This window comes from Conger conger, chromosome 2, assembly GCF_963514075.1.
Source record: "Conger conger chromosome 2, fConCon1.1, whole genome shotgun sequence".
Lineage (NCBI taxonomy): Eukaryota > Metazoa > Chordata > Actinopteri > Anguilliformes > Congridae > Conger > Conger conger.
The window spans coordinates 2056356-2128275 of record NC_083761.1 but is presented as its reverse complement, the minus strand read 5'-3'; the positions used below and the strand labels follow the sequence as shown (position 1 = coordinate 2128275).

At 47.2% G+C, this 71920-nt stretch overlaps 4 protein-coding genes across 4 annotated transcripts in view; all 4 read left to right on the top strand.

The window, feature by feature from the left end:
• The first annotated feature begins 17417 nt into the window (after positions 1-17417).
• On the top strand, positions 17418-24990 carry cct4 (chaperonin containing TCP1, subunit 4 (delta)). The gene is made up of 13 exons (XM_061233013.1): positions 17418-17752; positions 18537-18589; positions 18679-18768; positions 19186-19294; positions 20034-20298; positions 21153-21285; positions 21410-21549; positions 22211-22307; positions 22415-22525; positions 22726-22856; positions 23296-23530; positions 23882-23995; positions 24809-24990. The coding sequence occupies exons 1-13, from the start codon at positions 17641-17643 to the stop codon at positions 24821-24823; spliced, it is 1605 nt and encodes a 534-aa protein (XP_061088997.1). The 5' UTR covers positions 17418-17640; the 3' UTR covers positions 24824-24990.
• A 696-nt stretch (positions 24991-25686) lies between these two features.
• On the top strand, positions 25687-34502 carry fam161a (FAM161 centrosomal protein A). Its single transcript, XM_061233018.1, has 7 exons — positions 25687-25994; positions 28209-28483; positions 29115-30347; positions 30828-30995; positions 32028-32127; positions 33189-33352; positions 34307-34502. Exons 1-7 carry the CDS (start codon positions 25839-25841, stop codon positions 34497-34499), a joined length of 2289 nt encoding a protein of 762 aa, XP_061089002.1. The 5' UTR covers positions 25687-25838; the 3' UTR covers positions 34500-34502.
• A 5797-nt stretch (positions 34503-40299) lies between these two features.
• Positions 40300-64411, top strand: xpo1a (exportin 1 (CRM1 homolog, yeast) a). Its single transcript, XM_061232981.1, is given in 26 exon segments — positions 40300-40923; positions 43095-43226; positions 44312-44413; positions 46573-46645; positions 47237-47298; positions 47688-47732; positions 48416-48597; positions 49430-49478; positions 49568-49687; positions 50177-50305; positions 51004-51162; positions 51477-51674; positions 52289-52427; positions 53005-53138; positions 53140-53190; positions 55076-55232; positions 56369-56532; positions 57202-57336; positions 58756-58939; positions 59339-59445; positions 59923-60117; positions 60743-60911; positions 61550-61684; positions 62055-62214; positions 62309-62405; positions 62915-64411. Coding segments are annotated over 25 exon segments (3219 nt in total). The 5' UTR covers positions 40300-40923; positions 43095-43100; the 3' UTR covers positions 63062-64411.
• A 3056-nt stretch (positions 64412-67467) lies between these two features.
• usp34 (ubiquitin specific peptidase 34) overlaps positions 67468-71920 on the top strand; it is a 76630-nt gene continuing 72177 nt past the window's right edge. The window contains exon 1 of the mRNA XM_061233017.1: positions 67468-67845. Within this exon, the coding sequence (XP_061089001.1) occupies positions 67803-67845 (43 nt within the window). The 5' untranslated portion in view covers positions 67468-67802. The remainder of the gene's footprint in view (positions 67846-71920) is intronic.

Genomic DNA, 71920 nt, shown 5'->3' with positions numbered 1-71920 from the left:
GAAAAAATAATCACTCACTCACACACTCACTCACTCACTCACCCCCTCACTGTGTACAGGTGTGTAGACCGGTGTGTGTACAAGCATGTGTATGAGAAAAAACACTCACTCACTCACACACTCACTCACTCACACACCCATTCGCTGTGTACAGGTGTGTAGATAGGTGAATCTACAAGCATCTGTATGAGAAAAAACACTCACTCACTCACTCACACACTCACTCACTCACTCACTCACACACCCATTCGCTGTGTACAGGTGTGTAGATAGGTGTGTCTACAAGCATCTGTATGAGAAAAAAAAACTCACTCACTCACTCACTCACTACCAGACTCACTCACTCACTCACTCCCAGACTCACTCACACACCCTTTCGCTGTGTACAGGTGTGTAGACAGGTGTGTGTGTACAAGCATGTGTATGAGAAAAAACACTCACTCACTCACACTCACTCACTCACTCACTGTGTACAGGTGTGTAGACAGGTGTGTGTACAAGCATGTGTGTGACAAAAAACACTCACTCACACACTCACTCACACACCCATTCGCTGTGTACAGGTGTGTAGACAGGTGTGTGTACAAGCATGTGTATGAGAAAAAACACTCACTCACTCACACACTCACTCACTCACTCACACACCCATTCGCTGTGTACAGGTGTGTAGACAGGTGTGTGTACAAGCATGTGTGTGACAAAAAACACTCACTCACACACTCACTCACACACCCATTCGCTGTGTACAGGTGTGTAGACAGGTGTGTGTACAAGCATGTGTATGAGAAAAAACACTCACTCACTCGCTCACTCACTCACTCACTCACTCACTCACTCACTCACTCACTCACTCACTCACTCACTCTGTACAGGTGTGTAGACAGGTGTGTGTACAAGCATGTGTATGAGAAAAAACACTCACTCACACACCCATTTGCTGTGTACAGGTGTGTAAACAGGTGTGTGTTCAAGCATGTGTATGAGAAAAAACACTCACTCACTCACTCACACACCCATTCGCTGTGTACAGGTGTGTAGACAGGTGTGTGTACAAGCATGTGTATGAGAAAAAACACTTACTCACTCACTCACACACTCACACACTCACAAACTCACTCAAACACTCACTCACTGTGTACAGGTGTGTAGACAGGTGTGTGTACAAGCATGTGTATGAGAAAAAACACTCACTCACTCACTCACTCACTCACTCACACACCCATTTGCAGTGAACAGGTGTGTAGACAGGTGTGTGTACAAGCATGTGTGTGAAAAAAAACACTCACTCACACACCCATTCGCTGTGTACAGGTGTGTAGACAGGTGTGTGTACAAGCATGTGTACGAGAAAAAACACTCACTCACTCACTCACACACTCACACACTCACTCAAACACTCAAACACTCACTCACTGTGTACAGGTGTATAGACAGGGGTGTGTACAAGCAACTGTATGAGAAAAAACACTCACTCACTCACTCACACACCCATTCGCTGTGTACAGGTGTGTAGACAGGTGTGTGTACAAGCATGTGTAAGAGAAAAAACACTCACTCACACACCCATTTGCTGTGTACAGTTGTGTAAACAGGTGTGTGTACAAGCATGTGTTTGAGAAAAAATACTCACTCACTCACACACTCACTCACTCACTCACCCCCTCACTGTGTACAGGTGTGTAGACCGGTGTGTGTACAAGCATGTGTATGAGAAAAAACACTCACTCACTCACACACTCACTCACTCACACACCCATTCGCTGTGTACAGGTGTGTAGATAGGTGTATCTACAAGCATCTGTATGAGAAAAAACACTCACTCACTCACTCACTCACTCACTCACTCACTCACTCACTCTGTACAGGTGTGTAGACAGGTGTGTGTACAAGCATGTGTATGAGAAAAAACACTCACTCACACACCCATTTGCTGTGTACAGGTGTGTAAACAGGTGTGTGTTCAAGCATGTGTATGAGAAAAAACACTCACTCACTCACTCACACACCCATTCGCTGTGTACAGGTGTGTAGACAGGTGTGTGTACAAGCATGTGTATGAGAAAAAACACTTACTCACTCACTCACACACTCACACACTCACAAACTCACTCAAACACTCACTCACTGTGTACAGGTGTGTAGACAGGTGTGTGTACAAGCATGTGTATGAGAAAAAACACTCACTCACTCACTCACTCACTCACTCACACACTCACTCAAACACTCACTCACTGTGTACAGGTGTGTAGACAGGTGTGTGTACAAGCATGTGTATGAGAAAAAACACTCACTCACTCACACACTCACTCACTCACTCACTCACACACACGCTTTCGCTGTGTACAGGTGTGTCGACATGTGTGTGCAAGCATGTGCATGAGAAAAAACACTCACTCACTCACTCACACACCCATTCGCTGTGTACAGGTGTGTAGACAGGTGTGTGTACAAGCATGTGTATGAGAAAAAACACTCACTCACTCACACACCCATTCGCTGTGTACACGTGTGTAGACAGGTGTCTGTACAAGCATGTGCATGAGAAAAAACACTCACTCATTCACTCACACACTCACTCACTCACACACCCATTCGCTGTGTACAGGTGTGTAGACAGGTGTGTGTACAAGCATGTGTATGAGAAAAAACACTCACTCACTCACTCACTCACTCACACACTCACACACTCACACACTCACTCAAACACTCACTCACTGTGTACAGGTGTGTAGACAGGTGTGTGTACAAGCATGTGTATGAGAAAAAACACTCACTCACTCACTCACTCACTCACTCACTCACCCATTTGCAGTGAACAGGTGTGTAGACAGGTGTGTGTACAAGCATGTGTGTGAAAAAAAACACTCACTCACACACCCATTCGCTGTGTACAGGTGTGTAGACAGGTGTGTGTACAAGCATGTGTACGAGAAAAAACACTCACTCACTCACTCACACACTCACACACTCACTCAAACACTCAAACACTCACTCACTGTGTACAGGTGTATAGACAGGGGTGTGTACAAGCAACTGTATGAGAAAAAACACTCACTCACTCACTCACACACCCATTCGCTGTGTACAGGTGTGTAGACAGGTGTGTGTACAAGCATGTGTAAGAGAAAAAACACTCACTCACACACCCATTTGCTGTGTACAGTTGTGTAAACAGGTGTGTGTACAAGCATGTGTTTGAGAAAAAATACTCACTCACTCACACACTCACTCACTCACTCACCCCCTCACTGTGTACAGGTGTGTAGACCGGTGTGTGTACAAGCATGTGTATGAGAAAAAACACTCACTCACTCACACACTCACTCACTCACACACCCATTCGCTGTGTACAGGTGTGTAGATAGGTGTATCTACAAGCATCTGTATGAGAAAAAACACTCACTCACTCACTCACACACTCACTCACTCACTCACTCACTCACTCACTCACTCACTCACACACCCATTCGCTGTGTACAGGTGTGTAGATAGGTGTGTCTACAAGCATCTGTATGAGAAAAAAAACTCACTCACTCACTCACTCACTCCCAGACTCACTCACTCACTCACTCCCAGACTCACTCACACACCCTTTCGCTGTGTACAGGTGTGCAGACAGGTGTGTAGACAGGTGTGTGTGTACAAGCATGTGTATGAGAAAAAACACTCACTCACTCACACTCACTCACTCACTCACTGTGTACAGGTGTGTAGACCGGTGTGTGTACAAGCATGTGTTTGAGAAAAAACACTCACTCACTCACTCACACACACACCCATTCGCTGTGTACAGATGTGTAGACAGGTGTGTGTACAAGCATGTGTATGAGAAAAAACACTCACTCACTCACACACTCACTCACTCACTCACACACCCATTCGCTGTGTACAGGTGTGTAGACAGGTGTGTGTACAAGCATGTGTGTGACAAAAAACACTCACTCACTGTGTACAGGTGTGTAGACAGGGGTGTGTACAAGCATCTGTATGAGAAAAAACACTCACTCACTCACTCACACACTCACACACTCACTCAAACACTCAAACACTCACTCACTGTGTACAGGTGTGTAGACAGGTGTGTGTACAAGCATGTGTATGAGAAAAAACACTCACTCACTCACACACTCACTCACTCACTCACTCACACACCCATTCGCTGTGTACAGGTGTGTAGACAGGTGTGTGTACAAGCATGTGTGTGACAAAAAACACTCACTCACACACTCACTCACACACCCATTCGCTGTGTACAGGTGTGTAGACAGGTGTGTGTACAAGCATGTGTATGAGAAAAAACACTCACTCACTCACACACTCACTCACTCACTCACACACCCATTCGCTGTGTACAGGTGTGAAGACAGGTGTGTGTACAAGCATGTGTATGATAAAAAACACTCACTCACTCACTCACACACCCATTCGCTGTGTACACGTGTGTAGACAGGTGTCTGTACAAGCATGTGCATGAGAAAAAACACTCACTCATTCACTCACACACTCACTCACTCACACACCCATTCGCTGTGTACAGGTGTGTAGACAGGTGTGTGTACAAGCATGTGTATGAGAAAAAACACTCACTCACTCACTCACTCACTCACACACTCACACACTCACACACTCACTCAAACACTCACTCACTGTGTACAGGTGTGTAGACAGGTGTGTGTACAAGCATGTGTATGAGAAAAAACACTCACTCACACACCCATTTGCTGTGTACAGGTGTGTAAACAGGTGTGTTTTCAAGCATGTGTATGAGAAAAAACACTCACTCACTCACACACCCATTCGCTGTGTAAAGGTGTGTAGACAGGTGTGTGTACAAGCATGTGTATGAGAAAAAACACTCACTCACTCACTCACACACCCATTCGCTGTGTACACGTGTGTAGACAGGTGTGTGTACAAGCATGTGTATGAGAAAAAACACTCACTCATGCACTCACACACTCACTCACTCACACACCCAATCGCTGTGTACAGGTGTGTAGACAGGTGTGTGTACAAGCATGTGTATGAGAAAAAACACTCACTCACTCACACACACACACCCATTCGCTGTGTACACGTGTGTAGACAGGTGTGTGTACAAGCATGTGTATGAGAAAAAACACTCACTCACTGACTCACTCACACACCCATTCGCTGTGTACAGGTGTGCAGACAGGTGTGTGTACAAGCATGTGTATGAGAAAAAACACTCACTCACTCACACACTCACACACTCACACACTCACACACTCACACACTCACTCAAACACTCACTCACTGTGTACAGGTGTGTAGACAGGTGTGTGTACAAGCATATGTATGAGAAAAAACACTCACTCACACACCCATTTGCTGTGTACAGGTGTGTAAACAGGTGTGTTTTCAAGCATGTGCATGAGAAAAAACCCTCACTCACTCACTCACACACCCATTCGCTGTGTACAGGTGTGTAGACAGGTGTGTGTACAAGTATGTGTATGAGAAAAAACACTCACTCACTCACACACTCACTCACTCACTCACTCACTCACACACCCATTCGCTGTGTACAGGTGTGTAGACAGGTGTGTGTACAAGCATGTGTGTGACAAAAAACACTCACTCACACACTCACTCACACACCCATTCGCTGTGTACAGGTGTGTAGACAGGTGTGTGTACAAGCATGTGTATGAGAAAAAACACTCACTCACTCACACACTCACTCACTCACTCACTCACACACCCATTCGCTGTGTACAGGTGTGAAGACAGGTGTGTGTACAAGCATGTGTGTGACAAAAAACACTCACTCACACACTCACTCACACACTCACACACTCACTCAAACACTCACTCACTGTGTACAGGTGTGTAGACAGGTGTGTGTACAAGCATGTGTATGAGAAAAAACACTCACTCACTCACACACTCACTCACTCACTCACTCACACACACGCTTTCGCTGTGTACAGGTGTGTCGACATGTGTGTGCAAGCATGTGCATGAGAAAAAACACTCACTCACTCACTCACACACCCATTCGCTGTGTACAGGTGTGTAGACAGGTGTGTGTACAAGCATGTGTATGAGAAAAAACACTCACTCACTCACACACCCATTCGCTGTGTACACGTGTGTAGACAGGTGTCTGTACAAGCATGTGCATGAGAAAAAACACTCACTCATTCACTCACACACTCACTCACTCACACACCCATTCGCTGTGTACAGGTGTGTAGACAGGTGTGTGTACAAGCATGTGTATGAGAAAAAACACTCACTCACTCACTCACTCACTCACACACTCACACACTCACACACTCACTCAAACACTCACTCACTGTGTACAGGTGTGTAAACAGGTGTGTGTACAAGCATGTGTATGAGAAAAAACACTCACTCACTCACTCACTCACTCACTCACTCACCCATTTGCAGTGAACAGGTGTGTAGACAGGTGTGTGTACAAGCATGTGTGTGAAAAAAAACACTCACTCACACACCCATTCGCTGTGTACAGGTGTGTAGACAGGTGTGTGTACAAGCATGTGTACGAGAAAAAACACTCACTCACTCACTCACACACTCACACACTCACTCAAACACTCAAACACTCACTCACTGTGTACAGGTGTATAGACAGGGGTGTGTACAAGCAACTGTATGAGAAAAAACACTCACTCACTCACTCACACACCCATTCGCTGTGTACAGGTGTGTAGACAGGTGTGTGTACAAGCATGGGTAAGAGAAAAAACACTCACTCACACACCCATTTGCTGTGTACAGTTGTGTAAACAGGTGTGTGTACAAGCATGTGTTTGAGAAAAAATACTCACTCACTCACACACTCACTCACTCACTCACCCCCTCACTGTGTACAGGTGTGTAGACCGGTGTGTGTACAAGCATGTGTATGAGAAAAAACACTCACTCACTCACACACTCACTCACTCACACACCCATTCGCTGTGTACAGGTGTGTAGATAGGTGTATCTACAAGCATCTGTATGAGAAAAAACACTCACTCACTCACTCACACACTCACTCACTCACTCACTCACTCACTCACTCACACACCCATTCGCTGTGTACAGGTGTGTAGATAGGTGTGTCTACAAGCATCTGTATGAGAAAAAAAACTCACTCACTCACTCACTCACTCCCAGACTCACTCACTCACTCACTCCCAGACTCACTCACACACCCTTTCGCTGTGTACAGGTGTGCAGACAGGTGTGTAGACAGGTGTGTGTGTACAAGCATGTGTATGAGAAAAAACACTCACTCACTCACACTCACTCACTCACTCACTGTGTACAGGTGTGTAGACCGGTGTGTGTACAACCATGTGTTTGAGAAAAAACACTCACTCACTCACTCACACACACACCCATTCGCTGTGTACAGATGTGTAGACAGGTGTGTGTACAAGCATGTGTATGAGAAAAAACACTCACTCACTCACACACTCACTCACTCACTCACACACCCATTCGCTGTGTACAGGTGTGTAGACAGGTGTGTGTACAAGCATGTGTGTGACAAAAAACACTCACTCACTGTGTACAGGTGTGTAGACAGGGGTGTGTACAAGCATCTGTATGAGAAAAAACACTCACTCACTCACTCACACACTCACACACTCACTCAAACACTCAAACACTCACTCACTGTGTACAGGTGTGTAGACAGGTGTGTGTACAAGCATGTGTATGAGAAAAAACACTCACTCACTCACACACTCACTCACTCACTCACTCACTCACTCACTCACACACCCATTCGCTGTGTACAGGTGTGTAGACAGGTGTGTGTACAAGCATGTGTGTGACAAAAAACACTCACTCACACACTCACTCACACACCCATTCGCTGTGTACAGGTGTGTAGACAGGTGTGTGTACAAGCATGTGTATGAGAAAAAACACTCACTCACTCACACACTCACTCACTCACTCACACACCCATTCGCTGTGTACAGGTGTGAAGACAGGTGTGTGTACAAGCATGTGTGTGACAAAAAACACTCACTCACACACTCACTCACACACTCACACACTCACTCAAACACTCACTCACTGTGTACAGGTGTGTAGACAGGTGTGTGTACAAGCATGTGTATGAGAAAAAACACTCACTCACTCACACACTCACTCACTCACTCACTCACACACACGCTTTCGCTGTGTACAGGTGTGTCGACATGTGTGTGCAAGCATGTGCATGAGAAAAAACACTCACTCACTCACTCACACACCCATTCGCTGTGTACAGGTGTGTAGACAGGTGTGTGTACAAGCATGTGTATGAGAAAAAACACTCACTCACTCACACACCCATTCGCTGTGTACACGTGTGTAGACAGGTGTCTGTACAAGCATGTGCATGAGAAAAAACACTCACTCATTCACTCACACACTCACTCACTCACACACCCATTCGCTGTGTACAGGTGTGTAGACAGGTGTGTGTACAAGCATGTGTATGAGAAAAAACACTCACTCACTCACTCACTCACTCACACACTCACACACTCACACACTCACACACTCACTCAAACACTCACTCACTGTGTACAGGTGTGTAGACAGGTGTGTGTACAAGCATGTGTATGAGAAAAAACACTCACTCACACACCCATTTGCTGTGTACAGGTGTGTAAACAGGTGTGTTTTCAAGCATGTGTATGAGAAAAAACACTCACTCACTCACACACCCATTCGCTGTGTAAAGGTGTGTAGACAGGTGTGTGTACAAGCATGTGTATGAGAAAAAACACTCACTCACTCACTCACACACCCATTCGCTGTGTACACGTGTGTAGACAGGTGTGTGTACAAGCATGTGTATGAGAAAAAACACTCACTCATGCACTCACACACTCACTCACTCACACACCCAATCGCTGTGTACAGGTGTGTAGACAGGTGTGTGTACAAGCATGTGTATGAGAAAAAACACTCACTCACTCACACACACACACCCATTCGCTGTGTACACGTGTGTAGACAGGTGTGTGTACAAGCATGTGTATGAGAAAAAACACTCACTCACTGACTCACTCACACACCCATTCGCTGTGTACAGGTGTGCAGACAGGTGTGTGTACAAGCATGTGTATGAGAAAAAACACTCACTCACTCACACACTCACACACTCACACACTCACACACTCACTCAAACACTCACTCACTGTGTACAGGTGTGTAGACAGGTGTGTGTACAAGCATATGTATGAGAAAAAACACTCACTCACACACCCATTTGCTGTGTACAGGTGTGTAAACAGGTGTGTTTTCAAGCATGTGCATGAGAAAAAACCCTCACTCACTCACTCACACACCCATTCGCTGTGTACAGGTGTGTAGACAGGTGTGTGTACAAGTATGTGTATGAGAAAAAACACTCACTCACTCACACACTCACTCACTCACTCACTCACACACCCATTCGCTGTGTACAGGTGTGTAGACAGGTGTGTGTACAAGCATGTGTGTGACAAAAAACACTCACTCACACACTCACTCACACACCCATTCGCTGTGTACAGGTGTGTAGACAGGTGTGTGTACAAGCATGTGTATGAGAAAAAACACTCACTCACTCACACACTCACTCACTCACTCACTCACACACCCATTCGCTGTGTACAGGTGTGAAGACAGGTGTGTGTACAAGCATGTGTGTGACAAAAAACACTCACTCACACACTCACTCACTCACACACTCAATGTGTACAGGTGTGTAGAAAGGTGTGTGTACAAGCATGTGTATGAGAAAAAACACTCACTCACTCACTCACACACTCACTCACTCACTCACTCACTCACACACCCATTCGCTGTGTACAGGTGTGTAGACAGGTGTGTGTACAAGCATGTGTGTGACAAAAAACACTCACTCACACACTCACTCACACACCCATTCGCTGTGTACAGGTGTGTAGACAGGTGTGTGTACAAGCATGTGTATGAGAAAAAACACTCACTCACTCACACACTCACTCACTCACTCACACACCCATTCGCTGTGTACAGGTGTGTAGACAGGTGTGTGTACAAGCATGTGTATGCGAAAAAACACTCACTCACTCACACACACGCTTTCGCTGTGTACAGGTGTGTCGACATGTGTGTGCAAGCATGTGCATGAGAAAAAACACTCACTCACTCACTCACACACCCATTCGCTGTGTACAGGTGTGTAGACAGGTGTGTGTACAAGCATGTGTATGAGAAAAAACACTCACTCACTCACACACCCATTCGCTGTGTACACGTGTGTAGACAGGTGTCTGTACAAGCATGTGCATGAGAAAAAACACTCACTCATTCACTCACACACTCACTCACTCACACACCCATTCGCTGTGTACAGGTGTGTAGACAGGTGTGTGTACAAGCATGTGTATGAGAAAAAACACTCACTCACTCACACACACACCCATTCGCTGTGTACAGGTGTGTAGACAGGTGTGTGTACAAGCATGTGTATGAGAAAAAACACTCACTCACTCACTCACACACCCATTCGCTGTGTACAGGTGTATAGACAGGTGTGTGTACAAGCATGTGTATGAGAAAAAACACTCACTCACTCACACACACACACCCATTCGCTGTGTACAGGTTTGTAGACAGGTGTGTGGACAAGCATGTGGATGAGAAAAAACACTCATTCACTCACTCACTCACACACCCATTCGCTGTGTACAGGTGTGTAGACAGGTGTGTGTACAAGCATGTGTATGAGAAAAAACACTCACTCACTCACACACACACCCTTTCGCTGTGTACAGGTGTGTAGACAGGTGTGTGTACAAGCATGTGTATGAGAAAAAACACTCACTCACTCACTCACTCACACACCCATTCGCTGTGTACAGGTGTGTAGACAGGTGTGTGTACAAGCATGTGTATGCGAAAAAACACTCACTCACTCACACACACCCTTTCGCTGTGTACAGGTGTGTCGACATGTGTGTGCAAGCATGTGCATGAGAAAAAACACTCACTCACTCACTCACACACCCATTCGCTGTGTACAGGTGTGTAGACAGGTGTGTGTACAAGCATGTGTATGAGAAAAAACACTCACTCACTCACACACCCATTCGCTGTGTACACGTGTGTAGACAGGTGTGTGTACAAGCTTGTGTATGAGAAAAAACACTCACTCATTCACTCACACACTCACTCACTCACACACCCATTCGCTGTGTACAGGTGTGTAGACAGGTGTGTGTACAAGCATGTGTATGAGAAAAAACACTCACTCACTCACTCACACACCCATTCGCTGTGTACAGGTGTATAGACAGATGTGTGTACAAGCATGTGTATGAGAAAAAACACTCACTCACTCACACACACCCACCCATTCGCTGTGTACAGGTTTGTAGACAGGTGTGTGTACAAGCATGTGGATGAGAAAAAACACTCATTCACTCACTCACTCACACACCCATTCGCTGTGTACAGGTGTGTAGACAGGTGTGTGTACAAGCATGTGTAGGAGAAAACACACTCACTCACTCACACACACACCCATTCACTGTGTACAGGTGTGTAGACAGGTGTGTGTACAAGCATGTGTATGAGAAAAAACACTCACTCACTCACTCACACACCCATTCGCTGTGTACAGGTGTGTAGACAGGTGTGTGTACAAGCATGTGTATGAGAAAAAACACTCACTCACTCACACACACACACCCATTCGCTGTGTACAGGTTTGTAGACAGGTGTGTGTACAAGCATGTGGATGAGAAAAAACACTCATTCACTCACTCACTCACACACCCATTCGCTGTGTACAGGTGTGTAGACAGGTGTGTGTACAAGCATGTGTATGAGAAAAAACACTCACTCACTCACACACACACCCTTTCGCTGTGTACAGGTGTGTAGACAGGTGTGTGTACAAGCATGTGTGTGACAAAAAACACTCACTCACTCACACACACACACCCATTCGCTGTGTACAGGTTTGTAGACAGGTGTGTGTACAAGCATGTGTATGAGAAAAAACACTCATTCACTCACTCACTCACACACCCATTCGCTGTGTACAGGTGTGTAGACAGGTGTGTGTACAAGCATGTGTATGAGAAAAAACACTCACTCACTCACACACACACCCTTTCGCTGTGTACAGGTGTGTAGACAGGTGTGTGTACAAGCATGTGTATTCGAAAAAACACTCACTCACTCACTCACACACCCATTCGCTGTGTACAGGTGTGTAGACAGGTGTGTGTACAAGCATGTGTATGAGAAAAAACACTCACTCACTCACACACACACACCCATTCGCTGTGTACAGGTGTGTAGACAGGTGTGTGTACAAGCATGTGTATGAGAAAAAACACTCACTCACTCACACACCCATTCGCTGTGTACACGTGTGTAGACAGGTGTGTGTACAAGCATGTGTATGAGAAAAAACACTCACTCATTCACTCACACACTCACTCACTCACTCACACACCCATTCGCTGTGTACAGGTGTGTAGACAGGTGTGTGTACAAGCATGTGTATGAGAAAAAACACTCACTCACTCACACACACACACCCATTCGCTGTGTACAGGTTTGTAGACAGGTGTGTGTACAAGCATGTGTATGAGAAAAAACACTCACTCACTCACTCACTCACACACCCATTCGCTGTGTACAGGTGTGTAGACAGGTGTGTGTACAAGCATGTGTATGAGAAAAAACACTCACTCACTCACACACCCATTCGCTGTGTACAGGTGTGTACAAGCATGTGTATGAGAAAAAACACTCACTCACTCACTCACACATTCACTCACTCACACACTCACTCACTCACACACCCATTCGCTGTGTACACGTGTGTAGACAGGTGTGTGTACAAGCATGTGTATGAGAAAAAACACTCACTCATTCACTCACACACTCACTCACTCACACACCCATTTGCAGTGTACAGGTGTGTAGACAGGTGTGTGTACAAGCATGTGTATGAGAAAAAACACTCACTCACACACACACCCATTCGCTGTGTACAGGTGTGTAGACAGGTGTGTGTACAAGCATGTGTATGAGAAAAAACACTCACTCACTCACACACACACCCATTCGCTGTGTACAGGTGTGCAGACAGGTGTGTGTACAAGCATGTGTATGAGAAAAAACACTCACTCACTCACTCACACACCCATTCGCTGTGTACAGGTGTGTAGACAGGTGTGTGTACAAGCATGTGTATTAGAAAAAACACTCACTCACTCACACACACACACCCATTCGCTGTGTACAGGTTTGTAGACAGGTGTGTGTACAAGCATGTGTATGAGAAAAAACACTCATTCACTCACTCACTCACACACCCATTCGCTGTGTACAGGTGTGTAGACAGGTGTGTGTACAAGCATGTGTATGAGAAAAAACACTCACTCACTCACACACACACCCTTTCGCTGTGTACAGGTGTGTAGACAGGTGTGTGTACAAGCATGTGTATGAGAAAAAACACTCACTCACTCACTCACACACCCATTCGCTGTGTACAGGTGTGTAGACAGGTGTGTGTACAAGCATGCGTATGAGAAAAAACACTCACTCACTCACACACACACACCCATTCGCTGTGTACAGGTTTGTAGACAGGTGTGTGTACAAGCATGTGTATGAGAAAAAACACTCATTCACTCACTCACTCACACACCCATTCGCTGTGTACAGGTGTGTAGACAGGTGTGTGTACAAGCATGTGTATGAGAAAAAACACTCATTCACTCACTCACTCACACACCCATTCGCTGTGTACAGGTGTGTAGACAGGTGTGTGTACAAGCATGTGTATGAGAAAAAACACTCACTCACTCACACACCCATTCGCTGTGTACAGGTGTGTAGACAGGTGTGTGTACAAGCATGTGTATGAGAAAAAACACTCACTCACTCACTCACCCATGGGCAGGGATGCAGCGGTCCACCACCTCAGGGGTCCGGTTGGAGGGGTCCAGTTGAGCTCGGGGTGATGACCCAGGAAAAAGAAACAAAGAAGGATGTTAGGCACTAGAGAATGTATCAGGCCTGTAACAACACACATTCAAACACTCACTCTCGTGTGTACAAGTGTGCGTAGAAGCGTGAGTACGGTCATGTATAAAGGCGTGTGGACATGCGTGTAGACAGGCGTGTGTACAGGTGTGTATAAAGGTGACAGGCGTGTAGACAGGTGTGCGTACAGGTGTGTAGACAGGTGTGTGTACAAGCATGTGTATAAGAAAAAAAACACACTCACTCACTCACAAACTCACACTCACTCACACATCCATTCGCTGTGTATAGGTGTGTAGACAGGTGTGTGTACACAGGTGTGTGTACAAGCATGTGTATGAGAAAAACCACTCACTCACACACTCACTCACTCACACACCCATTCGTTGTGTACAGGCATGTATAAAGGCGTGCGGACATACGTGTGTACGAGGAAAAACACTCACACCCATTCACACTCACTCACTCTCGTGTACAAGCGTGTGTACAGGCGTGTGTACAGGCGTGTGTACAGGCCTGTACCAAGGCGTGCGGACATGCGTGTACGAGAAAAAACACTCACACCCATTCACACTCACTCACTCTCGTGTGTACAAGCGTGTGTACAGGCGTGTAGACAGGTGTGCGTAAAGGTGTGCGTACAAGCATGTGTTTGACAAAAAACACTCATTCACCCATTCACTCAAACACTCACGCTCATGTGTACAAGCATGTATAAAAGTGTGCGTCCTGGCGTGCGTACAGGCTAGACGTTGCTCAAGGGCCCAACGGCTATGTGGATCTTATAGTGGCTCGGACTGATCGGGGATCGAACCACCGCCCTTGTGGGTCCCAGTCGTGTACCTAAACCATTACGCTACAGGCCACTAATTAATTCCATTAATTCATGGAATAAATAAATGCGGATAGCGTGACGAATGCTTTTCAAAGTGCGGATGGCGTGGATATACTAGCTACTTACACTGTCCTAGGACGTTGCTCCGTTCTCTTCTCTGTTCTTCTTTTCCATGATGACTAAATGACTGAACTCAGTGGAATGGCCTGCTTTATACTAATAGCGACATTACGGCATAAAGCGACAAGACATGTTGATGATGTCATAGGGGCCTGTTGGATCTTTCGCTTTACACTTCCAAATTGCCTGTTGAATTTCCAACATTTTGCTGTATGCTTAGTTAAAGTTATGGAGATGAGAAATGTCTCATACATTGAACGATTTGCTAGTTAAAAGAGTTAACTGACGTTAGCTTTGAAGACAATGCTCGTAGCATCTGGAGGAAGGCTAGCAGCAAAGGGAATTTTCCTCTCGTTGTTTTAGCAGAACAAGCTAGCTAGCTAATATGAAATCCCAACTAGCTATCTTGTGATAGTAGGTAACGATTCTTTCTCGTTACCTACTATCACAAGATAGCTAGTTTGGATTTCATATTAGCTAGCTAGATGTTATATTGACAGGAACAGGCAGACCCCAGTGGCAAACACAGCTTTGCCGAGTCCCAGTTTGTACACGCAAAGTAGCTACATGCGCAATCGTAGAAAGCTAGCAATTCATACAACAACAGAGATCGCAGTACACCGGCGTCTTTAAAAATTTTTAATTAAATACGATTTTTTAACACAGCCAGTATTGTAACAGCTAGGCCACTTCCTCTGTTTTTGCACTGAATACATTTGGGGATGAGATAAAGTAATTTCACCCCCTCTATGTACTTCGAACATAGCACCTTTGGTGTCAGACCTTTCATTAAAACAGGTAGCTACTTAAGCACAATGCTCGTGCAACGGCTCTTCGACGGTCCTCCCACACCAAATGGTAAATTGTTGGCATTTATATAGCGCCTTTATCCAAAGTGCTGTACAATTGATGCTTCTCATTCACCCATTCATACACACACTCACACACCGACGCCGATGCAGGGCACCGACCAGCTCGCCAGGAGCATTGGGGGGTTCACTTCGACACAGCCCGGGCAGGGGATCAAACCGGCAACCCTCCAACTGCCAGACGACTGCTCTTACTGCCTAAGCCATGTCGCCCCCGTCACACCACAGGGGGCAGCACAGGTTCCAGCTTCCTTTCTGTCACCAGAAGCAGCTCGGAGTGGCACAGATTACACAGACCGTCTCAGTCAAATAAACTCACAGCCGAACTTTAACACTGATCAAATTAGGCATTCATTTCTGCATGATGAATTAGTTGTAAAACCCTGTGTTGTCTTGTCTTCATATTATATATTCACCCCGTGTGCACTGGGTAAAGGAACGACCCATCACATTCATAAGCCATGAAGCCTCTTCATTGATTTAAACCCTAAGTCAATATTTCATCAATATCCTGTCGAAACAACCAGTGACTGCCATGCAAGGTTCCAATCGGGTCCTTGGAAGCAATTGAGGGTAATGTGTTGTGCTCAGGGACTCTTCGACACACCCAGGGCGGTGTACCAAACCGATAACTCTCCGACTGCCAGACAACCGCTGTTCCCTCCTGAGCTGATGTCGCCTAAAACGAGTGTCATGTTTTCACAAAATGGCACTTCACTGGAAGGGGAGAATTTACTACAAGAAAGAGATTTTCACATTTCACAAGCACTTAACATTGGTTACATAAGTATTCTCATATCTTGGTGTTGTCATTTTATGTGCACAAAGTGGATATTTCACAAATACCAGAGATTCAATAATTAATAAAAAAAATTCTCAAAATACAGTATTTAATTAAATAGAAAATACAAATAGACAATACAATTGTAACACACAATTAAATTGAATTGAATACGCCAAATAGTAGAAAATAAGTGTGTAGGTCTAAATTCAAAAATATCTGAAAATATTTAGAAAATATAATACACGTAGAATTACCATCAGCACACATATTTATTAAATTAATGTATAATTACATTAACATTCACATGATTAAATTCATCTGAGATTTATAAATCACGGGTGGGACACAGTGGAGTAAGCACGGAGAGTGGAAAAACCATATTAATGTTTTTTTAATTAATAAATGTAAGAACATAAAAAATACAATGTAAAAAGTGGAATTACCAGATAAATTCTGAAATCTATTGTTAGTATTTATTGATTTCTTTTCTCTCTTTTTTGTAAGTCTGAATATTCACATTTTGCATCGTCCATTCACTTCTGACAATAAAAAAAAAGAAAAAGCAAAAACCACGCCTCTGAAGTGCCCCGCTATCTTTGCCGCCTTTTAAGGTAAAGACATATTTGTGGTCCACTTCGACAGAAAAACAAGGCGAGAACCTTAATTCGTCAGAGTGTATAAAATTGGTATGTATGTTATTACATATAATTATAATACATTCAATCAGCATGAGCTGAAGCAGAGACGAGGGACACGGCAAATTCGTAGACACCATATTTCGTCATATCGATGCGTCATAGAGTCTGCGTAGGGTCCTTTCACTTGTGATCGCAGCCGGTGGCTCTGGAAGTTTCTGTAGCGCGGAGGCGATTACAGTTAACGAAGATAGAACCAACACCGAATCCAAAGCCATCCGACATAAGGCGACGCTCCAAGGGATCATCAGATTCGGGGGATTCATCCGTTCCCTTTATTCAGATTGCTGTAACATCTATAGACGAAAATAAATAATCATGCCCGAAGCCATCGCCTCAAAACTCTCTGGTGGGAAAAACAAAGGAGGTACCTATGTGGACCGAGATAAGCCGGCCCAAATTCGGTTCAGCAACATTTCCGCCGGGAAAGGTAAATGTCAAATTCATATGCATTTTTTTAAACTGTTGATTAGCATTTTCTCTTTTGCCTATACGTGACAGAAGTTGTTGACGCATGCGTTCCTAAGCGGCACCGGTAATCTGTGCTAGCTAACGGTAGCGTGGATGAATGGATGGAGGCACGGACATGGACAGTGTTTTTCGTTAGCTAATATATTGTTTCATTTCTGCAACGAAAAGCATGTTCTTTGGCATATGCTGCTACACTCTGCAAATGCCCCGGGATAACGGCTGTTGTAATCCCGTGACGGGCTATCTTTATGTATTCGCCTTGTCCCTCCCGAAGCATTATCCACTTGAACATAATCTGCGCTGTCATGACAGTGTCTCTTCCGCTTAATTCTGTCGCCCAGGAAACCCCGTATTACCTTAATTTAGCTGCTTCACTACGGCCGGCCATCAGTGCATTGCGTTAGTCGTTAGTAAAATCAATGGGGTAAAATCTAAGGTTCATTTGTACAGAAGTTAAACGCAATCGTGTTGGAGGCTTTGTTTAACTGGTCTAAACGAAGTGCCGTCGTTCAGTGCTGGACGCGCATAGAGATGGGCGGGGTAGCAGTAGTAGTAGTTATTCATTTCGGTCCTTATTAACAATTTTTACAGAATGAATGCACATAGAAATAAAGAATGACAATATTGACTGAAAAGGTGTAGGTTGACGCTAGCTTATTACACCTTCCCTTTTTTCATAACATTCACATATTCAACCTGTTCACTAGTAATGTAGTAAGTAATGTCTTCTCTGTGATTGACAGCTGTTGCCGATGCCATCAGGACCAGCTTGGGACCCAAGGGTATGGACAAAATGGTAAAAATGCCTTACGTGACCCTTTATTTCACAATCCGGTATGATCTTGCAGTGTCTGTTGGTGATCTGTATTCGCAATGTCTTTATAGATTCAAGATGGAAAGGGTGACGTCACCATCACCAACGATGGAGCCACGATCCTCAAGCAGATGCAGGTTCTCCATCCAGCGGCTAAAATGGTGGGTTACTGATCCTAAGTGCTTTTTTCTGTGGAAGTTTGCGGTCTGTGTTAGGGCTGGGTGAAATAGCCATCGCAGTGTAATTTTTTTAAGTGCAGTAATAACTATCTGCGACATGTGGCGTTAGATTTCTTTTTTTTAATTTAATCATAACTGATGCAGTAGCACACCTCCAATTTCCTGACTAAAAGTGAAATGCTTTCGGGGCGTGAAAAAAAAGTCACTCGTATGTTTTCAATGTTGAATGTTGATATGACGGCAAAATGTCCGAAACGCAAGTCTTTTTTTGTTTTTCAATGAATAAAAGCTGCAAGCACAGCAAGAGACAGCGTTGCAGAGTTTATTGCTTTAGAAATGGAAATGGGGGCGCTTTAATACAGCCGGCTGTTTTTCCCGTATCCCCCTGTTTGGCCGCAGCTGGTGGAGCTGTCGAAGGCCCAGGACATCGAGGCTGGAGACGGCACCACCTCCGTGGTGGTGATCGCTGGGGCCCTGCTCGAGGCCTGCGCCAGGCTGCTCCAGAAAGGTGTGTTCCTCGTGCCCCCGAAACCCGGAGTTACGACCTTCCGACCAGGAAAGATTCACTGGAACAGCCCGTTAAGAGTGGGAAGGTCGGGTATCGTTTTACAGCTCCGAGTTGCCAAGTAGGAGGGAACTGATGTCACTGAAACTGCCTGAAATGTCGGAATACAGGATGGCCTCACAGCCACAGCAGCATAACTCTTTTATATGTTTTAATATTTCCAACAGACAGTATATTTACAAAGCTAGCGCTTTGTAGGGCGGCCTGTAGTGTAGTGGTTAAGGTACACGACTGGGAAACGCAAGGGTCGGTAGTTTGATCCCTGGTGTAGCCACACTAAGATCCGCAAAGCCGTTGGACCCTTGAGCCAGGCCCTTGAGCAAGGCCCTTAACTCCTGCTTAGTCTAATCAACTGTACTTCGCTCTGGATGAGAGCGTCTGCCAAATGCCATTAATTTAATGCAGCGACACCTTCTTGCCAGCTGATATGTTACAAACGGAAGTCATTGGACCTCAGGATCAATAGAGTTGCAGGATCAATAGTCTTGTCTGTCATGTTCTTGTGAGGATGGATGGGAGATGTGGATAGTGTGGCAGTTTGAGGGAAGAACAGGCAAAGTAGCCCCCATTAAAACCCCTTGTGGGGAGAGTAACCCTCAAACGGTGTGTAACGGTGTGTAACGGTGTGTAACGGTGTGTAACGGTGTGAAAGTGAATCCCGCCCGCGCTCTCTCTACGGCAGGTATCCACCCCACCACGATCTCCGAGTCCTTCCAGAAGGCCGTGGACAAAGGCGTGGAGGTGCTGACCGGCATGAGTCAGCCCGTGCAGCTGAGCGACCGCGAGACGCTGCTCAACAGCGCCACCACCTCGCTGTGCTCCAAGGTGGTGTCGCAGAACTCCAGCCTGCTGGCGCCCATGAGCGTGGACGCGGTCATGCGGGTCATCGACCCCGCCACGGCCACCAGCGTCGACCTGCGCGACATCAACATCGTCAAGAAGCTGGGGTGAGCTACGGCCGCCGAGGGCTTAGTTGGCCCTCAGGTAAGGGCCTTGCTCAAGGGCCCAAGAGCTGCACTCATCTTACTGTCGCTTGAAACCTACCAGGTCCCAGTCAAGCATCTATAGCCACTATAGGTTTCTTTATCAGCTAGAGCAGTGGTCCTCACTCCTGGTCCTGGAGAGCCGCAGGGCATGCTGGCTTTCGCTGTTACTCAACACTTAATTGATCAATTAACGGAGTTAATTTGCAGTTAACCCGCCTCACCTGGTTTCTTGGGTCTGAGTTGGTTGCTGAGATTAAGGTGAAAACAAAAACCAGCCACACCCTGCTGCTCTCCACGACCTGGAGAGAGGACCACTGCTCTGGCTTGTAACGAAACTCATTGTCGCCGAGGTGCTTGACTGGGACTTGACTGGTAGGTTTGGTGGTTCAAGCCCCAGTGTAGCTACAGTAAGATCTGCGCAGCTGTTGGGCCCTTGAGCAAGGCCCTTAACCCCCACATTGCTCCCGAGGGGATTGGCTTAGTCTAGTCAACTGCAGATCACTTTGAATAAAGTGTCAGCTAAATGACTGTAATGAGCACGTGAGAGCTGAATAATGGTGTCAGGATTCATCGTCTTGTCTGTCTCGTATTTGTGTGAATGGATGGACAGGTGTGGATAGGGAGCCTTCTACAGTAAGATGTGTTCGTGGTCATCCATCCATTCACATTTTACGTTTTGGATTTAATGCATCTAACTAAATACGCCGCTGTATAGCATAAATGGATTATGTAATTTAGGAAAATTGGAAATGTAAGGTGTACGGTTTGCTGTGGAATAAAAGCGTCCGTTAAGAGCTGTGTGACGGTGTCTGCAGGGGCACCATCGATGACTGCGAGCTGGTGGACGGGCTGGTGCTGACCCAGAAGGTGGTGAACTCCGGCGTGTCCCGCGTGGAGAAGGCCAAGATCGGCCTCATCCAGTTCTGCCTGTCCCCGCCGAAGACTGACGTGAGTCCGCACGAGCGTGATTACAGCCACCTCGAGGCCCGTCCACTCCAACAACTGTAACCATAACGATGACTACAAATGTATCGTTTTGAAAGAGAATGTTCTCTTATCTCCGTGGAGACAGATGGACAACCAGATCGTGGTGTCGGACTACGCCCAGATGGACCGCGTTCTGCGGGAGGAGCGCGCCTACATCCTCAACCTGGTCAAACAGATCAAGAAGGCCGGCTGCAACATGCTGCTGATTCAGAAATCCATCCTCAGGTACACTGTGTGTGTGTGTGTGTGTGTGTGTGTGTGTGTGTGTGTGTGTGTGTGGCATATTCACCTCAGGTGTGTGAGCGTGATGGTTCCATGATGTACACCTTTTCAGTGTTTTATTTTCTGTCCTGATATCCATATGGAGATGTTTGGATATACAACATGCAAATGAGCATATAGTTGTGACATCACTAAGTTACGGAAGTCCCGAACGGCTTGTTTAAATGCAGTTTGTGGATTGTGTGGATATTTTGGGGGACCGTGTTCTGATACTTTCACACTTTTTATAATATCCTGTATGGGACCTTTATCCAGCACCTCGTTACAGTGCGTTGTCAATCACGTTGTAAAATCATGAATTTTAATTTCCTACACTCATTTTATTGCAGTCTTGACAGCCTCTATTTGGAATCCATAGTAATAATAGTAGTTGGGTTTTTTTGTTTTTTTTTCATATATAAAAAGAAAAAAAATTTTTTTTAAATCCCTGTACCACCTTGATGGTAGTGCAGTGCGTTCACGTCGTTGACAGTGAAAGTTATCGGTCGCTGTTCCGCGTGTCAGTGGCCAGTTTCCAGGCCGAGGTGTGTGCGCGTGTGCTTGTGATGCTGCGAGAACATGGGCGCAGGCGGCCATTTTGAATGAATGTTTGAATGCTCCACAGAGATGCTCTGAGTGACCTGGCGCTGCACTTCCTCAACAAGATGAAGATCATGGTCATCAAGGACATCGAGCGGGACGAGATCGAGTTCATCTGCAAGGTGAGCGCAGAACCAGCGCTCTCCGCGGAGAGCGTTTCCGACCCTGAGCTGGAAGTCATTGGGAGAGCTCAAACCTGGACGGACCTAAAATGTCCGTTTCTGTCCAGACTCTAGGAACCAAGCCCATCGCCCATATCGACCAGTTCACCGCAGAAATGCTGGGCAGCGCTGAGTTGGCGGAAGAGGTCAGCTTGGATGGATCTGGCAAGCTGGTCAAGGTAATGAGCTAACTGTCTGATTGTAATGGATGTGATGTGAGTGTGTTTTGAGTGTGTTTCCCGGTGATGTGATGTGGTCTGAGTTGAGTGTGTTTCCCGGGTGATATGATGTGAGTGTGTTTCCCGGGTGATGTGAGTGTTTCGACTGTGTTTCCCGGGTGATGTGGTGTGGTCTGAGATGAGTGTGTTTCCCGGCTCAGATCACGGGCTGTGCCAGTCCGGGGAAGACGGTCAGCATCGTGGTGCGCGGCTCCAACAAGCTGGTGATCGAGGAGGCGGAGCGCTCCATCCACGACGCCCTGTGTGTCATCCGCTGCCTGGTGAAGAAGAGGTAACCTCTTCTGACCGGACCGCCAAACCCTTTCAGTCCCAACTCCCGACCTTATGCCAGTCAACCAATGAAAATGACTGCTTACTATTGTTTTGAGCCCCTATTAAATACTACCTACTAAATTGTAGTTCTAGGTGTGGACCGGCCTTTAGACAGTAGTAAGGTTTTGGTTGTAGTTATAGTTCTAGTCCCAGGTGTGGACGGGAGTAAACAGTAGTATAGTTATGGTTCTAGTTCTAGTTGTGGACCGGCCTTTAGACAGTAATATGGTTATAGTTCTAGGTGTGGACGGTCCTTTAGACAGTAGTCTGGTTATGGTTATGGTTATGGTTAAAGTTCTCGGGGCTGTATAAATGGCTGTGGATTCGCCCTGTGGGGAACCTCCCTGGCGGTCTGGCCCAGTTTGAGGTGCTGACCCCCCCCTGTCCCCCCCCCACAGGGCCCTGATCGCGGGCGGCGGGGCCCCGGAGATCGAGCTGGCCCTGCGGCTGGCAGAGTACGGGCGCACGCTCAGCGGCATGGAGGCGTACTGCGTGCGCGCCTTCGCCGACGCCCTGGAGGTGGTGCCCTCCACGCTGGCCGAGAACGCCGGCCTCAACCCCATCTCCACCGTCACCGAGCTCCGCAACAGACACGCGCAGGGCGAGATGACCGCCGGCATCAACGTCCGCAAGGTGTGTGAGCTGTGTGTGAGCTGTGTGTGAGCTGTGTGTGAGCTGTGTGTGAGCTGTGTGTGAGCTGTGTGTGAGCTGTGTGTGAGCTGTGTGTGAGCTGTGTGTGAGCTGTGTGTGAGCTGTGTGTGAGCTGTGTGTGAGCTGTGTGTGAGCTGTGTGAGAGAGTGAGAGCTGTGTGTGTGTGTGTGTGTGTGTGTGTGTGTGTGTGTGTGTGTGTGTGTGTGTGTGTGTGTGTGTGCTTGCGTGTGTTGTGTAAGTGCATATATATATATATATATGTATATGTATGTGTGCGTGTAAGTGTAAGTGCCGTTGGGTTCCTCTGGTCAGTAACGGCTGTGCGTCTCTCAGGGGGGAATCTCTAACATCCTGGAGGAGCTGGTGGTGCAGCCTCTGCTGGTCTCCATCAGCGCTCTGACCCTCGCCACCGAGACGGTGCGCTGCATCCTGAAGATCGACGATGTGGTGAGGACACGCACACACGCACACACACGCACACACTCACACGCACACGCACGCACACACACGCACACACACGCACACACACGCACACACACGCACACACACGCACACACTGCACACACACACACACACACACACACGCACACACACCATGCACACACACACACACACACACACACACTCACTCACTCACTCACTCACTCACTCACTCACTCACTCACTCGCACACCACACACACACACACACACTCTCTCTCACACACGCACACACACACACACACACTGCGCACACACACACACACACACACACTGCACACACACGCACACACTGCGCACACACACGCACACACTGCACACACGCACACACCACGCACACACACACACACACTCTCACACACTCTCACACACACACACTCTCACACACACACACTCTCACACACACACACTCTCACACACTCACACTCACACACACTCTCTCACACTCACACACACTCTCACACACTCACACTCACACACACGCACACACACACACACACACACAGACACACACACACACACACTGCACGCACACACACACACACACACACACACACACACACCGCACACTCACTCACTCACTCACTCAGTCACTCAGTCACTCACTCACTCACTCACACAGTTAGACACTAAAGTAGGCATACTAATACCAAGATTGCAATTGCTTCACTTGGATCAGTATGGAACACAAACCAAAGGTCCCCAGATGATGTGAAAAGCTCAGAAACACAGAGAATATGCGTGTGGGCCTTTAAGGTTTGACCGTGTGTCTCCCGTGCAGGTGAACACTCGATAAGGAGCGGCAGAAGAGCCTTCAGGAGGAGGTGATCGTGGACCTACACCTGCGTGTCCTGCGCTCCGCCGCGGTTTCTGGGCGTGTTTGTTACGGCTCCTGTCTGGGTGCCTTCTGTGTACTTGTCACGTAATTTAATAAACTGTTTTTTTGAGACAAGAGTAACCAAACTGTGTTTTTGTGTGATCCTTTCATTTGATTTGAGTTCCATTGCAGCACAGAATTGACACTTGTCCTTCAGTACAGAATGAATCGGCTGTCTTGTGACATTGACAGTCATGTCAATTGATCTGGAATCTTTTTTTAACCAAAATAAATATTCCTTGTTAACATGTAGGACATTGGCTGGGCAACATTAAGTTTTACATTTTGGAAAGTGCATTATCCTAACGCAAGTGCCATAGCAGTGTGGGATTCCAGTTTGCTTCCCTGCTTGAAATTCCTTCGACAAAATTCACGAAGCTCGTGGAGGTGAACTCAAAGCCAGCATCTTTTCAGCTCAAGGCTTGTGCTGTGATAACACTGTTAATTAACCTAATGTATTGGTTTGTGACACACGAGAAAGGATTTACTTGGATAGCTCACTGTGTCATCCTTGCTGTAAATAACTAATCTTATAGTGATGGAGAGCACCTATTCGAACTCCTTGCTTGTAATTTGTAACACAATATTTTAACTGTATAAAGGACTGATCTAACCCAAACAGCATTTTTGCGTTAGCGTTTAACAACCACAGATGGTGTGGCTACAATCGGGTTTGGTCTTTGTCTTTGTAAATTGGACGAAGCCCAGCGATTTTGAATACAAGCGCTTGCGGTTTGTTTTAGACGGCGCAGACCGTTTTGACCCTGTGGGTGTACCGTAGCCCCAGTTACCAGGGTAGCCAGCGACGCCGCTGCGCAACAAAACGCTACCGTGGCAGTTTAATTTGGGTTGCAGAGAGCTTAACGAAACTGCAACTAAATGCGTTCAGTTAAATCAATGTTCAACGCGAAGTGAAAGGAGATCGGACGGCGTCATGGAGAAGTCGCATCGCGCAAACGTCCTGGTGACCTCGTGTTTGAAAACGCCGGTTGATCCGCACACTAAGGTCCCGTTAGCTCTGTATGAGCGGGAGAGAGCAGCCCCGTGCGCGGCAGGACATCCGCCCGATAACCGCAACTATGAGAAACAGGTAACGTTAAGATGGCTTGCTAGTTAGTTCATGTACTGTTCCTGGATCGATAACCTAACCAAGATATACTATTCCCTCGCTAGCTAGCCAGCGGGTTGTTCTCGACAGTGCAATGCGATTAAACTAACTAGCTAGCCTAGCTATGAGGCTGTATTGCCAATGTGTCGTATAATAATTTCCAAGTAACTTAACGTAACTTTCAAGAGCGACCATTTTCATTCTGCTAGACTAGCTTGCTAGTAGCTATTATATTAGTGTCTAGTAGTTATTAGACGCATTCATATTTTCCACACTCTGACACCTTTTTGTCAATTATAAAACTGAAACTTAACTGATTGATATCGACTTACTTTCCCGTTGAATGTATTGTGGATATTTTAGAAAGCATTGGGGAGAAGGTGGTCAATTGGGAATTCTTGAAAGTAGTTTGACAACTTATTACTGTGGGTAAATATGTTAACGTTACTTAAATATTTTTTGGGGGAAAAAATGGGCTTGGCTTTGATTTGTTTGTCAGTGGATTGTTGAAAAAGATCTCATCACTTCAATGTGTCGCAGTTCATTTGTGTTTCATATTTGGGATGTGGCACACAGCTGTACTTCAGAAGTATCTGTGACGGTCATGTGAAACGTCGTTGGCGCAGAAATCCAACCTGCAGTTTGCACAGTTAATTGGACTGGGGTGACGGTGTGAGAGGGGGCGTGAGCGTTTGATGCGAAGAGGAAAAGGATTTGACCTGTAAAGAAACAAATCTTTCGACCACGATAGAGACACAGTAATCCCTCCTGTTACTAAAGCATTGTCCTAATCGCTGCCCCTCTGCACTGTCTCTTTAAATCTCTGCTCGTCTGTCCCGTTTTGGGAACAGGTCCCAGTGGGGTACGGTACCGCAGGGGAATTTGTTTATATTTTAACGGTCTGACTGAGTTGCGAGCACGTTTTCGTTGCACTCATTGGACCGTTGGCAGGGGTCGTGCAACATGAGGGCAGTATAACATAAACACTATAAATTAAAACCGTGTTCAAAAAAAGTGTTCAAGTCACACGATTCCTTTTGTGTTATTGCTTTTATGTTATTGTAAACCCCGTCTCTTAAATGAAGAACCTGTACTCACTGAATTTTGAAAAAAACATTCCGTTAAAAAACCAAACTCTACAGAGGGTTGACAGCGCGGTCTGTTGGCGAAAACTGTTCTTTTGTCGTACTGAGACTGAGACGGAGACGGCCATATGGCCTCCCAAACCTCCGCTAATGCGCTTTAGAGACGTAGCTTAACTCACAGAGCGGCTTCTTGGCCCTATGTTTAATCTCACCTGTTTTTTTCTTTTTTTTTTTAATGGCGGGATTGCTGACAGCTGGGAGTGGAAGCTTTCTATATATAGATATATGTATCATGGCACTTCTAATGTACATTTGAATTGAGCCACGAAGGCTTAGACGGGAGTATTGCCCCTGACACCGTTTTGTATCTACATTACATTATTACTTTCCTTCTGGATGAGAGGAAAGAAATTCGTTTCCCCCTCCCCCAAGATTAGAGTGACCTCAAATTCAGATTCAGAGGGTCTCTAAATAACCCAAGGCCCCCAAATTTGAAATGATGATGTCCACTTACCCTTGCCGATTTTGAGTGGGAGAGGGTGTGATAACTGCAGTGTCTGCATCTGCTAATTGCCCCAGGCCCTGAATTTCAGGCATCTAATGTGAAATAAGATAAGATTGCTAATTGGCACAAAATGAGCTGGGCTCCTCTGCTGAGGCGGAAACACAGACGTTATTGCAGCTGCTGTCGATGCCGAGCCTGGGCAGACTCCCACGGTTCGGTCAAAGACTCTGTCGAACAGTTCTCCTGCTTTTGTCCTCCTGTTGAACTGAATAACATAAAATAAGGGGGCCACGTCGGCTCAGGAGGTAAGAGCGGTCGTCTGGCAGTTGGCAGGTTGTCAGTTCACCCCTTAACCCTGCATTGCTCCAGGGGAGGATTGTATCCTGCTTGGTCTAATCAACTGTACGTTGCTCTGGATAAGAGCGTCTGCCAAATGCCATTAATGTAGTGTAATGTAATGTCTAGTGTTTTGGATATCAGTGCAGTCCATTTAGCATTTTGACTCCTAACCGTTCAGTCAAGACTCGTCTGAGTCCTCCTGATGAACTGATGAACAGGCTGCGATCTCTCGCCCCTCAGGTTTTTGGTTTTTGGTTTTTTTGGCAGGTGAGGTACGACTCGGACTCGGACCTCAGCGACGCAGGGCCCCGGGGAGGAGAGGGGCGTGGCCCGGCCCCGGGGCAGAACCGCGGGGCGCCGGGGCCCATGGGGCCCATGGACCTGCTGGAGCTCTGCTCCTCCAACCAGGAGTACTGCAGACGGCTGGAGGCCCTCCGGCGCGCCCACCTCCACACCATGGGGCAGCTGGAGAGGATGTACCGCACCCAGCTGGGGCTCAAGGCCCCGGGGCCCGCGGGGGGCCAAGCAGGGGGGCCAAGCAGGTACGCCCCGCAGCTCGCCCGGGACAGGCCTGCAGTCCCTCACTGCTGTTCTTCTCATACAGGGGTCTCAGACTCCGGTCCTGGAGGGGGCGCTGTTTCTGCAGGTTTAACTCCAGTCCTGGAGGGGGCGCTGTTTCTGCAGGTTTAACTCCAGTCCTGGAGGGGGCACTGTTTCTGTAGGTTTAACTCCAGTCCTGGAGGGGGCGCTGTTTCTGCAGGTTTAACTCCAGTCCTGGAGGGGGCGCTGTTTCTGCAGGTTTAACTCCAGTCCTGGAGGGGGCGCTGTTTCTGCAGGTTTCACTCCAGTCCTGTCGGAAGGATTGCCGTCTCTGCTTGTAGCTCACTAGGGACGGGGTTCGCACTGCAAAAACCCAAAAATAAGTTGGTCGCAAAATAAGACTGGAATACATGTTTGAGTATCGGTCAAATGTATGGAAGTGATGACATTAAATGTTTAAATGAATAGTATTCTAAATATACACATTAGCACACCCACATAAAACACACAGAAAAGTGTTAATCAAGTAGTGTTTCAAGTTTGATAATGTGTGTTACAAGACAAAGTAAGTGTGATGACCGTACGGTGTGTGAAGCTGTGATATGATGGTTCTGGTTCCGGTTCTGTCTCCAGGTGGCAGTCGGAGCGGAGCGGGGTCGCCGTGCGTGAGCTCCGTAAGGCCTTCTCAGCCGTGGAGCTCAGCCCGATCCGGGGCGGCGGTCTGTCCGACAGCTCCGAGGAGGAGGAGGAGGGCGTGGCCAATCACGACTCGGCGAAGACGAGGGGGAGGAGCCTGCCGCCCTCGGCGAGGGAGCGAATCAGGACGATGTGGGAGAACTTCACCGTGGGCGAGCTGGCCCCTCGGGACCGGCGCCCCGAGTCCGCCAGGAGCCAATCGGAGGGCCAGGGTGGCGGGAAGGGGCGGGGCCGGGGCAGGGCGCGGGCGGAGCCCGAGAGGGAGGGCGAATCGGAGAGGGACACGTGGCGGCACCGGTGCACGGTGCCCCGCCCCTTCCAGATGACGCTCCGCGAGGCGGACAGGAAGCGGCGGGGCGTGAGGTCGCGGGCGCACGTGGAGCTGGAGAGCGACCTCCTGCGCAAGGAGCTGGCCGAGCTCGCCGAATGCCAGAGGAAGTTCCGGGCCAGCCCCGTCCCCGCCCACGTCTACCTGCCCCTGTACGAGGAGCTCGCCGCCCGCAACCAGGAGCGGACGCGACGCCGGCGCTCCCCCCGCCGCGTGTCCCAGAAGCCCTCCGCCGTCCTGGAGCGGGAGAGGGAGAGGAAGGAGGCCCGAGTCCGGGAGCAGCCCCGCCGGGAGGAGGGGGAGGCCGGGAGAATGTTCCGGGCCAAGCCGGTGCCCCGCTCGGTCTACGACTCGACGGTGAGCGAGCGGATGAAGGAGGACCAGCTCTACCGCGCCATCAAGATGCAGATGAGGTCGCGCGAGCTTCTCCAGAGCGCCTCGCTGCCCCGGAGCATGCTGGGACGCCCCCGCCGGAACGCCAAGCGAGGAGGCGCGGGGGAGCGGGAGGAGGAGGAGGAGGCGCGGACGGAGGCGGACTTCCGGCCCCGGATCAACGGGGAGGTGCCGGACTTCGAGGCCGGATACCGCCGCTTCCGGGAGCAGCTGCAGAGCCGGCGGGAGGAGAGGCCCACCACCGCGTGCGAGCCCTTCCGTCTCCGCACCGCCGACGTCCGCCAACGCCGCCAACGGTCCCGCAGCGAGGCGGAGGCCGGCCCCTACGCCGCGCCCAGCCGGCCCCCAACCTCCGACTCCAGCCTCAGCTCCTCCCTGTCCGCCAGCCTGGAGCACCTCCGTCCCGCCAGAACCACCGACGCTGCCCGGAAGCGCCAGGAGGCCGTGAGGTAACCGCTGATGGCTAACGGTTAACCGCCGCGGGCGAAAGGGCGTTTGGCGTGCGTGTGCCTGCCTGCTTTTAATCGTGTTTGCTGTGGACTTCCCAACTCGAGTCTCAACATCCCTGACCCTGATCCCACGACCCTCGTGACTTCTTCTCCCCTTCCCCCAGATTCAGTGTTCCCCCCAAAACCCGAGCATGCAGTTCCACAGTGGTCCCTCTGCCAACCCCAGAACCCCAGAGCTGTATACAACTCAAACCCAAACCTTCAGATGCGGTAGTTTCCTGTAAACCGTTTGAAACCCTGCCCGGGTTTGAACTCCCTTTTCCCACCACCTACCTCCTCGATTCCGCGTCCTTAGTCCAAGTGTGCCCTCAAAACCCCACCTCGGTGTACCCCAACCTCCGGTGTACCCCCCCGAACCCGCCGGTGCCCCTCCCCCCCCAACACCCCCCTGAGCAGGGCCGGCCTTGTCTCTCCGAGTAGGAGGGTCCTGGAGGAGAGGAGGAAGGCCGAGGAAGAGGAGGAGACTCGGAGACGAGGGCAGAAGCGGAGAGTGCGAAGGCTGCAGAGCGTGATCTCGAAACGAGCGCTCGCCAACGACCCCCACACCGCCCTGGCCCTCACCCGCACCGCCAAACTCCGGCAGCTCAGGTACCCGAGAGACGGACTGTAGAAAGATCTGGACCAAGTGACTGTTAATGTCACCCACTGACGATCAATGGACTTGTGAAAAGTGTTTTTTTGAAAACGCGAGTTTACCCGCACCGCCATGTTGAACAATCTGGAGCCAGAGACTGCAGTCGGGGAAAGGGGAGCTATATAGGCATGAGTGGCTCCTCCACTAAGTGTGTGAGGTACAGGGACTCAGCTTTGCCATTTTTAGTGGAAACATGTTTGTAAAACAAAACAAAAAAAACTTCTTTCTGAATCTATCTGAATAATCATTATAATGCAATTATTTATTACTTAAGTAAATGCCTGTAATGAAATTGTGAAGTTCTCTGGGACAATTCTAGTTTGAATAAAATCATCTTTTGTGAATCATCTATGAATGAAATTCTATTAAATGTTGCTGGTTTTTGCCAAAAGCCCCCCCAACTGAGAATTCCAGGATGAGGACAGAAGCAGCAGAAATATTTAAGTATTTAACTGCAATAATGTCTTCAATTAGTAGTATTTGTATTTTTGAACAAGCATTGAAACATTTGATTTGTTTTGTTCAATAAATGTCAAAGACAAAGACATGGTATTGACTTCTTGAATTTTTCTTTCTTTTTTTTTTTTTACACTAAATGGAATTGATTTTTTTATTGCGTTTACTTGGCACACAAAATGGCATGTTATTATGTGATTAATCCATAAAGCTGAATACCAAGTTTTTGCTAGCATTGTGTTTTTTAAATCTCACTCAGCAATTCCATTGATTTCAGTGACCTCTGGGTATGGGAATGAATGTACCACTTTTTTAAATGTCACACAGTACTTAATGACAAAGCACCGTGTCCTTCAGTTTAAATAGTATCAGGGATGCAGAACTTCTTTACCTGTACCCTCTGATTTACAGTCGACTGATGCTGATGTGGATTACACACTTTAAGCAATGTTGGTGTTGTGGGGACCTTGTCTGGTTTTACCACCCTAATGAGGACCGTCCTCACTAGTGCCCTGTGTGTGTCGGGACAGGAAGCAGGACCTCCAGCGCAGGAAGGAGTTTCGGGAGGAGATGAGGGAGATGGAGGAGAGGGTGAGAGGCAGGCCTCTGCTGCTGGAGCAGGTGACACAGGTGAACTTGTGCGTGCATACCCCCCCACACACACACACACTCACACCCACACAGACACTCTCACACACACACACTCACACACTCTCTCTCACACACACACACACACACACACACACACACACACACTCTCTCACACACACACACACACACACACACACACTCTCTCTCACACACACACACACACACACACAGACACTCTCTCACACATACACACACACACACACACTCTCTCACACACACACACACACACACACATTCTCACACACACTCTCTCTCACACACACACACACACACACACACACTCTCTCTCACACACACACACACTCTCACACACACACACACACACACTCTCTCACACACACACACCCACACACTCTCACACACACACTCACACCCACACACACACACACACATACACACACACTCTCTCTCACCCACACACACACACACTCTCTCACACACACACACTCACACCCACACACACACCCACCCATATGCACAAATACCTTATTGGCTGATCTATTATAATTGTATATTACCTATATTATTACTATGTGAAGGTATCACATTTTTCTGACCGTATGAATCCAGAGGAATTCTCCTTTTTAGAGAAGTCTCCTTTTTTGAATAATCTTGGCTTTTAGATTTGCTCATGTATTATTATTAATGTGTGTTTTCTCACCGTGTGTATGAATTCAGAGAAATACTTATTATTCACGGTGAATAATCTTGGCTCAGATTCGCTCGTGTATTATAATTATAATGTGTGTGTGAAGATGTGTAGTTTTCTCACCGTGTGTGTGTGTGTGTGTCTGTGTGTGTGTGTGTGGTGTGTTTGTGTGTGAGTGTGTGTGTGTGTTTATGTGTGTGTGTCAGAGTGTGTGTGTGTGTGAGTGTGTGTGTGGGTGTGTGTGTATGTGTATGTGTGTGTGTGTTTGTATGTGTGTGTGTGCGTGTGTGCGTGTGTGTGTGTGTGCGTGTGTGTGTGTGTGTGAGTGTGAGTGCGTGTGCGTGTGCGTGTGTGAAGATGTGTAGTTGTCTAACTGTGTGTGTGACTCCAGAGGAACGCCAGGCAGGTGGTGGAGAGGCGCTACGCGGACGCGCTGCACGCTCTGGGCCTGAGCGAGGACCTGGTGCTGCGGCTGGCCCCGGACCGCACTCAGGGGCCACAGGGCCGCGGGGAGCCCAGGGACCAGGCCTCCGTCTCCAGCCAGGAGGAGCAGCGGTAGGGTCCCCTCCCTGGACCGTGGGACTGAGCTCCAGGCACTGCCCTCATATCGCCTCGCCCGCAGAGCGTTGATATCGGATTAATAATATTATTGATAAAAATGTCTGTCCTCCGTGGGTTTGTTTATAGAGGTCACGTTACAAACTATGGGCTGGTTTTACCAGCACAGGTTAAGCCTAATCCTGATCTAAATTCAATTGAATGGGGAATCTCTATTGAGAACTCAGTGTAGTCAAGGACAGGGCCTATTCTGTGTCTGTGAAACTGGCCCTCTCAGTCAGGAGCGGGGGTGCCCAATCATGTGAGAGTATGCAGGTTTTCACTACAACCAATCACTGCACCCGCTGATTTCACTAATCAACACACCTTCAACCAATCACTGCACCAGCTGATTTCACTAATCAACACACCTTCAACCAATCACTGCACCAGCTGATTTCACTCATTAACACACCTTCAACCAATCACTGCACCAGCTGATTTCACTAATTTACACACCTTCAACCAATCACTGCACCAGCTGATTTCACTAATCAACACACCTTCAACCAATCACTGCACCAGCTGATTTCACTCATTAACACACCTTCAACCAATCACTGCACCAGCTGATTTCACTAATTAACACACCTTCAACCAATCACTGCACCAGCTGATTTCACTAATCAACACACCTTCAACCAATCACTGCACCAGCTGATTTCACTAATCAACACACCTTCAACCAATCACTGCACCAGCTGATTTCACTAATTAACACACCTTCAACCAGACAGGAGGGAACTAATCGGTGAAATCAGCTGGTTGGAGTGAAAACCTACATACTACTCCGTGGGCACCCCTGCTGTAAGGAGTTACTGAATAAGGGTAGATAAGTTTATACGACTCCATCGGACACTGGATCAGTTCATGTAAACACAGTGACAGCAAGCGCTTGCTCTTTCTCCCCAGCGGTCAGGAGGATCGGGACCCAGAGTCCTGTGCAGATTATTACCCAGACGACTACGAGGAGCTCGATGACCCGGGGCTGTCTGGGGAGGAGAAGGGGGAGGAGGAAGACCACCGTGGTGGTGATGATGAAGATGCGGAGGAAGAGGAGGATGAGGAAGAGGATTGTGACCACGCTGATCAGGATGTGGATTAGAACGAGCAGTAGAGCAAGACAGAAGACCATGACATGATATTAATATCATGATATTAAATATATGAATATTATATTCACTGTTTTTCTAAGTAAAAAAAAAGATATATATTATATGCAGAAGCTGCACTATGAAATAAACTGATTCCACTGTGGCTTCATTGGCGTCGGTTTTTAAATGTTAAATAAATGTTTGTAGATCTGGAATCACAATCTGTTATAATAGTTACACCACTGGTTTCACATACATAGATTAAACTTAGTTCTGAACTAAATTGACTTTTAATTGGGGAATCTCCATTCAAAACTCGAAATTGAATTTAGTCTAGGATTAGGCTTAATCTATATCTGTGAAACTGGCCCATAATTTGTGTTCTGGATTTTTAATCTATTTGTATGGACAGATGTTGGCTGGGTTTGGGGGCTCCAGCAATATCCTGACATTTTGAAAGTTCAGTGACTGTCCTGTCTGGTGTTAGCAACCACGAGTTCCTCTAAATAGTTGTCCAAGGATTTCAGAATGAAGGTGGTTCATTTCCACCAAGAAGGAGAAGGCTACAAAAAATTCAAACGAAAAGTAATCTTGCTTTAAAAGTTGAAGACATTTGTCATGTTTAACGTACCATTCAGAGGTCAGGTTTTCTTCTGTTGACTTCGATATTAACTGTAAAAAGCTTTTTGTCCAGGGGCGCCCCAAATTTCTGCACACGACTGTATACTTATTGACAAATAAAGGGAATCTTGACTTCTTCAAAAGTATTCAGAGCCACCTTAGCAGGTAAACACTCCTCTTTAAAGCCGGTAATATTCCTTTGGATCTTTACTATTTCTTGTTTACTCGAGGTAGTGAGGTTTATCTGCAAGAACACACTGTGAGGGAGAACAAGCAGACAGGTGATAATAGTCACCTCTCCATCCTATCCATCCTCTCATCATTGATGGAAACCTGATGAGCACCTGTGCAGGTGAAGGACCACGCCCACACTCCTCCCCTTCATCGCACACAGGCGCTGAAAAGCTCGAGAGATATCGATGTTTCCGCTGAAACGCGCGAATCGGTAAGCGCACGTATAACCTGCCGCGGCACACAAGCAGGAAACGACGGAACAATCACTCACTGTCTGCCTGTCAATCAAAAGACAAAAGACCTCCCATTCGGCCCTTTGTTAATTGTTACTGGCTGAGAAGGGATAAATGTATCGGCCTTCGCTGTGTCTGGTACCCCATTGTGCCGTCGGAGATTAGCCCTGTCATGTGACCACCGCTTGTCAGAATCAGCCCTGTGTTGTCTTGGCTTCTCGGGATGGAGGGTAAAGTACGTTTAACAAAAACAACATTTCCTGAAGCTTTTCATGACTCAATATCCAAAATACAGCCCTATTTACCAAACGGATTTTGTTGTCTGCTTGCTCTTTTTTTCACTTCTATCCTTATATCCTAAAAAAAAGAACAGACAGTTCACCCTCTTTGTGTATTTTTTATTTAGGTATTTTGTACTTTATTCCAAAAAGGGGACAAGCACAGACCATGTCAGAGGCAGGAACTGAACGCCCAGGCACACAGCCCGTTTACCGTATGTGGATTGAGAGTCGGCTCCTCAACTGACTGTGCCACACATCTCAATCGTTCATATCACTTCTGAACACTAGAGGGCGCTCACCACTCTCTCAGAATCACTTTGCATCCGACATTTCCCCCAATCGGCTCGGTTCGCAAAGGTCAGACAATGACCAAGTTTGCAGTTAGAGGTCAAACAAGTAGTCGTTTAATTAATTTAATTTAATTCAATTTAATTTAAATACATAATTTTAGTGTGTGTTTTGGACAACTTTTCTCGTAACAGTTGCCATCATTAGGATCTTTGGCTATTTCTTTTCATAATGAGGGGGACTTAATCCTGGCAAGATATTAATTATTCTTGGCTGCTGAGTAACATCTTTCTCATACTAAATTATTAATTTAATTTGAACCTCTTTGATTTCCCAGAGCTCGTCCTTTGATTATGGTGCCGTGGTGACGCTCAGGGCGGGGGATGATACACGGCAATGCCTCGGTGTTAACTGCTGTTTAAATGTCACACCAGTATTAGAGCAGGAATTATGTGCCCAATCAGCCCAGCAGTGGTTTATAACATCACACACAGATTACAAAGAAATTATTCCCAGAGACATTTTACTTCAGTCTTATACGATCACTATAAACCTATTTTCTTCTTCCATTTTGCCTTTGGGTGAAAAAGGAAGTTATAATTATATCAATGGTGAAATTTTTTTATTTTAAGTCCTAAGCATTGCGTCTATGCAATTCTACCATGCATGAATGTCTAATTTCTTCAGATATTTTCTCACTTTTAATAGTCTGCAATGAAACATTGCAGACTATTAAAAGGTTGTTTTCAACATTTCCAGCAGAGTTTATGTCATGTTCATATTACAACTATGCCCATTGGCCAGTAGTTTTAATGTTTTCAAGAGAAAGATATGCATTGTTATCACAAAAGTTTTCTGCTTTATTTCAGTTTTGGGAATATGTGATACCCACAGTACGATGTCTAAACTTTGTCTAAACTCAGAAAATGACATCATAAACAATGGCAATGTCTCAGATAACGTTTTGCACATGAGTTTACTTTTTTGTAGATTTGGATTGGGTTGTACATAAGAACTTTCGTGTCCAAATACAACCTCGTGCACCTCGAGAGCACACCAATCACGGGCCAGACTTACATTCGGAGGTAGACGTAACATTTCTGCATAAACAAAATGCATTGTGTAAATGAAATCGAGTGGTGGCTTTAAACATTCGCAGTGATTAAACATCGCTCTTCCACATATGCAGCCCTGCTCTGTTCCACGCTCACACGCCGCAGAGCGAACGGGTCGTCGACAGCAATGTGAAGCAGGGGACGGGCAGGAAAAGGTCAAGCTCAGATAATGTATGCTAATTGTTCGCTTGGACTGTACTGAACGAGATTCAGCCAGTCAGAGCCTGAATATTGAAGCCCTCTGCCATTTGCCTGCTTGTGTAACAACATTTCCCCGAGTTTACAGCCTCACAGGCTGGCTAGAGATGGGGCTCCCCTCCCTGTCCTGGAGGTTTTGAACTGAAATGTTCTGTGGCAACTGTTTTTGGTTTACATTAATGAGATTTGACTGTAAATTCAGTATGCACAAGCGTGTTATTGAGATTTCAGACTAAATTCAGCATGTGAAAGTGTGTTACTGACATTTCTGACTAAATTAAGTATTCAAGTGTGTTACTGAGATTTCTAAATTCAGTATGCAAAAGGGCGTTATTGAGATTTCTGACTAAATTCAGTATGCAGAAGAGTGTTCTTGAAATTTCTGACGGTAACTTCATTATTTGTAAATGCAATTGATTTCTACTTCTTCTCAATTTGGACTTACTGAGTGTTGAACACCAACCCCTATGTTTAGGTAGCACAGTGGCACAGTGATTAGCATTGATGCAGGAAACCAGTTGTGGGTCTATATCCCAGGCAGCCTGGGTCGTCCCTGTGTGGAGCTCATTCTCCTGTGCTTGTGTGGCTTTCCTCTGGGCACCCCGGTTCCCTCCCACAATCCAAAGACATGCAGGACTGCAGGTGAAAATTAGCCTTCCCGGTTAACTCTGTAACTGCATTCACAGAAATGTGTGCATCAACCCTGTTGGCAGAAAAACAAATTCAGTTCATCGTAGTTTTTTGTTTTTTTCAAACTTGTGAAGCACAACATTTGCTTACAATGTTTTTAAATCAATCATTAATATTCCAAAGTGTGTTCCCGTTCTGAATGATATTCTGAAAAACAGCCTATTGCAGTAATAGGCTATTATTATTTTACTACTCAATAGTAAAAACCGTATGTAATCAAAAACCCATGAATAGAAAATAATTTACAAACTTTTCCTCATTCAATGGAAATCACACTGTAAACAAGGCGTTCCTGCCCTGCACCTTCCAAACCGGACTGACCTAACTTTAGGAGTCAATTGGCCTGATATAATTATTTTTTAAATGAACATTTTTACCGGTTATTGCTTTTTAGTATGAGGGTTCGGATACTATCAGAGGTAGGTGTTGCATTTCAGCAAAGCCAAGCAATAGAAACAGCAGCACTCTGGACATTTCACAGAAACATTAACTTGGCTCAAGAAAAGATGCTGTTGAGAGACATTTCCAAGTGAATTCTTTACATTAGTTTTTTTTTTTTCCAGGAACATTCAATCATTTACAGAACTATACAGCAAAAATAACAAAATCTTGACAGGAAACAGAAATGTGCTCATCCAAACGTTTGGTGTAACATTCAGACAGAGACAACACTAAGGGTGAATGAGAATACAGGGAGGGTCTTGGCTGGCGAGACAGAGTTCATTGTGCAGCAGTGTACTGGTTACTCTCGGGGTAAAAACCATCTTCCTCTGTCTTCACTTCACCGTCGTCAAGCTGACGTTCCTTATCTAAACTATGCCATCAACCTCTTTGTGCCTATTGAACTTGGATTTGGGGGGGAAAAAGTAACATTTTGTATTTACCATCATGACTGTGCGACTAGAATGCGTATAATGTCCATGCTGTTTCCAACGGTGCTTAGATTACAGGCTACTGTATACCTAGGCATATCTTACCTTTCAGATTTACATGTTGAGGAATATGTTGAACAATAACGGCGAACAATAAAAGTTTAAAGTAATGTATAGAAACGCCACGTAGTGGTCACATTCATGCGCAACATATTTTAATTATAATTTAAGACACATCATGAATGAATCCGCACAAATGTACAACAATGCAGAATCGAGAGAGAAGCAATGCAAATCTTCATTATTTTAAATGTTATCTACGGCGTAGAACAGGACGAAGGAACGGGAAACTGTGATCCGTATAAAACAATAGAGGACATTGCTGTTGTCAGGAAAATACATCTGTACTCCTTTCCCAATAATGTAGGCTACGCTGTACGTCTGCCTCTGCTAAGTCCAGTATTTTTCCATGAAGTAGTGCGCAACACAGGACCACGTGACCTGTCAAAACGCTGGCAGTTGAATGTGAACGCACGTACGAAACCAAAACGTTGGACACATGTAGTAGTTTACAGTTTTTGTCCTTCGCAGCCACCGAGATTCCTTCTTTGACGATCGCTTCTTGGGATCTGTCTCTCGTCCTGTCCGCTCCATGAAATGTGCCTTCTCCGTTTTTCATTTTTCACCTTGCCTACCATGCACCGTAAGCAGCAGCCCCAACCACTCCCCTTCGTGGCGAGTGGAAAATTACCAGGTTTCAAGAGCCCAGACTAGACAAATTATCTGCATGGAGCAGAGGACGTTGATGTAGTTGCACTAAGTGCAATATTTTTTTTTACCAACAGGCTAATTTAACGCTATTGTTGCATTACATTAAGTTTAATTTTATAGTAGTAGTAATCGGCATGACAGAAACATCAACAACAATCACCAACGGTAGTTTCAGGGCAATTCTAGGATTGGTAGTCATTCAGAAATTCAGAGCATAACAAAAATCACACGAGTTAGTAGTAAATTCACATCACAATTTGTCACTGAAAGCGATGGCAAGGAGAACTTCATGTGCAAATCTGCCTGCCTTCTTTTTCCCACCAAGGGCGGAGATGTCGCGTAGGCGCTCGCAACAATTGAAATTGATTGACGGCAGATCCGGCCTGTACTGTGACGAGAAATCCGTAGTTTATTTTAATCGGACCAATGAAATGGCAGAGTGGGCGTGGACAACATCCAAACTTTCCGCGGCCCCGTCGGCTGAAAACTAAACCGAGATGGAATCTCCCAGTCTGAACCGGTTTCAACCGGTTATGAGTGTGTTACTTGAGAGGAGGAGAAACACAAGCGTACACTCTCTCAAACTGCCCCGCTGCACAAAATATTTCAGAATAGAACAAAAAAGTAAATCAAGGATTATTACTTCTTAAAATGAACCGGAATAACATATTACTCAGCCTGCCGTGAATACAGTTGGGAGAACCCACGTTAGCCGTTCTTAGCTACAAGCTATCTGTTAGCAAGCAGGACTCCTGGTGGAATACGTTAGCTAACGTTAGCTGATTGCTAGCTTAGCCACAGAAAGTAATTGAATTAAGTGTAACCTAGTAACACAGGAAGGTACATTTTTGGTTTGGCTTTAACGTTTTGGCAGGTGAGCTATCTAGCTAACTGCAGAACATGTAACTGCTTCGCCGTTGTCTTATTCTTTGATAGCTGGTTGGCTAGTTGCATATCAATATAAGTATAGGTAACTGACTAGCAATTAGCTTGCTAGTTCAGAATTGGCTCGGTGAGTAGATTGCGGCAGATTTGGCAAACTAAAAGCAGATAAAACAGCATAGTGTGTGCGTGCTAGTGTACTTTTGGGATTCAAAACCAAAGGAGGGGAACCGTGATTTTAAAAAAGTTGGTAAGTAAATATCTAACACTTGGGTTTTTTCTGTGTTGAAAGAGGTTGCGATGTGTGCGATTTGGTTAACTCGGGCATGGGTGATTGGAAGCGTGGTTCTGAAAAGTAAAAAAAAAAAAAAAAAACGGATATTTGAAATTGAATGGGAAAGTCGCATCTCCCCTACAAGTTGCAGCGCTCAGAAGGGAGCGAAATTGCAAACCGAAATTGCAGATCCACAGGGACTGGATGCCAGAGTATTTAACGTCAAACGATCAGTCGTGTTGAACATATCAACAAAGATGAATTGTGGAAGATTCTGGAAATAAATATTTCCCTCTTCGGCGATGAGAATGACCATGCATGCAAAAATCACGTGTTGTAACCTCGCTGAGAGGGAGGGGTTGCCCTGTCTGCGTATCCTGAAAAAAATATTACTGGCTAGCTAACATTAGCTAGATGGCTAGCTATCCACTGCCATGAGGAAATGTTGTTTTTTGTGTGAATAATGCTAGCTAGATTGTTAGCTATGTTAACTGGCTTGGAGCAAACGCATGGGTTTTCGGTGTTAAATGACGACTACTCGCTAGCTGGAAAGCTGTTTTACAATTATTTTCACGTAACGTAACGCAGCTAGATATGTAATTTGCTAACTCTGGTAAAGCTTTGTAACGTTAACTGCTGCAGCTAGCTAGCTAACAAGCTAGGTAACGTTAGGTTAAAACTAAAGCATATAGCTAACGTTAGTCTTACTAGTCTAGCTAGCTACGGCACAACGTATTGTTAATTAATAATGGAGGGGAATTAGCTAACGTTATTTCTTGTATTTTGCTAGCAAATAGCCATATTCGCTTCCACCGTCTCACATAGCTAGCTGTAGTCCTAGTCGGCTAATTTGTACCTAAATTACTCTGTAAATTGGCATGTATTTCATGAAGGTCGCCTTATTTATATGGCAAACTGTTACTCGGTGTTGGCTAGTCTCGTTAGTTAACTTTAACAGCTAGCTAGCTAATGTTGTCAACTTCGAAAGCCACTGGGTGAGGTTTAGCTGTTAACTGGCGTTAGCTATTTTGAATGGTAACGTGCTTCCTGTCTGACAGCTAGCTAACGTTAACGTTACTTGGCTAGCTAAATAAGAAGATATTATTGGCTTTTTTTTTTTCCTGTCGCCATTTGGTGTTAACTATTTAGCTAACCAACGTTGTTTGCAAATTAGACTCTTCGTTCAGTGACGTACAGTGTGCCTAATGTGCCTGATTCTTTTTGCGACTCGCAGTTGGATAGCTAATGCTAGCAAAGAACGCTAATGACTGTTATATTTGAACTTTTGATAGGTGCTGGTGGTGGGCACATGTATCGCCGTTTTTTAGCCAAATGAAAACCCGTATGTATTTGAAGTGAATCGCTTAAAATGATGAAGTGCCATCTTCATCGACTATCATGTTTTGTGCCTGGTTTGTGTGGTCTTTATAGGTTAGGTAGCTAGCTAGCGTGCTAACTGTGTTGTGAACAAGTGCCTTGAAGGAGTCTAATTGGGAAGTTTAGCTGTACTGTAACTAAGTTAGAAAGTTGCCATTAAAAAAGGCGGGTAACCCAGCCAAGTCCCATGGAACAATTGTGCATTGCATTAACGTTGCTAGCTACATAGCTAGGTGGCGAATACACGTTAGCCTAGCTACTCACTTTCTAAGACAATTAGCTGGCTAACGGGTTACGCAGCACAATATTGTGATGTGGGAATGTGTCGAACATTATTGCACCACCTCTAGCTACCAGTCGCACGTGTGAACCGCAACGTTCGCTTGCTAGCTAGCTAGCGAACGTTACCAAGCTAACCAAGGGTTTCACAAGAACACGAAGCAACAGGTGGCTAATGCGCGTTGTCCTCATCTAAACCTAGAGGGCGATTGATCTGAAACCTATTGCTACGCGGTTCGTATGAAAACATCAGCGGTGGATTTCAGGCTGCTGGTTTCTTGGTAATGAAAATAAATTCAAGCAGCGGTCATGTATTGGAAACGTAAGTGTACAAAGACCATAGGCACCGGGTGTGCGGCAAAACCCTGCTTTGCATGCGGTGCTTTTGGGGATGACCGAACCGTTCGGGAATGTGCGTCCTGATCCTAATCGAGGTTGAAATTCACACGACGTTGAATTTCCGTTTTTTTTCCCTACCCCACCTCCTACAGAGCTCCATGCCAGCAATTATGACAATCCTGGCCGACCGCGCAGCGCAGCAGCTGCTGGACTTCAACCAGAAACTGGATATCAACCTGCTGGACAATGTGGTCAACTGTATGTACAACGACATTGGATCACAGGTAGGACCAATAGTAATCCCAAGCGGGTGTACTGCTGTAATTGTGTTGAGTGCACCGCAGTTGCGGGGTCTTTTTAATGTGACTTTTTTAACTGAGGTCTTAATACTGAATACTGTGTCTTGTTCACTTTTTGTTCCAAGTGCCATCATTGCAGTGAAGGCTTAATACCTTGGATTGTGTGAATGAAAGGAACAAGGACGGAACTAGATTTAGTGTGAGCTGACATTATTTTCTGAGAGAACTGGATACGTGCTGAAATTAAGAGTTTTGCAAGTCCTTCTAAACTTTGGGATATTCTATTCAAGTTCTGCAGTGTCTGATGGTTTTAGTGGTTCTCCTTCAACCAGGAGCCAATCCAGACATTGGAGGGGGAGGTGGACTTTTTAGACAATCAATGACTCAAATTTATCACCTAAGTGCTGAAACGGGGAAAAAAAACCGGGCAGACACTGCGGTCCTCCAGGGCTGGAGTCTACCCTCTTGTTTTATGGCACCCGAAAGTGTATTGATGAAGCAGGGTGGCCAGGGAGAACCAGTGCTGCTGTGCCCCATTGTGAATCATTTGTGTGTGCGCTTGTGTGTCTGTGTGTGTGCATGTGTACATATATATATATATGTATGTATGTATGTATGTATGTGGTGAGTATATATGTGTGTGTGTATATGCGTGTATATATATGTGTGTGTGTATATGCGTGTATATATGTCTGTATATGCGTGTATATATATATATATATGTGTGTGTGTTTATATGCATGTGTATATATATGTGTATATATGTGTTTGTGTGTGTGTATGCGTGTGTATATATATGTGTGTGTGTGTGTGTGTTGCAGCAGAGGATGGCTCAGGAGGTTCTGTGTGTGTGTGTGTGTGTGTGTGTGTGTGTGTGTGTGTTGCAGCAGAGGATGCTCAGGAGGTTCTGTATATGTGTGTGTGTGTATATATATATATATGTGTGTGTGTGTATGTGTGTATATATATATGTATGTGTGTGTGTGTGTGTGTGTGTGTGTGTGTGTGTGTTGCAGCAGAGGATGGCTCAGGAGGTTCTGTATATATGTGTGTGTATGTGTGTGTTGCAGCAGAGGATGGCTCAGGAGGTCCTGACCCATTTGAAGGAGCATCCTGATGCCTGGACGAGAGTGGACACCATCCTGGAGTTCTCCCAGAACATGAACACCAAAGTGAGTCCGAGCTCCGCCGCAGGGCCACTGTGGGGAACGTCCTGTGCAATTATGACCAAGGACGTGAGCTGACATTGAGCTTCATATTGTTGACCTCAGAATGATAAGGTTGTGACTGTCATTTTTTGGAAAAAAATTAGTTGTCTCATGAATATGTTGTTTATAAGCCAATAGGATAAGTTCATAGGATTTTGATATTGTACATTTGGCATACTTGTATGCTGTCTGATTCTGTCATTTTGATCTATGAAGTACTGCCCTGCTTCTTTTTTTTTTGCTGTGTTAGGATGTAAAATCTTTGAAGAACGACTCCAAACGCAGATAGAACCTTATAATTCCAAGGTCATGATTAGTTTCTTTTCCCTGTTACGATGGAGTTATAATTGGTTCACTGTACTTACACGGCTAGCTACCACACGTTGGTCTGCAAAAGAGTAGTAATCTTGGAGAGCCAGTTGAGACCTGTTATTTTGCGTACATCCTGAAATGTTGTCACGTTTCTTTTCTGGTCTGCTACAGATCCCCTGAGGCTTAGCCCCTCTCACTCAACTGTTTACTGTAAAAATGGCTCTTCTTCATTCCTCCACTCTGCATAACTTCACTCTGAGGGTCTCGTGGTTACATTACATTACATTAACGGCATTTGGCAGACGCACTTATCCAGAGCGACGTACAGTTGATTAGACTAAGCAGGAGACAATCCTCCCCTGGAGCAATGCAGGGTTAAGGGCCTTGCTCAAGGGCCCAACGGCTGTGCAGATCTTATTGTGGCTACACTGGGATTAGAACCACCGACCTTGCGTGTCCCAGTCATTTACCTTAACCACTACGCTACAGGCCGCCCCTGGTTACCTGCCACTCAAACTGACCTCCACTTCACAAGTTTTTAGATTTGTTATCTAGCTGCCGCGTTTATTCGAAGCAACTTTACTTGATTTGACTAAGCAGGGGACATTCCCCACTGGAGCAATATGGGGGTTAAGGGCCTTGCTCAAGGGCCCAGCAGCTTCACTGATGTTCTTGCGAACCACCAACCTTCCGGGTCCCAGTCAAGCTTCTTAGTCACTGGGCTACAGGCCGCCCTGTTTTGTGTTAGGTTAGCCGACGCTTTGCATCCAATTTAAACTGACCTGGAGTCAGCGTGTGGGCTGTGTCGCAGCTGAATGTGCATCACATGCTGATAATCTGAAGGCCAGTGGTGTTTGGATGTGCAGCTCGATAGTGAGTGCTGTTGGGTTTCCTCGCTGTAGTGGTCAGGCACAGGATGTGGTTTTGTCTGGTTTCTCTTTCAGCGGGCGTTCGTAGCTAATGCCCGAGTTTGATTCATCAGCAGTTTTTAATTACTAACGCTTGCCAAACATGAAGTCATCAGCTGGTCAAAAAAACCCCCACCTCTAACGCCTCAAAGCTTCTTAAATGTACTTTATTCCTTTATTATGACAATTTAAACAAATATGTATTGATGTATGCACCACTGTTGCTGTGGATTATTTGGCCTTTTTTTGGCGATTTTAGTGGTTTAAACGCCACAATAAGTAGATGAGTGAACGTGGCGTGTTGGCAGGAACAGTGCTGGGGCTGTACCTTCAGTGACTCCACATTCTCATCCACATCACAAATGCCTCTCTGCTCTGTTATTCTGCTGTTTTCCCCTTACCTATACACAAACAAACGGGCTTTAACACGGCAGCTTCATTTTTCATTCTTATACTTGCCGAACAACGTTACATAGACTGTGTAGTTGTCTAGACTCATGTTGTCTGCTTCATCACAAAGTAAGCGAGTGGAAATGTTTTTATGTTCAAACAGTAAAATGACGTGTGAACTGCTTCCATGCACATCAGCCAATAGGGTTGGGCAAATGGCAGTTATGGAACTTCAGGGCCAATATCAATATCTCAACATATGAATGATGATGAGTCAAATAAGGCACCCATTAGCAACTTTGTGTGTGTGTGTGTGTGTGTGTGTGTGTGTGTGTGTGTGTGTGTGTGTGTGTGTGTGTGTGTGTGTGTGTGTGTGTGTGTGTGTGTGTGTGTGTGTGTGTGTGTGTGTGTGTGTGTGTGTGTGTCCCCTTGATGCTATAAGAAGCCTGGTTTGATGTGGTTTCTGTTTCGGAACTGGCTGTCATCTCTGACCCCTCCCCCTGTGTTTTTCAGTACTACGCACTGCAGATTCTAGAAACGGTGATCAAAACAAGATGGAAGATTCTGCCCCGGAACCAGTGTGAAGGTGAGCTGACGGTGGTGCCACACCTTCTCCGATCACATCGCCTGCCGCCTCTCCCCCCCAATTTTACCAAATCATGGTGATTGTTGTGAAAGGAACCTCTTACAAAGGCGCAGTTGCATTGGTCTGCTTGCAGCTGCGTAAGAACTGGAGGAAAATGAAAGCGAACGGTGGCGATTCAGTTTCTCTGTGCAGTGGCACTGAGACGGTCAGCATTCGCACATTGAGTGTGTGTTCCAACCTCTGAGTTGGGCTCAATTTCCCCCTACTCGCGAGCTTGCAGTGGGCTGCCGTCTACCCAGCTCAAAATGTCCTGGTCTTGTGTGTGTGTGTCTGTGGGCACAGAGCTTGCGTTTGCTCAAAGCCCGTTTGTGCAGGATTTGGGACACCCAATTCCGCAGCATAATGGCCAGAGGGAAATGTTGCCCTGCGCGGTTTTGTGTTTGTGGCGTTCGTGCGGACGCTTCGGAGGGAAGACCGGTTGCCTAGCAGCGCGCGGCGGGTTGAGGGGCAGACGGGCGGCCATCTTGCTTCCCCTCTGCTGCCGGTTCGAGGCGCTGCAGGTGAATAACTCAAACTGTGATCTGCTTCCAGGCATAAAGAAGTACGTGGTCGGCCTCATCATTAAAACCTCCTCCGACGCTTCGGTCGTCGAGGTGAGTGCTTACGCTGACCTCACCTCCGGGACAGAATAAACCTGCAATTTTGGGGGTGGTGAGGGTGGGGTGTGTGTGTATTTATTTCATAGGGCAGTTTAGTCTGCATTTTTACCTACTGGATCATCATACTAGCTCTCAGTTTATTTAGTGTGTTGATGTCTGTTTTTATTTCTGGAATTACTAGTGTTGCTGTACTTTACTTTTGGGTATTGTCTTGTAGTCGTAATACAATATTGCTCAAGTGATCATACACTGTACTGCAGAATATTTAGCAAAAGCATAAAGTTTAAACATAACCAACCTGTTCTTAAGTTACAACGATTCTGTTCAGAATTGCAAGGTATGTCTGTAATGCAATGTGATTTATGGAGTTCGTTGCGTTTCAGAAAGAGAAAGTGTACATCGGAAAGCTCAACATGATCCTGGTCCAGGTGAGTGTTTGAAAAACTCTTACAAAGCCTTGACCTCTTAATGTCACCTATTGACTGCCACTGTAGAAAATGGCTGCCACAGACCTCAAACGGCCTATAATATTATCATTGATTACACTCATCAGCAAGCCTTTGGCTCGTAAACATTCAGGAACTGAAGTAGCACAAAAATAATAAGCCTTAAAATAGCACTGTCCTTTTTAATGAAAGTAAAATTGGACGAGACCACGTGACTCTGGATAAAACATGAAGACAAAGCTGCTTCTTTTTTTTCCTTCTTTTTTTTTCTTATCACTTTTTAAAATGATCTCAAGTCACTGAGTTTGTACGAATGAAGCAGCGTTCATTCTCTCTTTCTCCCTCCCTCTCTCTCTGTCTGTCTCCCCCTCCCTCTCCCCCTCCCTCTCCCCCTCCCCTCTCCCCCTCTCTCTCTCTTTCTCTCTCTCTCTCTTTCTCCCCCCCTCTCTCTTTCTCTCTCTTTCTCTCTCTTTCTCTCTCTTTCTCTCTCTTTCTCTCCCTCCCTCCCTCTCTTTCTCTGTCTTTCTCTCTCTCTCTCTTTCTCTCTCTCTCTTTCTGTCCCTCTCTTTCTGTCCCTCTCTCTCCCTCTCTCTCTCTCTCTCTCTCTCTCTCTCTCTCTCTCTCTCTCTCTCCCCCTCCCTCCCTCTCCCCCCTCCCCCCCCCAGATCCTGAAGCAGGAGTGGCCGAAGCACTGGCCCCACTTCATCAGTGACATCGTGGGGGCGAGCCGCACCAGTGAGAGCCTGTGCCAGAACAACATGGTGATCCTCAAGCTGCTGAGCGAGGAGGTGTTCGACTTCTCCAGCGGACAGATGACCCAGGTCAAAGCCAAGCACCTGAAGGACAGGTAACCGCAGCCTTCGCCTGGCAGCTCACAGGCGGACCAGGAGCCTTTACCTGGGAGCTCACAGACACACCTGTGCAATCTTCCAGATGTCGCTGCGCTTCAGAATATTTTTCATAACCATTTTAACATGTCTTAAAAATACATAAAACACTACACGTGGTACATGTAGTGATGGTGTATTTTCACACGATTTTCCGGAAAGAAGCTAGTGCTGCTCTAACTTCCGATTCAGCCTGTCCTCAAACGCACACTCAGCTCGTATTAACCTGGCCTCAGACGGGAAGTCTGTTTTGCCACTTCCCCCTACACTGCCCCAATATTAATCTCTGTTGGTAGTTTACTGGAAGTGAACAGTAACCCATAATGGCGGTAGTGTGTGGGAGGTGACTGAGCTGCCCAAAGCCCTTTATCTTTAGTGACATCATTAACTGCTCAGACCGCTGTCTAACGGTTTCAGTTGGTTTTTAAAAACCCCATTTGAAATATCATTCATCGTCAAATGATGGTTAACGGGTTATTACACTCGACATCACCTTTTAGCTGTGAACTTGTTTGTATGCCCACTTTATAGTTATACTTGAATCCGTGCTCTTATTTCAACATTTATGAACTAATACCAGTTTGGCTTTTAAAACAAAACTGGTGGAAAAGTATGCTCTGCTGCATATAATCGATATGAAATTGCGATGCAAATGAGATGGACACACCTACTCATCCCGCAGTTTCTGAATTGTGTAGAAGGCGGAGCCTGGCTGAAACAGCGAGTGCTCTGACTCTTTAAAGTGAAAAATAACTTGACCGTATTGTTTTTTTTTTTTTTTTTTTCTCCTAGCATGTGTAACGAATTCTCTCAGATATTCCAGCTTTGCCAGTTTGTCATGGTACGTATGTGTATTTATTTATTTAATGAAACTTGAAACCTAATTTTCTAGTGAATGTTTTGTTCAGTTAAGCTCTCTTGTTTTTCCAGGAAAACTCCCAGAATGCAACACTAGTCCAGGCGACACTAGAAACATTGTTGCGGTTTCTGAACTGGATTCCGCTGGGCTACATATTCGAAACCAAACTCATCAGCACACTTGTGTACAAGGTAACTCATTAAAAGATGAATCAGTGAATTTGCTCATGGCATGTACCAATAATTATTATAACTTATTACAAGGGGAATTCATTTGTACTTTATTGATCTCTGCAAAAATAGGATATTTCTTTAAATAAAATTGTGGGTTTTGTTTTGAAAAGTACCTTGATTTTGAGTGAAAGGAACCTCTTACAAAGGCGCAGTTGCATTGGTCTGCTTGCAGCTGCGTAAGAACTGGAGGAAAATGAAAGCGAACGGTGGCGATTCAGTTTCTCTGTGCAGTAGCACTGAGACGGTCAGCATTCGTACACTGAGCAAACGGAGCTGTGTGATAGTGAGAAAGGAAAAAACTCTCTAGAGTCGTTGCGATGGAAATGACCTGTCTCTGTCTCTGTCTCTGTCTCTGTCTCTGTCTCTGTCTCTGTCTCTGTCTCTGTCTCTGTCTCTGTCTCTGTCTCTGACTCTCTGTCTCTCTGTCTCTCTGTCTATGTGTTTTAGTTTTTAAACGTCCCCATGTTCCGGAACGTGACCCTGAAGGGTCTGACTGAGATCGCGGGCGTGAGCGTGAGCCAGTACGAGGAGCAGTTCGTCACCCTCTTCACCCTCACCATGATGCAGCTCAAACAGGTACACACACCTGTCCCTGTCTCACCTGTACCTGTCTGTCTCACCTGTACCTGTCTGTCTCACCTGTACCTGGAAATCTAAAACCCAGGTTCAGAAAGTAAAAGTCCTCCACAGTATCTCACCTGGGTTTGCTGATTGGTGCAGCTCTGCAGCCTTCAGGTAGAGAGCTGATTAGTGAAATCAGCTGGCAGAGTTCAACCCGTGGTAGGAGTTTTACGGTCTGACCCCTGGACTTGGTACCCCTGCTTTGGGGTTACCGATTTTGGACTTATCGCCGGTGTGGGGCGGGGCGTGGTGTGGGGCGTGTGGCCGGTGTGGTGTGGGGCGTGTGTGTGGGGCGTGGTGTGGCTGGATATTTTTACTCATTGTTGGCTTCATGTATAAGAGAAAGGTATTGAAGCGGTTTAAACCCAGGCGGCCCACGGCTCCCAATCAGGCTCCTGCAGTGGACCCCTATGTTCATGTTGAAAACCCAAGGTCTAAACTATTTCACCCCCTTCCCCTTTGTCCAAAAATAGAAATCTGTCTCCTGATTTTCTGCGAATGCGCTGGCGTTTAGGTGAATGCCTGATGAAAGAAAGCCTATAAATAATATGAATTCTGTTCTTTTTTTTTTTTTTCCTGTTCCTTTAATGTTGAGCGTGTGTTGCCTGTTAACCGTTCTAAAAATACGGCCCTGTGCTGTGTACTTTGGGCAGATGCTCCCGCTGAACACCAACATCCGGCAGGCCTACTCTAACGGGAAGGACGACGAGCAGAACTTCATCCAGAACCTGAGCCTGTTCCTCTGCACCTTCCTCAAGGAGCATGGCCAGCTCATCGAGAAGAGGCTCAACCTGAGGGAGACGCTCATGGAGGTGAGAATCCCCGCCCCCCCTCTGCGGGGTCTCACCTCCACCCCTGTATACATTTCCCAAAACCTTTTTGAAAAACTCAACTTTTCAGTCCGAAAATAATAAATAAAAATGTTTGGAAAGACATCTTGACAACGGTGGTTGGACCAATTATTATTATTATTTTTTTCCATAAAGTATTTGAATAAAAAAAATACTACGTATCTGACCCAGGCATGGCAGTGAAGCAGTGAATCGGGTTGGCGGAGGTGCGGGTGTCATGGCGGGGGTGTTTTGGGTGGCAGAGACGGACACACGGCCCTTCTCTCCCCCTGCAGGCTCTGCACTACATGCTGCTGGTGTCGGAGGTGGAGGAGACGGAGATCTTCAAGATCTGCCTGGAGTACTGGAACCACCTGGCGGCCGAGCTGTACAGAGAGAGCCCCTTCTCCACCTCCACCTCCCCCCTCCTCTCCGGGACCCAGCACTTCGACGTCCCGCCCCGACGACAGCTCTACCTGCCCGTGCTCTCCAAGGTGAGCGCCTTACCCTTCCCCTCTCTCTCTCCCCCCACCACCCTCTCTCTCCCTCTCTCTCCCCCTCTCTCTCTCCAAGGTGAGTGCCTTACCTTCTCTCTCTCTCTCTTTCTCTCTCTCTCTCTCTCTCTCTCTCTTTCTCTCTCTCTCTCTCTCTCTCCTCTCCCCCCCCCCCCCTCTCTCTCTCTCTCTCTCTCCAAGGTGAATGCCTTACATGCCCCCCCCACCTCCCTCTCTCTCCCCACTCTCTCTCCCTCCCCTCCCTCCAAGGTGAGTGCCTTACCTGCCCCCCCCCGTGTCTCTAAGGCGAGTATATTTATTTTGAACATTTCATTAAAAAACCCCCAAAGTTGTCAATATTTTATTACCACAGGAAAATGTAGCCGCTATCAGTGTTCTTCCTTCATCTAATGACTCCCCATGTGCCGATTTTAGTTTTAAATTATTTGGTGTTATTAGGACAATTCCAGTAATATTGTGCGTGACTGAGCTGTCTGTATCCCAGAGGTGAGCAGCGCGTGTCTTGAGTAGGCGCTGTCAGTTCTGGAAAGTTCCTTCATGCCTCCCCCCCCCCCCCCCCCCCACCCCCCCCCCCGCCCCCCCCCCCCCCCCAGGTGCGGCTCCTGATGGTCAGCCGCATGGCGAAGCCGGAGGAGGTGCTGGTGGTGGAGAACGACCAGGGGGAGGTGGTGCGTGAGTTCATGAAGGACACCGACTCCATCAACCTCTACAAGAACATGCGCGAGACGCTCGGTGAGTGAGCGCCCTGCCCTGATTGGTGGGTTCTCTGGGCCAAGCCCCCGCCCACACCCCAGAACGATGGCTATGTATAAGTGTATAGTTTTTACTCAAGTGGGGTAGCGGAGTTCCTGCCACAACTATTAACTGTAACGACAACGACAGTGATGAATGATATCTTTGAGGTTAATGATATCTTTGAGGTTACTTTCAGAGCAATTTTGTTTCAGCTGCATGAACGAAATAACCCTGACAGCCAATCAAAATCCATCCAAATTTACAGGGTGTCGCGTTCATAATGGCAGTGACGTAGCCAAGAGACTTTCCGTTTGTTGATGAGTTTAATAGCAACTAATAAATAACACGGTGAACTCAATTACCTTGAGCTTCCTGGGCCGAATCAGGTTCTGATTTTAAGGTGAGAACACGAACCAGCGGCCATTTTGAGCCGGGGTCTAGAGAAAACCCCTCGCTGTAAATCGGCGGACTGCGGTTGAAATGAACACCTCCAGGAATAGGGTTGGGGAGCCACTGGGACGTTGGAGCGGTGTAGTTCCTGTGCTGTATTGACCGCCCGTGCTCCCCCCCGCAGTGTACCTGACGCATTTGGACTACGCGGACACGGAGCGCATCATGACGGAGGAGAAGCTGCACAACCAGGTGAACGGGACGGAGTGGTCGTGGAAGAACCTGAACACGCTGTGCTGGGCCATCGGCTCCATCAGCGGGGGCCATGCACGAGGAGGACGAGAAGCGCTTCCTGGTCACCGTCATCAAGGTCCGACTCGCACCGCCCCTTACCCACCTCCACCCCCCCTCACCTGCCTCTTACCCACCTCCACCCCCTCACCTGCCTATTACCCCACCTCCACCCCCCTCACCCTGCCCCTTACCCACCTCCCACCCCCCCCTCACCTGCCCCATACCCACCTCTACCTCCACCCCCTCACCTGCCTCTTACCCACCTCCACCCCCCTCTCCTGCCCCCTTACCCACCTCCACCCCCCCTCTCCTGCCCCTTACCCACCTCCACCCCCCCTCACCTGCCTCTTACCCCCCCTCACCTGCCTCTTACCCCCCCTCACCTGCCCCTTACCCACCTCCACCCCCCCTCTTACCCACCTCCACCCCCCTCACCTGCCCCTTACCCACCTCCACCCCCCTCACCTGCCCCTTACCCACCTCCACCTCCACCCCCTCACCTGCCCCTTACCCACCTCCACCCCCCCTCTTACCCACCTCCACCCCCCTCACCTGCCCCTTACCCACCTCCACCCCCCTCACCTGCCCCTTACCCACCTCCACCCTCCACCCCCTCACCTGCCCCTTACCCACCTCCACCCCCCTCTTACCCACCTCCACCCCCCTCACCTGCCCCTTTCCCACCCTCCACCCTCACCTGCCCCTTTCCCACCTCCACCCCCCCTCACCTGCCCCTTACCCACCTCCACCCCCCTCTTACCCACCTCCACCCCCCTCACCTGCCCCTTTCCCACCTCCACCCCCCCTCACCTGCCTCTTTCCCACCTCCACCCCCCCTCACCTGCACCTTACCCACCTCCCCCCTCACCTGCCCCTTACCCACCTCCACCCTCACCTGCCTCTTTCCCACCACCCCCCTCACCTGCCCCTTTCCCACCTCCACCCCCCTCACCTGCCCCTTACCCACCTCCACCCCCTCACCTGCCCCTTTCCCACCTCCACCCCCCTCACCTGCCCCTTTCCCCACCTCCACCCCCCTCACCTGCCCCTTTCCCACCACCCCCTCACCTGCCCCTTTCCCACCACCCCCCTCACCTGCCCTTTCCCACCTCCACCCCCCTCACCTGCCCCTTACCCACCTCCACCCTCACCTGCCTCTTTCCCACCACCCCCCTCACCTGCCCCTTTCCCACCTCCACCCTCCTCTCCTGCCTCTTTCCAGTTCTTTATGTACCTCCTCCGGTCCCCTTGTTCTGTGCCTGAACCTGAAATAGATTGAGGTCCGTCATTTCTCCCGGCTCCTTGTTCTTATGAATTAAAAAGAAAACTTTGCAGTGTGGAGAATTTACTACCTCGAGGAAAAAGTGCATTTTGATTTCAGCTGGTCTTTAACGAGGATGGAGCTGGATTGATTTTATCGGGTCTGTTGAGGAACGAGGAGGCGAGGCAGGGGATGAAATAAGCGTTTGGGACGAGCCCACTGTAGCTCTCCGTGTGCCGAGCTCTCCGTGCAGGACCTGTGTGTGTTTAGTGTGCTGTGGTTAGCCCCGGCGCTAACCTGCCCCTGCTCTCCATGCAGGATCTGTGTGTGTTTAGTGTGCTGTGGTTAGCCCCGGCGCTAACCTGCCCTGCTCTCCGTGCAGGATCTGTGTGTGTTTAGTGTGCTGTGGTTAGCCCGGCGCTAACCTGCCCTGCTCTCCATGCAGGATCTGTGTGTGTTTAGTGTGCTGTGGTTAGCCCCGGCGCTAACCTGCCCTGCTCTCCGTGCAGGATCTGTGTGTGTTTAGTGTGCTGTGGTTAGCCCCGGCGCTAACCTGCCCTGCTCTCCGTGCAGGACCTGTGTGTGTTTAGTGTGCTGTGGTTAGCCCGGCGCTAACCTGCCCTGCTCTCCGTGCAGGACCTGTGTGTGTTTAGTGTGCTGTGGTTAGCCCCGGCGCTAACCTGCCCTGCTCTCCGTGCAGGATCTGCTGGGGCTCTGCGAGCAGAAGAGGGGGAAGGACAACAAGGCCATCATCGCCTCCAACATCATGTACATCGTGGGCCAGTACCCCCGCTTCCTCCGCGCCCACTGGAAGTTCCTCAAGACCGTGGTCAACAAGCTCTTCGAGTTCATGCACGGTGAGTTACTGTACAGCCACTTTCATCCAACGCAAATTACAGTTGATTAGGCTATGCAGGGGGCAATCTTCCCTGGAGCAATGCGGGGTTGAGGGCCTTGCTCAAGGGCCCAACGGCTGTGCGGATCTCATTGTGGCTCCACTGAGGCTTGAACCACCAACCTTCCCGGTCCTATTCATGCGCCTTAGCCATTAGGCTACAGACTGCCTCACGGTGTTGGGAGATGATCAGTCCTGCAGGATGAACTCTTTATCCGTGTTCATGCCTTGAGTAAGCCTCAAGTAAAGCAATGAAAAAGAAATTTAAAAAAAAAGAAGTGATTCTGACACATTATTTATTGAGGTTTTTAGTTGTTAAATTTCTGCCTCTTGAGGATAGGTAAAGCCTGTATTTCAGAATTAAAAGGCTGATTAATGTTTTATATACACACACCCGCCCACACACACACATTTCAGGCCTTGGCAAAGCTAACCTTGTGCATTAGCTTGTAGTGAATAATTCACAGCCACGCCGAGTATAAACCATTTTGCAGTCGTTGTTCTCTGAACTGAGTTCAGGCTGGAGCTGGCCTCAATGACGTGAGCGTAGGCCAGGCTGCAGTTCGTCAGTCCATTGCTCAGCTCTCATTGGCTGAATTTTGGCAGTTTGGCTCTCATTGGCTGAATGTAGGGGGGTTTGGCAGTTTGTCCATTGGTAATGCTTAGCTCTCATTGGCAAAATTTGGCTTTGGCTTGATTGTCATTGGCTGAGATTAGGTTTTTAGCAGTTTAGCTAGGCTCTCATTGGCTGAGTTTGGTTTTTTTTTGTAGTTTGTGTGTTGGTAATGCTTGGCTCCCACTGGCTGAGTTTGAGGTTTTTGGCAGTTTGTGTGTTGGTAATGCTTGGCTCCCACTGGCTGAGTTTGAGGTTTTTGGCAGTTTGTGTGTTGGTAATGCTTGGCTCCCACTGGCTGAGTTTGAGGTTTTTGGCAGTTTGTGTGTTGGTAATGCTTGGCTCTCACTGGCTGAGTTTGAGGTTTTTGGCAGTTTGTGTGTTGGTAATGCTTGGCTCTCACTGGCTGAGGTTGAGGTTTTTGGCAGTTTGTGCGTTGGTAATGCTTGGCTCTCACTGGCTGAATCTGGGCGTGTCTTGGGCAGAGACGCACGACGGCGTGCAGGACATGGCCTGCGACACCTTCATCAAGATCGCGCAGAAGTGCCGCCGCCACTTCGTCCAGGTGCAGGTGGGCGAGGTCATGCCCTTCATCGACGAGATCCTCAACAACATCAACACCATCATCTGTGACCTCCAGCCCCAGCAGGTGCGTCCTCCTGTTTCTATAGCAACGCCCTCTCACGAAGGATGGCCTTTACATGCTCATCGCATCAAAGAGCTGAGAAGAAGAACGATGCCGATCTCAACTATCAGCTCCTGTTCCGCCCTCAGCCTAGCCCAGGGGTGCACAGCAAGGGGCTGGTCCCCTTCTGGATATTTCATTGGCTGAATAAAGTCTTGATCAGATATTTGTATGTGCGCCAGCTACAGCCTCAGACTGCAAGTGTATCCTAAAGATTGTACTGTGCGCTCAAGTGCAGGAGTGAACCAGCATCATTTCTAGAGCTGTCAGAAAAATAAATTAAGGTAACTGGTTGGAACAAAACCCGGCTTGCAGACCGGACCTCCAGGACCGGAGTTGTTGTGCGCCCCTGATCTAGCTGTAGGAGAGGCTGGGAAGTGCAATGCACGTGTGTGCCTACGCACGTCTACTGTTCCTCTCTGAGAAAAGCCAGAGACCGCGTTCAGTTTCAAGACACTGCGCCTGTGTGATGGTCAACAACTGCAAGATTAATCTGCATAAGCAGATTTAGGGGCAAAACAATTTGTCCTCTGAGTTTGGACTCCTCACTGTTGTTTACCCGTCTTCTGCTCGCATGCTTCTCGGTTGGTTGCGTCGACGAGGTAATGCGAATGTTGCTGACCTCTGCCCCAGGTGCACACCTTCTACGAGGCCGTGGGCTACATGATCGGCGCGCAGACGGACCAGGCGGTCCAGGAGCACCTGATCGAGAAGTACATGCTGCTGCCCAACCAGGTGTGGGACAGCATCATCCAGCAGGCCACCAAGGTGAGTGTCACCTGTCCCCCGCTCACTCACCTGCCCCCAGCCCGGTCACCTGTCCCCCGCCCGGTCACCTGTCCCCCGCCCGGTCACCTGTCCCCCGCCCGGTCACCTGTCCCCTCGCCCGGTCACCTGTCCCCCCGCCCGGTCACCTGTCCCCCCGCCCGGTCACCTGTCCCCCGCCCGGTCACCTGTCCCCCGCCGCCCGGTCACCTGTCCCCCCGCCCGGGCACCTGTCCCCCGCCGCCCGGTCACCTGTCCCCCGCCCGGTCACCTGTCCCGCCCCTCGGTCACCTGTCCCCCGCCCGGTCACCTGTCCCCCGCCGCCCGGTCACCTGTCCCCCGCCCGGTCACCTGTCCCCCGCCCAGTCAGCCCCTCGGTCACCTGTCCCCCGCCGCCCGGTCACCTGTCCCCCGCCCCTCGGTCACCTGTCCCCCGCCCGGTCACCTGTCCCACGCCCGGCTCACTCCTCACTCTCAAAGCCTCAAACCACTTCATAGGGGGCGACATGGCTCAGGCAGTAAGAGCAGTCGTCTGGCAGTCAGAGGGTTGCCGGTTCGATCCCCCGCCCAGGCTGTGTCGAAGTGTCCCTGAGCAAGACACCTAACCCCCAAATGCTCCTGACGAGCTGGTCGGCGCATTGCATGGCAGCCAATCGCCGTCGGTGTGTGAGTGTGTGTATGAATAGGTGAATGGAGAAGCATCAATTGTACAGCGCTTTGGATAAAGGCGCTATATAAATGTCTGCCGTTTACCGTTTACCATATGAAGGCCCTTACATAAGAGCACATTCACAAGCTCTTATAATATCCTTCAAATAGTGTTACCGCAGTAATTGTTCCCCTAATTATTGATTTATTTCAACAGTAATTCAGGCAGGAGTGCATGAATGTTTGATTGTTTTGGTTTTGTGTGAGCAGTCATAATTAACTTTAAAATGTTCGGCTAGAAGAGTCCCATGTCTCATTATTACCTCTCGCCGATGGTTAAATTGTGTGTGTAAATGTATAAATGACTAATGATTTGTTGTTCACACGCGCACTTGTTACTCAAATGTGGTCATGAATACATTTTGACACAAAAAAACAATGGTGTGCCTTTCCCCTTGAATATGTTCTCTTGTGACTGGCTGCAGAGGTGTTGGCATGAGGAAATGCCTGGACCATGAAAAGACCTTGATCCCCTGTAATGGGCATCTAAAAAGAAAAGGCCTTAATTCTCCTTTTCAAACAAATGGTGACAATCAGGTTATTCCAGTGTTGAATGTGGTCTGGCTTTGACAAGTCCAAGTGGGTGACGTGAACTACTCGACTTGATGGATGATTCTCGTAATCCTGTCAACCCGAGTGAAACCCCGTTGGGATTTGGGTGGAGCCCGGTGTTGGGTTGGGAGTGGAGGGGTAATTCAGTCGCTCCTCTCCCAGAACGTAGACATCCTGAAGGACCCGGAGACGGTGAAGCAGCTAGGCAGCATCCTGAAGACCAACGTGCGGGCGTGCAAGGCGGTGGGACACCCCTTTGTCATCCAGCTGGGCCGCATCTACCTGGACATGCTCAACGTGTACAAGTGCCTGAGCGAGAACATCTCCGCCGCCATCCAGACCAACGGTTAGCACGTTAGCTCCACACAGACGCGCACACACACACACACACACGCCATGTCCAAGTGCCTGAGCGAGAACATCTCCGCCGCCATCCAGACCAACGGTTAGCACGTTAGCACTACACACACACACACGCCTCTGTCCAGTGCCAGTTAACAAGAGCACTTCTCAAGGCTCAAAGAACAATGGAAGGTCTAGAGGTCATAGGAAAATCATTGTTCATGCGAAGGTTTTATTTTATGTGCTTATTTTCGTGATTTGGTCGTATTTGTAGTGTAGCTTGACGAACTGTTGATTAGGTTTATCTTTTTTTAACTTTGTTGGATTGTCTTCACTATCGGTTGCCTTTTTTAAAAACGATTTCATTAATTTATTTTTCCATCTCTGTGGGTTGACTGTGCAGGAGAGATGGTGACCAAGCAACCTCTGATCCGAAGTATGAGGACTGTTAAACGTGAAACCCTGAAGCTCATCTCCGGCTGGGTCAGCCGCTCCAATGATCCGCAAATGGTGAGCGCAAAAATATCTGTGCAACCCCCGAAAGAAAAGCTAAAATGCTATACATCGTACATAACGGGGCAGCCTATAGCCTAGTGGCTAAGGTACATAACTGGGACCCGGAAGGTTGGTGGGTCAAGCCCCAGTGTAGCCACAATGAGATCCACCCATCTGTTGGGCTCTTGAGCAAGTCCCTTAACCCCACATTGCTCCAGGGGGGATAGTCCTCTGCTTAGTCTAATCAACTGTAAGTCACTTTGGATAAATGGGCTAAATATCAAATTATCATAATTATAAACTACTGTATGTATCACAAATGTGCTGCCGGTTGTTGGCGGTGCTAATGTGCGGTTGTTGGAGTTAACGGGCGGTGTTAATGGACGGTGCTAATGTGCGGTTGTTAGCGGTAACGGGCGGTGTTAATGGACGGTGCTGATGTGCGGTTGTTGACGTTAACGGGCGGTGTTAATGGCGGTTTGCGGTGCTCAGGTGGGGGAGAACTTTGTGCCCCCGCTGCTGGACGCCGTGCTGATCGATTACCAGCGGAACGTTCCGGCCGCCCGGGAGCCGGAGGTGCTCAGCACCATGGCAACCATCGTCAACAAGCTCAGCGGACACATCACCTCGGAGATCCCCCAGATCTTCGACGCCGTCTTCGAGTGCACCCTCAACATGATCAACAAGGTGCGTTTGGGCTCTCCAGGGTTCCTCTACAGGGTTCCTCCTCTCTGTCACCAGGGAGGTTCTCCTGTCCCTGCTGCCCTAGGCTTACTCTTGTGGGGGTTTAGGCTAGAGATTTCTGTGAAGCGCATTGTGACAATTTGTGAAATGCACTTTACTAGTGGTCTCAAACTTACTGCCATGGAGGGCCGTGTGTGTGCGCTGTTTTTTATTTATTTTTTATTCCAGCCTCAGATCTTGGTTATATAATTTGTTCCAACTATTTGCGGAATTAATTAGGCCTGTAGGTTTGCCCGTGATGTATGTAAAGTGTTGTTTGTGTTGTCTTAAGTAACAAATGTTGCTTACATCCAGTGCTTTAATGCAGTTAAATGCATGTGGCTGTGTGAGTAATTGGAATCGTTTAAAGCGCTAATTGGTTGGAGTGAAAAACCCGCATACACACGGCTCTCCCTGCTAATGAGTTTCAGACTGAGGCCACTGCACTATAACAATTTTGATTTGAGTTGTTGTCACAATTGCGTGTTTTATACAGGTTGAATTAACCTGCCGATTCGGAAAGATTAGACATTTAATGTTTTTGTTAAACGGCTGAACGTGCTTTTCCTGCCACCGTCCGTCTCTCCAGGACTTCGAGGAGTATCCTGAGCATCGAACCAACTTCTTCTACCTGCTGCAAGCCGTGAATTCCCACTGCTTCCCGGCGTTCCTGGCCATTCCGCCCGCACAGTTCAAGCTGGTGCTGGACTCCATCATCTGGGCCTTCAAACACACCATGAGGAATGTGGCGGACACAGGTCAGCGTCGCGGTTAACATTAGCGCTGCCATGTTGTTCACTGTAATAACGTTAGCGCTGCCATGTTGTTCACTGTAATAACGTTAGCGCTGCCATGTTGTTCACTGTAATAACGTTAGCGCTGCCATGTTGTTCACTGTAATAACGTTAGCGCTGCTCTGTGGCTCACTGTAATAACGTTAGCGCTGCTCTGTGGTTAGCGGTTATAGTGTTAGCGCTGTGGTTCGTGGTTAATGTTAGCGCTGCTCTGTGGTTAGCGGTTATAACGTTAGCGCTGCTCTGTGGTTAGCGGTTATAACGTTAGCGCTGCTCTGTGGTTAGCGGTTATAAAGTTAGCGCTGTGGTTCGTGGTTAACGTTAGCGCTGCTCTGTGGTTAGCGGTTATAGCGTTAGCGCTGTGGTCCGTGGCTAACGCTAGCGCTGCTCTATGGTTCATGGTTAACGTTAGCGCTGCTCTGTGGTTAGCGGTTGTAGCGTTAGCGTTGTGGTTTGTGGTTAACGTTAGCGCTGTGGTTTGTGGTTAACGTTAGCGCTGCTCTGTGGTTAGCAGTTATAGCGTTAGCGCTGTGGTTCGTGGCTAACGCTAGTGCTGCTCTGTGGTACATGGCTAACGCTAGCGCTGCTCTGTCGGTCCGCAGGGCTGCAGGTCCTGTACACGCTGCTGCAGAACGTGGCGCAGGAGGAGGCCGCCGCGCAGAGCTTCTACCAGACCTACTTCTGCGACATCCTGCAGCACATCTTCTCTGTCGTCACGGACACGTCGCACACGGCCGGTGAGAAGGGATTCCTCATTTCGCCTCTTCCTTTTGCTCACAGAAGCGTTCTGCCATTGAGGCGACAGGCACCTTAGCCGCTAGGCTACAGGCACCTTAGCCGCTAGGCTACAGGCACCTTAGCCGCTAGGCTACAGGCACCTTAGCCGCTAGGCTACAGGCACCTTAGCCGCTAGGCTACAGGCACCTTAGCCGCTAGGCTACAGGGCACCTTAGCCGCTAGGCTACAGGCACCTTAGCTGCTAGGCCATAGGCTTCAGGTGGCCTTCCCTCCCACCATGTGGGTGTCTCTCCGTAACGTGATGCGTTTGCGGATGTGTGTTTGTGTTCTGCTGACGGAGAGGCCTTGCGGTCCTGTCTCCTCCCGCAGGGCTGACCATGCACGCCTCCATCCTCGCCTACATGTTCAACCTGGTGGAGGAGGGTAAGATCAGCGTGGCACTCAACCCCTCGAACCCCGTCAACAACCAGGGCTTCATCCAGGAGTACGTGGCCAACCTGCTCAAAACCGCCTTCCCGCACCTACAGGAGTAAGTTATGACGGACGGCGAGGGGCTCGATTTTGGACGTGTTCGGTAATAAATGGCGGTTTCTAACGTGCGGCGTGTTGGTTGCTTCTTTCAGCGCCCAGGTCAAGGTGTTTGTGACGGGGCTGTTCAGTTTAAACCAGGATATTCCAGCCTTCAAGGAACACCTGCGGGACTTCCTCGTGCAGATAAAGGTCAGTTGCTGTCCCATAAGCTTCTATTTTTTTATGTTTTGTTATTGCTTTGAAACCAGCGGTGGGCACTCTTCTGGAGGCCCGGTGTGTATGCAGTCTACATCCAGTTCACACCTGTGTCACCAGGTGAACTGACTAATCAACTGCTCGAAGTGCGGAGTAACAACGAAAACCAGCAGAGCCTGTTTTCATTTTCAGCCTAATTTAGCATCCCTTACTCTCCTAAATAGCAGTTCCATAGATCTCTAGCTGTAGAATGAGGTGTGCTTTGTCAGGGTTGGAGTGAAAACCTACAGGACTGTGGACCTCCAGGAACAGGGTTGGGCAGCCCTGCTCCAGCTGTTGAATGAGGTGTGCTTTGTTTGGGTTGGAGTGAAAACCTACAGGGACAGTAGATCTCCAGGAACAGGGTTGGGCAGCCCTGCTGTGAGTGTGTAGGTGATGGAGCAGGGTTGGTCGGCCGGGCGGTGAGTGTGTTGGTGACGGAGACGCTTTGTTTCTCCCTGCAGGAGTTTGCCGGAGAGGACTCCACAGACCTGTTCCTGGAGGAGCGGGAGGCGTCTCTGCGCCTGGCACAGGAGGAGAAACACAAGCTGCAGATGTCCGTTCCGGGCATCCTGAACCCACACGAGATCCCCGAGGAGATGTGCGACTAACCGCAGGGACAGATTGTATATTTGTGTATAAAAAAAAAAAAAACAAAAGGAAAAAAAAAAGAGAAGAAAAAAAAATAAAGCCAAGAGTCATGGAAGCTCTTCCCATGGGCGTTACGCAAGCCAGCCCCGCCCCCCCCCATCCGGAAGAGTCCAAGCACTGGTGTTTCTTGACCAAAACGATGCCAATATGTACATTATACTGTTTCAGCCCCCAACGGTCCTTTTTACACAGTACGCGTTTTGTATGGAGAACTTGGTGTAATATCTTCCCATTGTTGAGTCCGTCACGCTTATCTGTTTGGTCATGTTTCTTTATTTAGCGCTGCATGAAGTCAGAATTAAAGACCTTCACTCCCCCCCCCCCCCCCCTCTTCCCCCTCCTCACCCCCTTTTTTGCCCATTTTATTTGTTTGTATCCTTAAAATAAATCTATATATTCCCACAGGAGTACACAAGAAAAACGAACACACATGCAGGAAAAAAAAACAAACGTCTGTGTGTCAAGTCATCTACAGAGAAGAGGGTTCTAGAACTGACGGCATTGGTGGTCTTCTGTGATTAATTTTTTTTTTTTTTTTTTTTTTCTTTCGGTTCTGGAATTTGAGGGGCGCTGGGAGGTCTGGCTGGAGAATGTGAGGCTTTGAGCTTTGTACAGTGAAGGTGTGCACGATGCAGCGTTTGAGGGTGAGGGTCGAGGTCCAGCTTGTCGTGGTTCTCGATTGGATTGAATACATGCAGTTTTGTTACTAGACAGGAATTCTGAAGCAAGGATAGATTATGTGCATATCACTCCTCCCCCCCTCCCCCCCATTGTAAAGCCTCTTTTAATACCACGGGAACATAAAGTTGGTTATTTTTACAAAGGTGTGCGTGTGTGTGTGCGCGTGTGTGTTTGCGCGTGCGCGCATGTGTGTGTGTGTGTGTGTGTGTGCTGTCGCTTTGTCGACAACAGGTTTTTGTTTTCCTCAATGAGGACTGTTGCTCATTTTGTGAGCTTTCATTAAATCCAAGGTTAAAAATATTTATGGGTTAGTGTAGGCTGCCTCTTTATGACAAACTGGTGTTAATTCAAATGGCTTTTGAGGTGGCACTGTACTAATTCTACATGGGGTTTCCATGGAGTAGTGCTTCAAGAACACGACTTGAAGAGCAGAAATTAAACTGGGTTTACATTTAATTTTTGTATTTTTTTGAAAATCCTATCCCAATAACCCATGAGGCTTTCATTCAGAGCTCATCTGATTTAGACTCACAAACCTGATCTCAAACGGCTCAAATACTCCCTACCCTAAGTGTTACATTTGTTGTGAATCTTTTTGAAACTGATTAAAGTTGAGAGGATTTTACAAACTCACAGTCTCCTGATGATTTCCTGCGGGCGTGTGGGGATGGGAGGAGGCGGTGCGGTCCTGCAGTTCTGCTTCCGCAGGCATTTTAGTTCTGGCCGCCATTTCGCTGAATTTTCATCGCTCACGAGAGTGCAGGTATACAGAGGTCTCACTGGGGAGATAAAGCTGCTGTTAGTTAGGGGCTGTTTGCTTCTTCTTTTCATAAGTCAGTCTTCTGTATTTTCCCCCCACTAGGATGGGGAATGTAGTGCTGGGATACTCAAATCTGGCTCTCGACTCCAAATCCAGCCCCGGTTTTCATTTCTCCTGGATAATTAACTGAACAATTAGTTTTACTGATACCTGACCCCCAGGTAAAGGGAAGGTGGTAAGCCAGAAGTTATCGGCCCTCGGTGCCCGTGATTTGATGATCCCTGGTGTAGGGGGGGGGGGGGGGGCCGCAGTGGGTAGCACTGTCGCCTCACAGCAAGGAGGTCCAGGGTTCGAATCCCCGTCGGCCGGGGCCTCTCTGTGCGGAGTTTGCATGTTCTCCCCGTGTCTGCGTGGGTTTCCTCCGGGTACTCTGGTTTCCTCCCACAGTCCAAAGACATGCACGTTAGGCTGATTGGAGAGTCTAAATTGCCCGTAGGTATGAGTGTGTGAGTGAATGGTGTGTGTGCCCTGCGATGGACTGGCGACCTGTCCAGGGTGTATTCCTGCCTTTCGCCCAATGTATGCTGGGATAGGCTCCAGCCCCCCTGCGACCTTGTTCAGGATAAGTAGGTTAGGATAATGGCTGGATGGATGGATGGTGTAGAGGGTTACAGATGGAGATGGTATCGCACCAGGGCTTGGAGTCCTGACCATCAGCCACACTGGGGGGTTTTATATGGGCTGAGATATGGCTGTCTGACACACTGATTCTTAAACGTTAATGAAATCTTAAAATGTGTGAAGCCTTAGAAGTCCAGTCACGTCCCATCGTACATACAGTACTGCTGGCAGGCCAATGCTCTTAAAACCCCTTTAAGGTGCAGAATCACAAATGTGTGATTAGGGTTTTCTCAACTGGTGTAAGTCACTGTTGGTAAATTGAGAACAATGGAGTTCTTGAACACTGACTTTGGAATTTTGGAGAAAAATATTCCCCCCCAAAAAAAAAACCTACGGTACAAGTCCAGTACAAACTGGTGGCCTTTTAGTCTCTACCCTAGAAACCAGGGTAGTGCAATAAGGTTGGCAGGGTGTTGCTGTAAAAGGGCATGCACGCTCAGTCAACCTACCCTACATAAATAAAGGTTCGTTAGTTACATGAGTTACCATGTAGAGTGGTGGGCGGTACTGATACATACATTTAATAGTTGTGATTCTAGGCGCTGAATTACGAGCTCTTAATGCATGCCTTTTTGAGTGGGATAAATGGGCTTTATGGAAAGTACCAAAAACTACCAACAGCCTACATAATGAAAACCTCAGTGAAATGATATTGTACTGTGCAAAGATACTTCAAGTCCCTACAGGATACAGAACATCTGCCGGATATAACCGGTTGTTGGATCCATTACAGTGCCTGTTTCTGTCTTTATAGGTAATGTAATACAAATGTCATGTGTTTCGGGCTTCATTCACTCTCGCAAAGGATGCCAACGTGTCTCAATCTCGTTGGAAATATCCTCAGGGCCTTCTAGCCCTCGTGCATTTTCAAACTTTAAGGCCATTCATCAGAGAAACTTGCGCTCACATTCCACCGTGCATTCTTCGCTGATAAGATTAGCTGAAATGCTGTAAACCACGAGCATATTTTCAAAACTGGTCAGCTTTCAAACAGGTAAATGTGGTAAATGTGCGGAAAGCGGCATTCGCAACTGAATTGCTCGTTTAAGTTGCGGTTAGAAATGCAAGCTACTGCGAATTGCTCAGAATAGTTTCTCAGAAACTGCATCCTGTGGACCAAAACATTTGAAAACAGCGGAGCCGATATTCATTGGGTCAGCTCTAATTGCACAACAATTTTGGCTAAACCTGCAGTTCCTCCGCTTTGCCTTTGTATGGCAGCATAGATTAAAGAGATTAATACTGCCCTCGGAACTTCACCGACGCCCGTGAAAGGAAAAGTCAAAATGACAAATCTTTCTCTCATTACGTATATGTATACGTAAAACAATCTGTGGGCCCCACTCAGATTTTACGTTGCTACACAATCCTGACCACATTAAAACTTGATATGGATGGCACGCCTGCTATCCATGCGTTGTCAATATTATAATTCCATTCAAGTGATACAGCAGTTCGTTAAATCCGTAATAGAGCTATTGTATTTTGAGCACTATATTTCCAGTCGCAAGAACAGGTGCCACCTGTCAATCAACTATTAATACGTCGTCCGTCATCCCCGTCTCTTGGCTAATGATGTAAGCTACATATGAAATGGGGGAACTGAACAACGTAAAACTGTTGGTTAAGGAGAGAGGATAAACCGTATCCTATGTTTAAAACTAGTTCCTCATCTGTGGAAATGAGCAATATTAATTAAGAAATGTGCATCACCAGTGCTCTTAAATTAATAGAGGCGTGTGCTTTCATTCTGCTAAACATTGACATACTTAATGATCATGTCGCGAATGATTCCTGAAAATAAATATATTTTACATTTTGAAGAGCATTTGCTATTAAATGAAATTTCCATACACCCGAGCAAAATGCTTCTATTTTCATCCTTGCCCCCGGGATATAGATATTGTATATCGGGATATAGATAGCGAACTTTGTGATTTCCACTATTAATTTGCATTCGATTTAGACGGAAACAATAACTATGTGCAAATTTTGTTGCATCCACTTTACCGTACCGTTTCCTTTTTTCGGGTTGCTAGGCAGTTCCCACATAACCTTTACCATTCATTTTAGTGTTGCCTCGAATCGTTCGATTCGGTGAACGGCTTTTATCTTCGGAGGATTCTGACCAATCAGAAACGAATGCGCGTAGAAAAAATAAACCAATCCCCGTTCCTGTCCACCAGGGGAGGGAGTGACCGCGAGATTACCGAAATGAGCCGAACCAGACAAGGAAGACAGGACGGAAAGAGACGATTTTTTACCGAATGCCCCTACCCCCCCTTTTCAATATGGCTGTCGTATCTGCTGTCTCCTGTACCGCTCCGATTGGAGATTGACTCGACTCTCCCTTCCTAATTGCTTGTTACTTTCGTCGCTGTCGTCGAGACTTTTGAAAACAAATCTATTTTGTTTCTGTTCACCTCCCCCCTTCTGCGTTTTTTTTGCTCCTGCCTTCATCAAGCATCGCATCGGGCCTTTTTGCCCCTAAACAACCAGCTTCCAAATACTCCCAGTCAATCAACAATTTCCAATGGTTTGAAAACACTTTTCGCTTTTCATTTTCTTTTTAATGAACAATGTGTGAAAACTGCGCTGAGCTGGTGGAGGTATTAAATGAAAGTAAGTAATCCATCAATATTTTTGTTACCCAGATTTCTCATCCGCGGCGGTGTAGCATTGCCACTGCTAGCTGGCTAACATTGTCGCTATTTTTTATTTTCTACTTTTGCAGTTTCTGCTTTTACCACTAGTCAGCTGCTGGCAGGCCGTAGAGAAACAGAAAATTGGATGCATGTAAATGTAGCTTTGCTTCTAGCTGCTACGATAAGGCCCCACTTTAGATTTCAGAACTAGACAGCTATTTGGCTCGAGTTTGCTCATTGAACTGACCCCTGTTCGCTAGCTAGACTAGCGCTGTCTACCAGCAACAACATGTAACGTTAGCTGGGTGACTAGCAAGCTCTCTAGCTAGCTATATTCGGCAGACCACTTGCTCGCTGTGTTTGTTGAATTATGCTTGTGCCTTGGTCTTCGCTAGTTAAATATTGCATCAGGTGCACAACTGGCTAGCTCTGAAAGTTTGGTGTGCCTGGTGGCAGCTTGGTTAGCCTAGCTTGGTAGCGACCGCAGTTGCTAACTGACAACATTTCGATTCGTTCATTTTTTTTTTCAGGCAGAGATTTCTGAAGTAATTTAGTTGGGTAACAGCCCTGCTAGCAACAGTGCATGGTACATAACAAGTTGGTTGTGTAGCTAGCAAGGCAGCCAAATATAGCTAGCTAACGCGAATAAAGGCACAATAGCTAGCCACATGTAAAAAGTAAGATTTATAGCGAGCTAGCTAGCAACGTTGATTAACTGGTTAGCTAGCTCCTAGCAAATTAGTTAGCTATGTTAACGACAGCTAGCTAGCTACTGGCAGGTGCTTTGCAGTTTCTATCTTTCTTGCTAGCATCGCTCTAATGAACCTGCCGATGTTGTTTCCTAATGTTACTAGTATTTATCCGTCACTTAGCTAAACGTTTTCCGAAGTCTGTTCCTAGTTGGCAGAGTTAAGTTAAGGTGTTTGGTAATGTGAGTCAGATGGGCTAGTTATCTAGATGGTTAACCAGCAAATTTAGGTTGCTGGTCCTACCAGTAGATCTTCGATTTGGGTCAACTTGCAATGGACTGCCATTGGTTCATAATGAGTAGCTAGATAGCGAATGATCATATAACTTGCACGATGTTTTCGCTGAGGGATTTCATAATGGACCTACATACAGAGCGTTTAGACTAATGTTTCCCTGCAGGAATTAGCTAGAAAGTTAAATCCAACTTGCATATCGTGTTGTGGAAGGGATCGTCACCTGCCAATATATGGTTATTTTCAATTAAAAAGAAACATTGTCTGTGGTGAAATTGGATTGTGTAAATTCTGATGTAAGCTATTATGACAGCAGGGCCCGTGGCCTGCGTCCATGCAACATTTATAAATGCCAATTCACAGGCTGCTACTAGCTAGCTACAAACTTCGCTAAGTTGCTCAAACATGTTTTATATTTAAATAATAAACCACATGTTAGGTCAAATTTAGCTAATTGCGGAGAAGCCGACCTGGGCATGCAATGGATATCATGCATTTGCAGTCTTATTTTCAAATAACTTGTAATTTTTTCAGGCTAGCAGTCGGGTGCCTAAACGAAAACGGCTAGCTAATGTTGGCTAGCAAGCAAGCTAGCTCCTTGCGAACAATGATCTGAGACCTAGCGAGCGTGCTCTTTTAGCTAACGATAGATGTCTTAAACCCGTCTGACCTAAAACAGAGGGCAGCCATCTTATTGTTATTAATTATTACGGGACGTTAGCGATTGACTATAATCCTAAATGGACAAATGAGTTTGGATTATTGTGTGATGGTGCAGCTATCTGAGCATGGGCAGAATCAAACGTCGGATAACGTGGGGGTAGCAAGCTAGGTAGATAGTGCTAACTAGCTAGAATGGTATTGGCTTAGTAACTTCGCTGAAGCTATAGCCACGTAGTGTTTTCAGTAACGGAACCTAGCTAAGACCGGAAAAATGACCAATTTGAAAAACGATAGATTGATTCTGCTGTCCATTGCTCAAGTGGCAGAACATTTTGCTGATACATTGTCAAACTTGAAGTATGCTGCCAAAGTGTTCTACCAGGATTTCTAAAATGGCTTCTTTTGAGGAGACTTTTTGTTGAATCTTTCTGTTGCGAACAGCTGTCAGTTGAATTTGGTAACCTAATAAAGCAGTTTAATGTCGTTTCCCTCTGGCTAATCCTAAAACTGTCAATCTTGTTGCTTTGCTCCTGTGTTTTTATGTAGTCACTATGTAGAACTCAATCATGGACCAATTTTCCTCAAACAGATTTTCCCAGAATTAGATTATTAGTTTATCTGTTTATATATATTCATGGTCTTTGGGCCGATAAACATTCATTTTGGGGCCTGTTTTTTGGCCAGTCAACATGGAGGCCGCCGCGATTGCTTTGTTATTAGTGTGGAAACCTGACATGTTCCTCAGAACGGTGTTTTCAACTTTGTGTCCTAGTTTATTATATGCCTCCATATGTCAAATGGAAAAGCACTACACTACAGTCTGTTTCAGTAGAAATTATATAGTTTGAAGTGGTGTTGCACTCTGGAACAATGACAATGATGCATAACTGGCACTTAAGTAGCTCTGTTGGTTGACAGGCTAATAACTAAATCTGAAGAGCAGCTGTCACAGTCCTTAAGTGGACTGCTGTGAAATGGAAGTCAAGTCCCCGGCCTTGGTGTGGGAACCCAGTGCAAGCTGGTGATATTCTGAATGACCTTTGCCCTTGGGCTCAGTCTGGCGATGCAGGTCTGCTTTGCTTTAGTGGACTTTGGTTACGTTTTGCCGGGAGTGCTTTCGGGTGTGTTGTGAAACGCCTGATTGGGGTTAATCATGTGCAGAGTCTCTGGGCCTTGTTGTTGTAAGTGTTTTGCGGGTGCCCTGTTGCATGCTGGGTACCCTGTGCATGTCATTTCATCTGCTGTCCATCCCTTTGTCCTCTGTTTGGCCTCCTTATCAAGTTCATCACCCTCTCCCTCCTCTGTTGTGGTGATAAAGCTAACGGCTTAGCCGTGCTGTTAGCGGCAGTTTGGTTTTGTTTCAATGACATGTTGGTTTGGATGTTGGTTGGGTTTTATGTTTTACTCTGGTTCACAGAAACACAGCCATAGCTCTGTGTGCGTGTGCGTGCGTGTGCATGCATGTGTATGGTATGTGTGTGGTGTGTGTGTGCCTGTTTGTATGGTGTGTATAGTTTGTGTATGTGTGTGAGGTGAGTGTATGTGTATGCATGTTTGTGTGTAGTGTATGTGTGTGTGTGTATGGAGGGTGTGTATGTGTGTGAGGTGAGTGTATGTGTATGCATGTTTGTGTGTAGTGTATGTGTGTGTGTATGGAGGGTGTGTATGTGTGAGGTGAGTGTGCGTGCATGTTTGTGTGTAGGGTATGTGTGTGAGGTGAGTGTGTGTGCATGTTTGTGTGTAGTGTATGTGTGTGTGTATGGAGTGTGTGCGTGTCCGGCAGCATGGTCAGAAGAGGGGTATTTGCAGGTTTTATGAGGTGCTGGAGCAGCCTGCTCTGTCAGAGCCGTGCACAGACAGGGCAGCACACATAATGACCAGGACTGCTGTGCGATCACTGCCATTCTGACTGTGTTCACCTACACATTCTGACCAGACCTAACAGCAAAGATAAAACCAGCGCTGCGATTTCTCCTTGTCCTGATGTAGGCCAGGGGTCCTCAATCTTACCCAGGAAGGGCCGGCGTGGGAGCAGGCTTTTGTTCCAATCAAGCAGCTTTGCACCCGACTGTACTACTCAATGTCCTAGCAAAGATTCTAATGGTTGATTAGTGGAACCCTATCTGCATAAGATTGAGTCTCCCTGGTGTAGCCAACGCATGCTATTGTTTTGTTGCTGAGGGCATTATGTGGGTTATTATTGGTGTACTAGTCCCAGAAGCATTATTCACAAACCGATTTCCCATTCATTTTCTATTTTTATGTTCATACTGCGGTCCGACACTCGTTATGGGGGAGGTCGGTGTGGTCAACTTAAACGTGAGCGTTGCCTGGTTTCAGTGTAAGTCATCATGTTTGGGTCCATTTTCTTTTGGCCGGATTTAACAATACATTTGACAGCCCATG

Bases quoted from the DNA above. Each gene is read 5' to 3' on its own strand.
- cct4 (XM_061233013.1), top strand. From the start codon at position 17,641: ATGCCCGAAGCCATCGCCTCAAAACTCTCTGGTGGGAAAAACAAAGGA. The intron at 18,769-19,185 runs GTGGGTTACTGA...GTTTGGCCGCAG, and splicing joins TCCATCCAGCGGCTAAAATG to CTGGTGGAGCTGTCGAAGGC. The intron at 19,295-20,033 runs GTGTGTTCCTCG...TCTCTACGGCAG, and splicing joins CGCCAGGCTGCTCCAGAAAG to GTATCCACCCCACCACGATC.
- fam161a (XM_061233018.1), top strand. From the start codon at position 25,839: ATGGAGAAGTCGCATCGCGCAAACGTCCTGGTGACCTCGTGTTTGAAA. The intron at 30,996-32,027 runs GTACCCGAGAGA...GTGTCGGGACAG, and splicing joins GCCAAACTCCGGCAGCTCAG to GAAGCAGGACCTCCAGCGCA. The intron at 32,128-33,188 runs GTGAACTTGTGC...GTGTGACTCCAG, and splicing joins TGCTGGAGCAGGTGACACAG to AGGAACGCCAGGCAGGTGGT.